At 36.7% G+C, this 50,963-nt stretch overlaps 2 protein-coding genes across 3 annotated transcripts in view; one reads left to right on the top strand and one right to left on the bottom strand.

Moving 5' to 3' along the window:
- LOC122309803 (protein PTST homolog 2, chloroplastic) overlaps positions 1 to 11,249 on the bottom strand; it is a 13,703-nt gene extending 2,454 nt beyond the window's left edge. The window contains exons 1-5 of one of the 2 annotated variants that reach the window (XM_043123467.1): positions 10,341 to 11,241; positions 9,493 to 9,658; positions 8,746 to 8,935; positions 8,419 to 8,657; positions 1 to 75 (exon numbers count right to left, since the gene is read on the bottom strand). The exon at positions 1 to 75 is cut by the window's left edge and continues 71 nt beyond it. In XM_043123467.1, coding sequence (XP_042979401.1) covers positions 1 to 75; positions 8,419 to 8,657; positions 8,746 to 8,935; positions 9,493 to 9,658; positions 10,341 to 10,927 — 1,257 coding nt within the window. In that variant the 5' untranslated portion in view covers positions 10,928 to 11,241. Of the gene's footprint in view, positions 76 to 8,418; positions 8,658 to 8,745; positions 8,936 to 9,492; positions 9,659 to 10,340 lie in introns of both variants that reach the window. The other variant, XM_043123468.1, reaches the window with a different exon arrangement.
- An 8,064-nt stretch (positions 11,250 to 19,313) lies between these two features.
- Positions 19,314 to 23,230, top strand: LOC122311914 (protein NRT1/ PTR FAMILY 2.13-like). Its single transcript, XM_043126685.1, has 4 exons — positions 19,314 to 19,642; positions 19,813 to 20,030; positions 20,604 to 21,175; positions 21,979 to 23,230. Exons 1-4 carry the CDS (start codon positions 19,435 to 19,437, stop codon positions 22,886 to 22,888), a joined length of 1,908 nt encoding a protein of 635 aa, XP_042982619.1. The 5' UTR covers positions 19,314 to 19,434; the 3' UTR covers positions 22,889 to 23,230.
- Positions 23,231 to 50,963: the final 27,733 nt, after the last annotated feature.

Consider the following 50,963-nt stretch of genomic DNA (forward strand, 5'->3'; position numbering starts at 1 on the left):
ATTCATGATCTCATTTTCCTGGAACTCCCAAGCATCAGAAAGGTTCCGCAACTCCTCTGAGGAGCTTTCATGACCCTAGAGAAGATACAAAAAATCATATAGAAGATGATATAAGAAATATCCCCCACAAGAAATGCTCAAACTACAGTCACAGTATGAAAAAGCTTTCTAGAGAAACTGAGTGCATAGCTTAATTTTCTCAAACTGAGAAAAAGAATAGTTTGGAAGTGTAAAGCTTCAACCCTTCCTCACAAGAAATAAATTTCATAACCCAGAAACTCATCGAGAGTTTTATTTTACCCAACTTTGTAAATCATCAAGCAGAATCATTACAATATTTTTTAACATTCAAAAAAAAAAAAATTGGTAAGTAAGAAAATTTATAGATCCTCATAATTAGGCAAAGCCCAAGTACAACAACCATTCAAATTTAACTACCACCAATTGATAAATGGCTCCAGAGCCCATTATTTTATGAGCCTCCAACATTCTGCAATCATGCACATTTATCCCACAAGACTCTTCCCCCCCCCCCCCCCCCCCCCTTTTTTCCTCTTCTTTTTCCCTCCAAAGAGGGGGAAGTGTTTTAAAACAGCTCTTCCCAATGGCTTATCTAAACTTTCATATAAAATAACTAACTGAAACCCACTTTTTTTTTTAGCTAACTTTTTTTTTATGTAAGTAAAAATATTTTAGATATCAAAAGGAGCAACCAAGTATACTGAACGTATACAAGAAAACACCTAGCCCATAATAAAGCACCCCTAATGACCCAAAAACAACCCACAATATACTAATCCCAAAACTACGCAAAAATTACACTGAACCTCAACCACTTGTTTCCCATATAACTAATACCCAAGCCAAACCCCAACCCCTTGTGGTTCTCGTCTTCACATTGCCCTCCCTTTAGACTTCCCTCTAACTAAGCTACCTCCCTTAGTGTCGTAGTTTATTTCCCAAGAAAGATGTTGTAACTCCCTGTTTTTCTTGAAACTTTTGGTTTCAAGCGCGTGGCTTGCCTCGATTGCGGTGATTAGTTCATTGAACTGGTCTTCGCATCCTCCATGTGAAATCCCCACGAAAGGCAGAATCTCGTTAACTTTAGGCAGGATCCAATCCAATATCGGAGGAAAATAGACCAGGGGAGCAACATTTTCCTAAGACACATTAACCAATTGCATTCCCAATTCTGGACTTTCTTCCACGCAAGGCACCAACGACAAGTCCCATACCTCCTCATCAACTCCATTATTTCTTTCCATCCCCATTAGAGCTTCTAGGGTGATAGCAAGTCCCTTCACCTCAGGCGAATGACATTCCATTACTGCATTCTCTACACCAACATCCGACGAAGACCCCACTTCAAATAACCTACATTTCCTTTTGACTCGCCACGCTCTCCTAGATCTGGTTATAGGGACAGGACCAAATCCGATCTTCCGTTTTCCTTTATCTAAATTTAAAGGAATTGGGCCTATTTTAGTCTTAACAGCCCTGTTGCCTTCAGCTGAAAGCATATCTATTTTTGTTAACAAAAAAGCTATCGCTGTCTTCAACTCGGCAAGTTGTGTTTCCATATCCTTTAGAGAATTTGCATCGCTTTAAGCTGGTTCTGAGCTTGCGTGAATTGCAAACCACTTTCACCGTTCCCCTTACTATGAGCCACAGAAGCATGACCCATCTTCAGAGCTGCCGCATACGATCGCTTTGCCATCGTGCATGTGCTTGGGTCTTTGGTGTTCTCAATCTTCTTTTTCTTTCTTGACCCCTCATCACCGGGCAAATCCGTGGCTCTGCATAATTCCGCTGCAAACTTCTCCCAACCTTTTCCTTCATGCCCTTCAGGAATTACAACATTGCTCCGCCGGCCTCCTCCACCATATTCGTTGATGGTTAGTTACCAACCATGCTTGTTGGAGCATTGTTGGGCCATGAATTCTCTGTTACCTTCACGCAAGTTTCTTATATAATATATATTTCTCCCTGCCATTAATGCTTCTCCCATCGTAGCAATTAACCAATCTATACCATTCCGACCCATTCCTACCGATCTCCAAACCCTTCTTCCCCTCTCCACTATTTTTACAGAAGACCTCCGCAAAAGCTCAAAAGCCTTTGATTCCACCCAAAAATGCACCATTTCACCCATACTGATACAACTTCAAGCTATACGGGGCTTCATTCTGTCGAGAAAGGCTGGAAAAATGCCCAACTCAAAATAAACCAGTCCCCAGAGGTAGGCCGACGTCGGAGGCCAACAAAGAGGTCGCCAATGTCCGTCAATAAGTTCTGTGGAAGCCAACAGGGTCGCCGCTCCTAACAAATCTTAGAAAAAATAGACCCAACCCAAATAAAACCCAGTCGCCAGAGTAACTCTGACTTCGGAGGCCAGCGAAGAGGTCGCCGGGACCCATCGGAACTTTCTATGAGAAGAAACGTCAGTGGCTTCACCTAGAAAAGGCAGGTAGAGGGGAGGCAGAAAAATACCCAGGTCGCCAGAAGGATATACGGCGCCGAATACCCTTTAGTGACGTTGCCAGTGTCCGTCGGTCCTATCTGTGCTGAACATGTGATATCACTTGCCGGACAGGTGATGGCGGCAGTGGCTCCTCTAGGGTTTTCTTGTTGTCTCTCGCTATCGTATTGCACGCTTCCCCTTTTTTTAATACACCATACATCAACTTATCTATTCTTTTTCTGCAGTTAAAATAGAAAAACCATTGTAGAAAGCGTGCGATAGTGAGAGAGAACGAGAGAACCCTAGAGGAGCCATCGCCACCAACACGTGTCTAGCAAATGGTGTAACAGCCCGCTAGAAATTTAATTGTGAAATTTCTATTAGCTTTAGGAACCTCGTGAAGACCCCATAAGTTTTCACGAATCCATTAATCGTATAAGTTTTAGTCTAACTACATAGTTAGTGTTATTATTTACTATGGTATCCAAAGTGTGTTTTTGATTATTGGAGATAGTTAGAAGTATCAAAATATATTATGGTTTGTGTCATTAGACTCGGAGGGTTATTTAAGGTCTTATGGCACAATAACATTTTTTCATATTTTCGGACGAAAAGTCTGTTCAAAACTGTAGATATTATTGGATAAAAATATCTTGAGCTAATTTTTGTAGATATTATTGGATAAAAATATTTTAAACTAATTTTGTGGATATTATTGGATAAAAAAGTCCTACACTTAACTCTCACTTCGGGTAAGAGAGTCCTACACTTAACTCTCACTCCAGCCTCATCTCTTCCATATCTCATCCATAAGTATCTCCAGCCACCCCTCCCCACGAAATTATCTTCATTTACACTTTCCATTAAAAGAATATCAAACACTCTCTCTCGGACAGCTTTTAGGAGTTTTTTTGCATGCCCATTTCAAAGCTTTTGTAAGTGTTTTATCATAAAGTCTCCTTCATATAAGTTGTTTCTTTTTTAGTCTAGTTTACGTGGATATCTTATTTATCTCATTTGAAAATCATTTGGTCAGTCAAATATTATGTAAACTATAGAAAAGTCATTATGGGAGATAAACTGGAGAATATGTTATAGTTTGGAGTTTTTGACCAAGCTAATGGATAGATATTGGTTCGAAATTTTTATGGAGTATTGTTAACATGTATATATGACTATTGGTTGAGGATTTTTGCATGATTCAAGGTTTTGATGAAAGATTTTCTTAGATTTAGAAACTTAGAAACTGGAAGAGGATCCAAACTTAGAAACTGGAAGTTTAACTCTTTGGTGGTTTAAACCTATTCCAATGATTTTGATAATTTTATTGGAGGATCCTAAGCATCTTATATACATGTTATATTATTATTTTGAATATATTTGATATTAGTTTCAAAAATATGAAATTTTATGCAAAGAGATATTCAGATAAACCAAAGTGTGGATGTTCTTGGCTAAATTTATGTTTTGGTTAATTTTTAACCATGTGATCTTGAATTAGAAGCTTATATATGTTTTAGGATATCTTTTTAAACCATGTGATGGTTTGGTTTGAAGATCACATATTTATAAGTCATAGATCAAAAGGTTGATCAAAACAAGTTGAAAACAAAAATCAATAGAAATAGCATATGGGAATTTCGGCCCTATAGAGTTTTAATAGTTGTGATTAATTTTAATTTTTCTAAATTGATATTTGAATTGAGGAAAAAATTTATATGAGACATGTAAATTTTGGTGACTTTTGGAGTTAGTATGCAAAATCCTTAAGTTATGGGTAAAACGGTCATTTTCCTACATGCAGAGAGTAAAATAGAAATTTTACTCTTTAAGTTAGTATTTTCCATATTTCAATTTATTAGTGATTTAGTGCTAACTTTTAAAATCACTAATTACAGTTCCTCGTGATCGCGCTTAAGGTTTTATAAGAAACGGGGAGATCGAGGTAAGTTAGCTTTTAACTTACTAGCAGTCTACTGTGTATGTGTGCTAAGTAAAGGAACTACAGTGTATGTATGTGTGTTATCATATATGTCATGCCATGCCAAGTTATCACGTAATTGTCTATTATACAGAATTTATTCTGTCATCAATTTTTATATGTTACATAATATATTCTGTCATGTATTACTGTACCTTACAAGTACGTCATGCTAAGTATGTCATCTATTACATGTATATCAAGTCATGTAATATTCACTGTTGCAAGCATGTCATGTTAAATATGTTGTCTATTATATGTTATGCCATGTTACGAAATGTTTCTATCTCAAGTTGGTCATGTATTTCAAGTTATGTTCAAGTCACGTTATGTTACGTCAGGGTTTCAGTCATTTCATATTCCAATCACGTTTCATCTTGAGTACATTCAATTTCGTGGGGTCCACAACATCTATGGCACACGAAGTATGGGGTCACAGCAATTGTGACGCATGCACTACGTGAGACACAGCAATTGTGACGTGTAGAATACATAGGGCCACAACAATTGTGGAGTATGTATTTACACGTAAAATACATGGGGCCACAACAACTGTAGAGTATGTATTTAACTGCATTGTGATGTGTAGAATACATGGGGCCTCAACAACTGTGGAGTATGTATTTTTCATGTTAAGTCAAGTTTCAAAACAAGTTCATGATAAATCAAGTTTCATATCACGTTCATGTTAAGTAAAGTTTCAGAACAAGATCATGATAAATTAAGTTTCATATCATGTTCATGTTAATTCAAGTTTCAGAGCAAGTTCATGCTAAATCAAGTTTCAGATTAAGTTCATGTCAAGTCAAGTTCAATTCATGTTTCAATTTAAGTTATGTCAATTATGTTATGTTGTACGCCAAGTTATGCTTTAATTACTTATGAATTTGATTATGCATTTATGCTTTTACTGTCATCTATGCATCATTAGCTTGTGTGGAAGTTTTTTGTTAACTTACTGAGATTTGTAATCAAATCTCACTTTGGTAGTCCCAACTACCATTCCCCCCGAATGGTAGATCTTGTTACAGGACCTGAAGGAGAATCAGGAGCTGATCAACTAAACACAGTTGACTAAGCGACGGTGCAACGTCAATGTTAATATAGTAGTTAACGTAAATTACTACTTGTACGATGGAGTTGCATCTCTAGTACTTTTTAGATCATAACCATTTTGGACTAGTGTTGTGATCTTAGTTATTCAATGAGTCTTTCTGTATGAAGTATGTTTTAAGCATTTAGGATATTTTCAATTTGGTGCATAGTATTGCTAAAAAAAAAATTATCCGCTGTGAATATTGCATAATGTTAGATGCATATTAGGAACATTGCATCTTATATGTCATGAACGGGGGCAGGTAACCTTGTGTTGCATGTCTCGACACTTCAAATGTCCGTCCGATCCCAAACGGAATTTGAGGAAGTCACAAGTGGCATCACACGTCCGGCACAGAAAGGACCGGCGGACACCAGCGACGTCACTAAAGGGTATCTGGTGCAGAATATCCCTCCAACGACCTGGATATTTCTTTACCTCACCTCTACCTGCCTTTTCACAGTGGAGCCACCAGCAATTCTTCTCACAGAAAGTTGCGACGGGTCTGGCGACCTCTTCGCTGTCCTCCGATGACAGAGTTTCTCCAGTGACTGATTTTTTTGGGTTGGATCTCTTTTTTCCAAGATTTGGTAGGAGCGGCAACCCTGTTGGCTTCCATAGAACTTATTGACGGACACCAATGACTTCTTCGCTGGCCTCTAACGTTGACCTACCTCCAGCGGCTGGTTTCTTTTGAGTTGGGCATTTTTCCAGCCTTTCTTGACAGAATGAAGCCCCCTACAGCTTGAAGTTGTATCAGTATGGGTGAAATGGTGCGTTTTGGATGGAATCAAAGGCTTTTGAATTTTTGCCAGAAACTAGGAGGTCAGTTTTCTTTAGAAATAGTGGAGAGGGGCAGAAGGTTTTAGAGATCGGTAGTAATGGGTCAGAATGGTATAGATTGGTTGATTGCTACGGTGGGAGAAGCATTAATGGCGGGGAGAAATACAGATTATACAAAACAATTCCGTGAAAGTTACAAAGAATTCATGGCCCAAGGATGCTCCAACAAGCATGGTTGGTATCTAACTATCACCGAACATGGTGGAGGAGGCCGGTGGAGCAGCGTTGTAATTCCTGAAGGGCATAAAGGACAAGGTTGGGAGAAGTTTACAGCGAAATTACGCAGAGCCGCGGATTTTCCCTATGATGAGGGATCAAGAAAGGAAAAGAAGATTGAGAACACCAAAGACCCAAGCACATCCATGGTGGCGAAGTAAGTCTATGCGGCAGCTCTGAAGATAGGTCATGCTTTTGTGGCTCAGAGTAAGGGGAATGGTGAAAGTGGTCTGCAAATCACGCAAGCTCAAAACCAGCTTGAAGCAATGCAAAATTCTCTAAAGGATATGGAAACTCAACTTGCCGAGTTGAAGACAGCGATAGCTTTCTTGTCAACAAAAATAGACACGCTTTTAGCTAGAGGCAACATCGCTATTAAGACACAAATAGGCTTGATTCCTTTAAATTTAGATAAAGAAAAACGAAAGATCGGATTTGGTCCTGTCCCTATAACCAGATCCAGGAGAGCGTGGTGAGTCAAAAGGAAATCTAGGTTATTTGAAGTGGGGTCTTCGTCGGATGTTGATGTAGAGAATGCAGTAATGGAATGTCATTCGCCTCAGGTAACACAGGATAAACCGTTAGGCAGCGTTACACCCTTGCCCGAAAATGGTAAAAGGAGATGTAGGTTCCCTTGAAGTTGCTCATTTAGGGTCGCCTAAGGTGAAGGGACTTGCTGTCACCCCATAAGCTCTACTGGGGATGGAAAGAAACAATGGAGTTGATGAGGAGGTACGGGACTTGTCGTTGGTGCCTTGCGTGGAAGAAAGTCCAGAATTGGGAATGTAATTGGTTAATGTGTATGAGGATAATGTTGCTCCCCTAGTCTCTTTTCCTCTGATAGCGGATTGGATTCTTCCTAAAGTTAACGAGATTCTACCTTTCGTGGGGATTTCACATGGAGGATGCGAAGACCAATTCAATGAACTAATTACCGCAATCGAGGCAAGCCACGCACTTGAAACCAAAAGTTTCAAGAAAAACAGGGAGTTACAGCGTCTTTCTTGGGTAATTAACTGCGACACTAAAGGAGGTAGCTCAGTTAGAAGGCAATCTAAAGGGAGGGCAATGTGAAGACAGGAACAAGGGGCATTTTGGGTATTAGTTATATGGAAAACAAGGGGTTGAGGTTCAATGTAATTTTTGGGTATTCTAGGTAGTTTTGGGATTAGTATTGTGGGTTGTTTTTGGGTCATTAGGGGCGCTTTATTATGGGCTAGGTGTTTTATTGTATACGTTCAGTGTACTTGGTTACTCCTTTTGATATATAAAATATTTTTACTTATAAAAAAAATCATTTAAATATTCTTTCTTCTTTTTTTATTCATTTTAAATATTTTCTCAAACTACTGTTAAATTTGTAATATACTTAGATATTTCAATATTTCTCATATATTAATGTGATTACAATATTTGTTGCCAAAATGGCATCAATAGCCCAATAAATATTAAAAAAGAAAAAAAATAGACAAAAATCATTATCCTTTTTTTGTGAACTTTTAAAATCCTTTTTCATGTTTTTCAGAGTTTCTATCATGAGTACTTTTTATTAAAATAAATTATTCTAATAATATTATAACCTTTTCATGTTATATGAAAAAATGTATAAATGTGAGAAATATAAAAGACGATAAGGACGAAGGAAACAATAAAAAATGTTTGCATAGATGAATAGTGTTGTATGTTAAATATAGATAATCACTTTAGCTCACATGTATTTTGCATTGATTTTACATAATTCAATGGAGACCTTATTTTGAAATATTGTTAGTTATTTTACATAAAAATGCCAAATAGGAAAGCCATTGTGAGTGTTCTTACCTGCTGTGACATAGCTTTATCAGCATTTGACCTCAATAAGAGAAGAACAGAGGAAAGCTCTGACTCCAGGTGCTGAAGTCGACGCCGTATTTCATTATGATTAATATCTTTTGGAGATAAGCCCAATTCTTTCCCTGTGTTTACAGATTTACCAGTAACATCTCTTATTTCAAGAATCTTGTCTCCTGAACCATCCATTGGCCCTTCCGTCCTAGTTTCATTGTAAGCAATTTCAGCAGCTGTAAATTTTGTTAATAAAAAGCAATCAGTTAATCCAATCCGTGAGCCCATGAAACCACCAGATATTAGTGTTGGAAAATAAAAGACCTTCAAAACTGGCATCAGAAAAGCCTGCCCTCTGAATGCTCCAAGTTCTCCACATGTCTGGCTTAAGTGAGTTTGCTAAACCATCACTATCTAACAAAGATCTGTTCTGATCCAGCTTGCCTCCCAAATCATTTTCCGTATTTGAACTTAAAGAAGTCAATTCACTGCTGCTTTCCGGTCTAGCAACTATCTTTTGCGATGTAACAAATACCACATGTTTTGATTTAGAAATTTCTTTTTTACAGGTAAAAAAATGTATTGAGAAATTTCTACTAGCAAAGGATATGAAATCAAGCAATTAAACCTAGAATCATGAACATATCTCTAAATCAGGATGCTATGATAAAGACCCACACTTGACCAGAGATTTTTCTAAAACATTATTTATCACCTTTTTAGTTAAACACAGCTCAGTGACACCTCTTTAAAAAGACCACCACAGAGTTGTAGTCACAAAAACCTTTTGCTCATACTTTGGAATTTTATGAAACTATCTCTAGAGCAGAAAATCAAAACCTAATAAACAATAAGAACAACTCTCAAAACCAAATATCCGAAATCTCTCACAATGATAAGCATCTACTATAGCCGATAAAAAATTACATGCACCTATTCTTGGCGTTATTTAATGAGTAGGAGGGAGTGAAATTTAAACACATAGCAATATAAGCAGTGCAAAATGTTCTGATTGAACATCACATCTCAAGAAAATGCCAATGCTTCTTAAAATTGACAAAACTAACATACCGTATCTATTGAGGTTCCAGGATGCCAGTCATCTTCACAATGATTTCTTGGGAAGTGAGCATCATTTCCTTGCTCTCTCAATCCAAACCCAAAAGTCATATTTCTTTGTTTCTCCAATCGATTCAATATACCCTCAATCCCAGACTCATCCTCTACAGCTGTTTCCCTATGCAAATATCATTAAGTTAGATGGCCCTTCCAAGAAATGCATGATTAATTTGATTGCTAAAAATCAAGTCGTATGCAAAAACCCCAAGATTTGATACCTTGTGCCATTATATAATTAACATGAATGCTATACGATTCCAAAACTCATACTAAAAATAAGGATAGGGGAACAACATTTTTTTTTTTTTCTTTTTGATGTTGGGGAACCTCTCCAAGGCAGGGCCCTTTGGACCCATCCCTGTAGACTAAACCCCGGTCCCGTGCACCGCACCCTCGGAAGTTTCCCTACACGGAACTGGTTAAATCGCTGGCTTTTCACCGGTGGTGTGGCCCCAAAGGATTGTTTGCACCCATGAGGTGTTGAACCTTGGACCTTGAAGGGAATGAGACCCCAAGACCAAGGCCTTCACCACTTGGGCCAACCCCTTGGGGTTAACAACATATTTAAGCATAAAGAATCAAACATGTACAACAGCTTACTCCCCAGAAGGCAGCAAGAAAATTGAAAACTCAGCCAAGAATGCATAATCCTATCATAGTTGCTACAGGCAAACCATCAAAAGAGCTCTAGACTCAAATTCTTAGTTCGGGGTATACGACTTTTGCATATAAAACTAGGAAAAAAACATATACGGAAAAAAAATGCAAACAAGACTACAAGAGCATTGTGTGACCCTCACAGTGATCTACCAGACGACGAGGCTGGGGGAGAAGAATTTCCTGAAAAACGAGGAACCATCCCAGAGCTCTGAATTCCGTTTACCACCGAATTAAAAACACCAGCACATTCTTTATCCGCTGAGGAAGAATCCGAAATCCCAGTAGGAACATTTTCTTGGACCTTCTCATTCTCCTCGTTCAAATCCCAGCCCAGCGAGAGCCAACCACCTCTCTCCACGATAGCATCCACCAAGTCCATCCTCCCGGCTTCAACCAGTTCTTTCTTGCTCGGAAACGCCTCCGGATTCCTCGACTCCTTCATAAACTCCAAAATCTCCCCCTCCAAAGCAAAATCCCCCTCGCTATCCCACTTCAGACACCTCCTCACAAGGCCAGAGAAACGACCAGGTTCACCGTCCCCACCACAACCACCGTTCTTCTTCGGCGCAACAGAACTCAGATGCATAAACTGCTCCCGTAAGCGTTTCCTTCTTCTTATCGAAGCAACGAGGAGAATGGAGGGGGTGGAGTGAGACTGAGAGCTCAAATTTGGGAGCGAGCAGGAGGAGACAAGGAGGTGATTAGAAAAGGTTGTGAGGGAGAGCATGGCTCAGGCATTTCGTCGAACACCGGAAGGCTAAAGGCGACTATAGGATTAGAGGGACAAAAGAAGGTCGAGGACACAGAAAAGGGAGAGGAGAGGTGGCAAGCAACGAACAATACCACTGGAAAGCGCAACGCGCATTTAAATCTAATCCAATAGCTCAGATTAGCGTGCGTATGCGTGTTTACTATTTATTAACAGTGTCAGATTTTTGGGCGGGGAAAGACTACCATCGACACAGAAATCCTATCGATTAACTTAGGTCTTTCTTCTTGTAACTTGCACCTCTCCTCTGTGTCAACGTGTTTTTTCATCCGTATTACGCTCCGGCGGATTACATAGGGCCCAAAAAAGCCGATTTAGTTGGGCTGCAGAGGCCAGAATCCAGATTGAGTGAGTAACGGATCCGGACTAACAAAGACCCGGCAATACGAGGGTCTGGAGGTACCACGTACGTATGAAAATAATTTCCTTACAATTTTTATTGGGAAATGTTTGTATGTCCTCTTCATTTGTCCCCTCCAAGTGACCTATGATCACAAATTATTTTTATTTTTTAAAAAGATTTAAATATATCAAAAATATATGAAAAAATAAAAATAAAAGGCGGCACATCCGGTGATAAACGAGCATAATAGCATCGTCTATTTTTATTATAATAATTCTATATAATATAGAAGGCAGTTTGTAAATTTAAAATTCGTTCTCAATGAAGCGACATGATTACACTGATTGATTGTTAATGAGTCATAAAAATTTGTAGATATATAATTATCTATTTCTCCAATAGTTATCAATGTTACAATTAAAAAGAACGAATACGTATGTTGGAGAGCCCGCAAGAGTCAAATATAGAGATAGCATGAAATTAGATAAGGCGAGATAATGCCATAAAGTGGCCAAGACTAGACTTAAAGTTGATAGAAAATTGAAAATTGCGTGAAAAGCTGGAATCTGGATGATAAAAGTTGGGAGAACGGACAGGTGAAGGGAAACTTCATTTTCAAGGCTGTCTAACTTCACCTTCTTTCTCCTTAAGAGTGGAGAAGAGAGCTTGCACAAAATAAATTTCTACTATATTTCACTCTCAAAACCCACAGGCGTAAGTTAGAATATCGAATCATATAAATCTGTATCATTTATTTATATCATTTATTATTTTGCAAACTATGGATATTCATCTTAAGGAAAACCACTGTACTAATTGTTGATTTCAAATTCCAAACACGTTATTTTTAACGCAAAATAGACCATTTTAAGTTCATATTTAAATTTAAAGATTTTAAATGAGAGAAATACATAAAGTGTGTTAACATCGTGTTTCGTATGCATTTGGACCAAATTCCAATGACTCAGGTTTTCAATCTTGGGCTTGCACTCTGAAAAAAAAAAAACATAGAGAATCAGAAATCTTGATAGAGGTTGGAAAGTCTCCGATACTTAAGTTAATACTAACTTAGTAGTTTGTATGAGATAGTAGAGGAATGAGAAAAAACTCTTCGTATTTGGATATTATCTTTTATACTAGATTTTCTAGAAGTTAACCGCTCATATCCTATGTCAAGGGAATATGTCCCATCAACGGTTCATTTAATCAAATTCTTTTAATGCAAGGTGGCTTTTGGAGTGGAGCAATTAATACAGCGTGGCTCCCTATCTCTTATATTTTGTGGATATACGCCGTCAGACTCATCATCTCTTGCTTGTCAAAGGATCAATGGCTTCTCATGTTTCCTGCCTACTTGTTTGTACAGTACTTCTTAGGCTAGGCATTATAGGATGGGAGAATACCGAGATGATGTGTCTCCTCCCTCCTTGCATTTGACAATGTTAATTTTTCAAGCACAATCAAATATTAGATAAATATTATAGGAAAATGATTCATCCACAGCATTTTTATTATTCCTTAGCAACTACGTACTAAATGAAAGATAATTTTATAAAATTGAAATTCATTTTTAATGAAGTGGCATGCTTGCGTTAGTTTATTGTAAATGGATTGTTGTAAGATAAATGTAGCTATATCATTACTCAATGTCATATAACATATTCCTATCTTTCTTTCATCACTTAAATTATTCCAAGGAGGCAAGCAGGCCTCCCCATATATGCATCCTTGCTTAATCACGTGATGAGAGAGATCCAATCCTTAACAAGCTAGGCTTTGGTCGTACAGACTAGGTTATAATGATTTATTTATTGAGAAATGTTACAGTTACAAAGAATTATTATAAAAATAAATTTATAACTGACATAGTTTTATATGATATATTAGATTTATTTTATAATAAAAGTAATTTTATAATTTAAGATATCACATAAAATTACGTTAGTTAGTAAATTTATTTTTATAAAATCTATTTGTAATTAAAGTATTTATTCAATAAAAATAATAACATGGGCTAATCCAAAGCCCAACTGGGAGTCTCACTTGTGGGCTTAAGCTGGTGTGATTCTAATTCAATCGAGGTTCAACTTTGAAGGTAGAGAGAGGACCCAACAACTCGGCTTTAATTAGTACTACATTTATGAGCCTAGTTCTAGTGGTCTATATCCATGACTGTACATTAGCTGGGCCTTGGACCTTTTCTCCCTTCATGTTACATCGTGATTGAAAAACTCACACAGCTGCTCAAAATCTGTCCGCCAGTATCTTGCACATCATATGAAAGAGAAAAACTAGATATAAAACGCCAGAAGAACACTAAAGAGAGAGGAGAAAATAACAAACAAAGACCCAAGATATTTATTTAAAAACAAACAAAGACCCAAGATATTTATTTAAAAACAATAATATTCGTAAGTTTCTTAAATATCTTCATTTAATGATGACCATTTAATCTGACAATAAATAATTAATAGGCAAATAAATAATTTGACCTTTTTGTCCTCTACGCAATAAAGACTCGGCGTAGAAAAATGCAAACGCACAAAGTCTTACGTGCTGACGTCATAGTTTTTTATTTTTAATTTTTTGAAAAAAATTAAAGATACTGAGGGATAAAATTTTACAAACAGGATAGTGATTTCCTTTTAACTCCTAAGAGCACTCGCAATCGCTCACATATAATACAAAAAATATAAAATATTTAGAAAATTATTCATAAAATAAGTTCCATTTAGGGGTGCTACCCGCCCCGTAGGGGGCGGGGCCACCCCTTCTCCGCCTCCCGCCCCCGCATGAACGGGGGATGGGATTTTCTCTCCGGACTCCGCCCCCGTCCATGCGGGGGCGGGGTACCCCATCCGCTGACGGGGGTGCGGGGGTGGACCTCTAGCCGTCCGCCCTCCGCGAATCGAGACGGAGGTCTCAACAGGGACGAAATGGAGGCTCTCGTCGTGGCGGTGAACCCTAGGGTTAAGTTTAGCGAAGAGCAAATCAACGCCATTCTCGACGAGGTTTTTAGGACATACGGCGAGTTCATCGACGGCGAGAAGGGCTTGACCTTCTGGAGTCCTCGTCTAGAGCGTCCTCGTCTTCCATAGCGGATGAGCGCGCAATCGAGTCCCAAAAGAAGCAGAGGACCTCGGCGTGGGCGCAATCGAGTCCCAAAATCGTCGACGATTTGGAGATTCTGATCAAGAGGTTGAAGGCTAAGCAAGCGAAAGATGAAAGGGGATAATTTCGACGCGTACTCGGACGCAGGGTGGTCGAGAGAATTGGGTCCTTATATATGCAGGGGCGGGGCGGGGGATTTACAGAGCGGGGTTGAGCCCCCTCCGTCCCCCGCCTCCGCAGTTCCCTTTCTTACGGGGCGGGGTGCCCCGCCCCCGGCCTGTGCGGGGCAGATCCCCCGCCCCACCCAGGCGGGGGCGGGGCGAACTGTGCGGTGCAGCGGGTGGCGGGCACCCGCTGCCCACCCCTAGTTCCATTGGATTATGTATAAGAATTTGTAAAATATAAATTGTTACAGTAACCTGTTACATATAGCGGATATTGTTTATTCTTTAAATACTTTTTTAATTATTTATACTTCATTTACTTCATCATTTCCTTTTACTTTATTTACATTTCAATACAAATTCTTTTTATTGTTAATCATTTAAAACACTTCTATTTTATTTTTTTTTCTAAAAAATATCTTGGAAATAGTATTTATCTAGTTTTTTCACATTTGATTTTATTTCAAATTTTTATTTAATTTATATAATTTTATTTTGTGTGTATAGGACTGAATTATATTACATTGTATATAATAATATACTGTAAATATAAAAAAAATATGGATATTACAAATTTATTGGTAGAAAGGAAATGTTTAAAAAAATAAAAAAAATTATTTAAATGATATAAAGAAAAAAATAGATAAACTGATATATAATATATTGTAAAAGTGAGTATGTAAAATAGAAAAAGTGAATTTTAATGATATATTTTAAATGATAGGATGGAGAATCTATTGTAAGTGCTCTAAGAGAACTGGTATTGGTCTAAATAAATAACAGTGACTAGTTAAATGTTGGTGGCCCCATTTGTATATTGAGCTGAATTGAGATGAGTTGAGTTCTTTATAAATAGTACTGAGTTGAAAGAGTAGAATGAGTTTTGTAAGATTCACCTAAGATAAATTTAGATATATTTAAATATTAAGATAAGTTTAGAGATATTTGTGAGAAATTGAAAAATGTTATGGGTTCCACGTATAAAAAAGTGTTGAGTTAAAAATGGTTATGAGTCCCATGTGTAAAAAGATTTTGAATTAAGATAAATTTAGTAATTTGAGAGTTAAGTGTTTGGACATTAGACTCAATTTAAAATTAGATTAAACTAAATTAATTTAGTAGGAGTGCTACTCTGCATATGCGGGGGCCCTACACCCCACCCTTGCATATGCAGGAGGTGGTGTTTCCACTCCACACCTCGCCCCTGGGAGGCGGGGAAGGGCTTCGGCCCTCACCACTTCAAAAATACTAATGCCTCATTGGGCATAAAAATAATTTCTGGATTCAAAAATATTTTTTTAGACCTAAATTATTATATAATTTAAATTTTAAATTAAAATTTATATATGACAATAATTTAAAAACCGATAACATAAAATTTTTTTACTTGTTCACAAGTTAAATCCCACATTGTTCTAGCAAGACTCTTATATAGTTTTGGAGTTCTATATAATATTGGTTTAAGATGCTTATGCAATGTGCAATCTTGTGAACAAGTCTAACAAATTATAATATATATTTATATATATATATATACAATTTGTAAAATATAAATAAATATATATATATATATATACGTATTTAAATGTAAAAAGTGAGTGGGGGCGGGGCGGGGTTGGGCCCTGCTTGCCCCCCCGTCCCTCACTAGGGAGCCAGACGCGTGTACCACGGACGGGGGCAAGGCAGCAGGGTGCGAGGCTCCAATACCCATCCCTATATTTAAATTGCGTCTAACAATCAAACGAGGCCTAACTATGCCAAAGTGGTTTGTATTGGAATAGCCAAATTTCCATGGCTTGAGTTTTGAGCTACATTAATTTCATATCTTTCTCCAAATTTTGGCAACGACTATTCATCTTTAAAACAATATTTTACTCTAAAAATATTTTCAAATATATTTATTGGATAATTAAGTTGAGAAAAAAATAGTTGAAAAATAATAATTTTAAGTAAAAATTAAATTATTAATTAATATATAGAATGTATTTACAAAATATATAAAAATAATAAAAGATATAATATTATATTATTATTATTTTAATTTTAAAATAAATAGTCTAATATGAATTAATATCTCAATTAATTTTGACTTTAGCTAAAAACTCTAATTTTAATCAATGGGTGAATGTGCTCCCATTATTTTGGTTAGGGGTGGCAATATGTTACAACGACCCATTAACCCAACATAAATACGACACGATAATAGCAGGTTAGGGTTTAATCTTAACGGGTTCAGATCAAAGTGGTTGACCTGTTAAGACACGATTGCTTACGGGTTGATAACGGGTCAACCCATTTTGACCTGTTATAACCTATTATAACACGTTAAGAAAATTAAAATTAAAATTAAAATGATACATTTATACCTAAAAGTAAAATTGTTAGAATTTCAATTTCGATATTTTTTTGTTTAAATTATAATTTTGGACTTGTAGTTAGTTTTTAAAATTTTTATAAATATTGTGATTTTAAAATTTATATAAAATTATTCTAAATTTAATCAAGTTAAACGGATTAATTTTGGATCTATTCAATCCATTTACATAAATAGTTTGAAACGGGCCGTATTATGTCATATTAACATATTTCATAATATTTACTAATAGGTCAAAATAGGTTGACACGACACGACTCGTTATGTTAATGAGTTGTGTTAGGGTTTAAGATTTTGATACGATAAACTTAACAGGTCGGATTAGGATTGAGCTATATAGTATAATATATATAATATATATGTTTTGATACGATACGAACACGATCCGTTAACACGATTTGACACCCCTAATTTCAGTACTATCTGTTTCACTCTACCAATGCGCTCTAGTTATAACGTACATCCTTTCTCATCTCCCAAGCCCACTCTTGCTTTACTCTTGATGGGGCAAAGTCAAACGGCTAGAAAAGAGATTTTTTCCAATATTTTGAATACCGTACCGGATGACGTATCGGTCAAGGCACTGGAATGAAATATTTCGGTACCGGTACCGTTTCGTGTACCGTTTCGGAATAGTCGATATATAAATAAATTATACATATAAATTATATTTCAAAATAATAATCTATATATAAATAAATTATATATGAATACATATGTATATATAAATTATAAATAGTCTGATATGAATTGGAGTAAAAAAATGAGATTATAACTTAAAAAAATGAAAAAAAAAACATAAAGGCCGAAATACCGAAATACCGGCCAGTACAGGTCGAAATACAGGCTGGTACGGCCGGTATTTCAGTCGGTATGAAACAAGTACCTTACCTGTACCGGCCTAGTGACCGGTATGGAATGTACCAGCCGGTACGGTACGGTACCAAAAACTCTGGTTTTTTTTTTTTTTTTCCACTCTTGTGAATCTTATCCTATCTCTCAAATCCTAATCTATGAGTGAATGTGCTTTTCATTGCGTAAGTGAAACAACAGTACCGAAATAGAGCACCACCTAAAAGAAACGTACTGCACCAAAATAAAGACCACCTGAAACAGACAATACTGAAACTGATTTGCAACTAAAATTTAGGTGGCAATTCCAGATGGAAGAGAGAAATTTCAAAGTTGTATGTTGATAAAACTCACGGAAGAACAGACAACAATTTTAGATAATACAAAACAAGAGAGAAATTTCAGACGGAAGAACAATAATCTTATATGGCAATTTAAGAGGAAAGAGAGAAATTTCAATTTCAGATGGAAGAGGTGGAGTAATGTTATATACAGTCGTGGAGTATGTAAACACCGCGCAATCACTTTAAAAAAGAGTGAGGTCCACGATTAAAAAGTTATTTTTATTTTTTTATGTGAGTTTTATATTAATTCACTTTTTTCAAATAGACTGTGCGGTACTTACATAACCACGACTGCAAATATCATTTTTCTTAAAATTAAAACCAAACCTCCAAGCTGTTACGGGCGGTAACTGCAGGGCGTGCCGCCAGTGTAAAAAAATTTAAATTATTTGTTCATATTCTTTTAATATTTAAATATTTTTGAAAAATAAAAAAAATACTTAAATACATTAAAAATTACTTAATTAATCATTAAGTAGAAAAAAAAATTCATCAACAGTCAATTGGAGCAGTACAACTTGAACGGCATACAAATGTTTCTCTTAATTTATTGATAATTGCGTACTATTCAAAACGGTAAATCTATATAGGAAAATTATACATATATAACATTTTTTAATAATTTTTTACATAATCTTATACTAAATAAGAATAGAAGGATTTACATGACAAGATTAAAAGATTCCAAATATTAAGAGCATGATCCACGTTGTATATCTTGCCACCGGCTACGTGGCAATGAATAATGACCATTGAGATGTACTATGATCTGACGGTTGGATTGCTCCCATGCATCGGCGGTCCCCACACTACCACTGACAGTGTACTATAGTATGCACGTGAGTGGAACTCTTTAGATACTGTTCGCTATACAAAATTTTTTTCTTAAATATAATATTTTATGTTATTATTATAATTTTTTTAAATTTTTATATAAAATATAATAAATAATTTAATTTTTTATTTTATTTTTTTAAATTTTTAAATAATAATTAATCTTAAAATTTAAAATTTTTATTTGAGAACTCTCAGTCACATGTTTTGTTCAACTCTGAATCTAGAAATTGCAAGGACTCGAGCTCCTCGTCAGCAATTTAATGAGTGCCCTCACGCGCCCCACCTCCTTTCACTGTCTCCACTGTCCTATATATTAGCAATGCAACAGGCAGAATTCCTTAAGCTCGGACTGATTTCCTTTGCTCAAAGCCTCAAACTGGTCGAGCAGCTCGCATTTCTTGAAGGGAGTGCGAGAAGTTGAAGCTTAAGAAGAGAAGAAAATGGCAGTCAATGATCATAACAGGAAGCAGTCAAGTTCATCATCTTGGTACTTATGCAGATCAAGCGCGAGGTGCTTCCAAATCGTAACATCCTCGAAAGCATCGACCATGGAGAAAGAAAAAAACCAAAGTGATGGCAAAGATTTGCCAGTTTTGAATGCAACCACAAGAAAGCCTGGTGGATGGAAGGCTATGCCCTTTATCATTGGTATGATCTTATCCTTTCTGATATATAAATTAAGCACACTGCATGCACACACACATATATGCAAGAAACGAATTATATATGCATTCCATTGAATTTGTTGCAGTCTTACTATATATGCAACTTCCGGAGGATATATGTACGTTGATTTTGGCATTTTATGGTGTGTGCAGGAAATGAAACGTTTGAAAGGCTGGCTACTTTCGGATTATTGGCGAACTTTATGGTATATTTGACACGAGAGTTTCACATGGATCAGGTTACAGCTTCCAACGTTATTAACATATGGTCCGGTGTGACTAATTTTGCTCCCTTGGTTGGTGCCTTCATCTCTGATGCCTATCTCGGCCGGTTTCCGACCATTGCTTTCGCCTCTTGTGCATCACTTCTGGTAATCCATCCTTGCCTTCTTCTCTCATTTTTCTCATTTTTCTCGAATGCACATAAATATTGACGACTGTATGTGATGCGCGCCATCATTCAATACTAATGACGACGATTTGGTTCACATCATTTATCATGATTTTTGTGGAATTCGGAGCCAAATTTTATTTGAGTGGTGAAGACTGCAAGGGAACGTTCCTGACAGCTTATCTTCAGTACATAATATTTGGGTGGTTTTTAAGGCTGTGGTTTGAATTTTGAAACAGCGAAAATTTGTTTTTATTTTTTGAACTCGTTTTTGGTCTGATTGTACGTGCCTGTCCGGACTTGATATAGATCATGTTGATGCATGTGTAGCCTGGCATCAATAAAGTCAAAGTTGCTCTCTCTATTTATTTATTATTGCATATGCTATTGTGCCAAGTGATCTTTTGGTCAGGTCACTTTCATTATTTAAGCAGTTTATCTTCAAATATTTACACAAATTTCCTAAATTAGTTAGCATAAATACAAAATTAACAAAAAATCGATAATAATTTTGATCATAATAATCAACTTCAAAGCATGAATTAATCAACAGGGAATGGTGACTGTGACTATGACGGCTTGGATGGCGCAGCTGCGTCCTCCACCATGCACCCCACAACAGCAAGAATTGGGTCAATGCAAAGGTTCAACCAAAGCTCAACTGGGTGTGTTACTGTTGGGGCTGGGGTTTTTGTCCATCGGCTCCGGTGGCATTAGGCCATGCAGCATTCCGTTTGGTGTGGATCAGTTCGATCCAACCACCGACGATGGGAAAAAAGGAATTAACAGTTTCTTCAACTGGTACTACACCACATTCACCGTGGTTTTGTTGTTCACTCAAACTATTGTGGTTTATATCCAAGACTCTGTTAGCTGGAGCATAGGTTTTGGGATACCAACCTTGTGTATGTTCTTGTCGATTATCTTCTTCTTCGTTGGAACGAATATCTATGTGCATGTGAAGGCAGAAGAAAGCCCATTTTCCGGCCTTGCGCAAGTTTTTGTTGCGGCATATAAGAAGCGTCGGATTCAGCTTCCTGCCGACGGAGACGCAGATAGAATTTTCTATGATCCTCCATTGAAGGGGGCTACATTTACAAAGCTTCCTCTCACCGACCACTTCAGGTAACAGATACATCTTTATCATGAATGATTTCTTAGTGCATGGTATATTTACTGGTTAATGTGAAAAACGATCCTTGTGGATGATTACTTAAGTTTATTAGGATTTCTTACGTCATGCCAGTCCCAACTGTTGATTGTGATAGACTTTCTTCCTTTTTGTTGGCGATAAATCAATCATTCGATGCACGATTGCTTCTAGAACTATATTTTTTTCGTTCGGCAAATTAGTGCGCGTGGGTAGCAAGCTGGAATGGCTCTAGATATGAACAATCATTTAAAATTACCTTAATATATTGCCTAATTTATCCTAATTGAAGGTTTTTTTTTTTTTTTTAAATGATCAGTCAAAATCAGCTAAAGTAAATGATTATTGTTAAAAAATCATCAAAGAGTGGAGAGGTTGGCGAGAATTAGGTCGATTTGCTACAGATGGTCTGTCGCATGGGATGCTCATCATGAGTCATAACTCGCTTGGAGGTTCAACTAAAAAAAAAAAAAAGAAAAAAAGAAAAGAAAGAGAAAGCACCGGAGCAGGAGCAGCTCAGGAGGAGGAGAAACGTGGCTGTAGGGCACATAATTCTTGTTGCCGACAAAATCGGCAACGACATCTTATATGCAAATCTAAAGGACAACAAAAGTCATGCAAGTTTCAAGTAATCCAATTAATCAGCATGTTTGCTAGGAGGTTCACTTTCACGTGTATATTTGCTTGCTTGTTTGCATTCCTAAACTCACTAGCTGTTTTTTTTTTTTTTTTAATTTTTTAATTTTTTAATTTTTAATTTTTATTTTGGTAAATTCAGATTCCTAAACAAAGCTGCTTTTATTCAAGAGAATGAACTGAAGCCAGATGGCACTAGCACGAATCAATGGAGGCTCTGCAGCATCCAGCAGGTGGAAGAGCTTAAATGCATAATTCGAATAATTCCCATATGGATTTCCGGTGTCGTTAGCCTAACTTCCATGACACAACAAGGAACTTTTACCGTATCACAAGCCTTGAAAATGGATCGGCATCTTGGACCCCACTTCCAAATCCCAGCTGGTTCAATGGGGGTCATTTCACTAATCATAATAGGATTATGGATTCCATTCTACGACCGTATTCTCGTACCAGCCCTCCGAAAAGTCACCAAAAATGAAGGCGGGATCTCACTTCTCCAAAGAATAGGAATCGGGGCTGTATTTTCGATTCTGTCGATGGTTGTAGCTGGATTGGTGGAAAGGGTGAGAAGGGCTTCGGCTATTCAAAACCCTCAGCCACTCGGGGTTGCACCGATGTCAGTCATGTGGCTAGCCCCACAGCTTATTCTAATGGGCTTTTGCGAGGCATTCAACATCATCGGACAGATCGAATTCTTCAACAGGCAGTTTCCCGATCACATGAGAAGCATTGGGAATTCTCTTTTTTCCTGTTCCTTTGCTGGAGCAAGCTACCTGAGTAGCTTAGTGGTGACCATTGTGCATCATGTCACGAGAACACATGCCCATCCTGATTGGTTGACAAATGATATCAATGATGGCAGACTGGATTATTTCTACTTTCTCATTGCAGGGATGGGGGTCCTGAATCTTATCTACTTTCTCTACTGTGCTAATCGATATCGGTACAAGGGCAGTACACAAATAAGAGATGATCATAATGATTCCCATCATGTTGATCATGATGATCACGCACTAGTGCTGGAGCTTAGTAATTCGAATAAAGCTTGAATGTAATCTGATAAAGATTACGGGCGTACGACGTCCGAATTAGCTTTATATAAGGAGACAGAATAAATAAAATAGGGAAGTACTTCTATAATTAATATTATTATTTCGGTTATTGTAGTACGTAATCTGCTTTATTAGCCGTTGAGATAAGAATGAATTAAAATATACATGTAAATCAGTGTGCAGGGGCCGGATCATGCTCATGAAGATGTAACATGAGAGCAATGTATCATGCATGGGTTGCCTTGCCAAGTATGGTATGCCCAGCTAGCTAGGGCTCACTTTATTTAATCTTTCTGGCTAAAGCCATCGTGCTAGCTATATATTAATTTAAAGTGAAAATCTTGCTGTTCTTAGTTTTAGAAATATATATATATATATATATATATATATAGAGGTACGTATCTAGCTATGTGCTTCTAATTGCAGGAAGCAGGCTGTTTGCAGTAAAACTTGCATGCCTAAATTCGTAAGCTGGTTTCAGTAACTGCGACTAATGAGCTGAAAAACCCCCATCTCTCTCTTAATTCCACTCTGATCTATCTCGCGGATTTCCCCTTACTGACATTGATGTATTTGCCTGCCATTCCACTGGAATGACCTCCAGTACTACTACATCTGTGACACGTACAGCATATGCCCGATTTATTATTCATAATATCTGCATCTTTATCCCTGCATGCCTTGTGTGTACGTAGGACGAGCGTGCATGATCTTTTTGGACCTGTTTCACTATTTTCTACAAAGCCGTCTGTCTTTGAACAGATCACGATTACGGAATAATGTAATTTGAGCCTTTCAATTGTTTTGTTTTGTATTTCATAGTGGAGCTAGCCAGCTGCCCCACTTGGCTCTCTCACGCTTTTCAGTTTTTTGGGGTTTTGTCCTTATCTCCTTCTACGTTGAATATTCTTCGTATGATAGGCTCCGTGGTTGACAGTGAAGCCCATTATTCTTTTGTCCTAATCTAATACCTCCTCGATCGGCTTGGCAAAATGCTCCAAGTTTCCTACTTAATTTCTTATTATAATGCATTGGCTATTTTGGCAAAAAGCTAGTACTAAAATTACCTGTTGGACTGTCACGTACGTGTCAATATCTCACATACTAATTACTTCAAATTAAGTTTGTTAAAATGCTTTTGGATTATTTTGTCCATGCACTCTTACTTTGAATTCCCTAATCCATCAAAATGTTCATTTATGTTTGCCATGTGCTAGCTGCTAAATATGATTCATCCCCGTATTCAGAAAGCAGCTAAGCCAGAAGGTTTAAATATTTGATACGTGAACAAGTATATATTATTGCCATATCAGTCATGTCTTCTTTAACAAAAAACGAAAGGGTCCACAGAATAAAAACGAAAAAACAGAAAGGCACCCCTCCCCATGGATATATATATATATATATATATAGAACTCCTGAGGTTAGAGACGTGGATTTCGATATCCTTGGCTATGGCGAGGACCTGGATCACCCCTCCTATTGTATGGATCAAATTAATAATTTTTTATGGATTATATGTGATGAGAATGACTATTTGCGATCAAAACAAATTTATTTTAATAGAAAGTAATCATTTTCGTAAGAAATAATGGCCACAACTGAGCAGTTTTTGAAGGGTGTCATATTGTTCCCTCCACACCTCCTTCCTCTTGTCTAGAATGATCCAGTACCCCCTATCTATCTATCTATCTATCTATCTATTTATATTTATATATATATATATATATAAAGAGGAGGAGAAGAAGGAAGAGGATCTAAGCACTAGTTGTAATGGAATGATCACTTTGTATATATACTTTAAGATATCTTCAATTTTTTGGTCTATTTTACTTTGGCATAATCTTAATTAATGAAAACGAGGTTTTGTTTGTGATATATATGAGTTTCACAAAAGTTTATAATGATAGAAAGATAGAAGGAGAATTTTACTAATCAAAACCCATTAATGATTGATTTAGCTAGCAAGTAATCCTATACAATATTGGAGATCAATCACATCAACAACAATGGATGCAACTAGCTAGCCCGTCAAGCAGCTTACTCGTTATATATAATATGCGCTATAACACGTCATATATCATGCATTCCACTCACATTGAGTGGCAATGAAACTGACATGTGACCTTTGCTCTTATCAAAAAGAAAAAGGAAAAAAGAAAGAGTGGCAATGAAACTTTAGGTCTTACTTAAATTACATAAACATGATCAAGTAGTGATGAAAGACTGGGAATAAAGCATTATATTCTCTATATGATTAGTGCTTTCTCATTAACCTCTTAATTTGCTGCATATATATATATGGAAGTGGCCTGGCCAGGACCTGTTCAAGTAATGAAGGATCAAGAGAATAAAATGGTGTTCGATCATTATTCTTATGGGTCCTAACATCTTGGCATGGGTCAGTACTCAAGTAGCTAGCTGGTGTCAAGGGATTTGAATATAATATAATCTAATAGTGCTTTGTGCCCACTTTATCTTCTTTAATCTATATATTAATTGTAAAAAAAAAAAAATTATATTTTTAAGTTAATATCAAGATATACCCGTCTTTTTTCATTTAGATATTGAAATGATCTTAAATGATTAATTGAGTTGAACTGTAAATAATATTATTTTGTAAGTCCCATATATTGAGATATATTTTAATATAAATAAGTTAATAACGTGTTTAAATATATGAAATATGTTTAAATTTTTTTATAAAAAATTAAAACAAAAATATCATTAATGATTGGTTTCATAAAATGGTCTAAGTTGATTTTAATAACCAAACACGTGATCATAAGAGTCGATCCGGTCCATCGTCAATAAGCCAGTTTGGAATTACATTAAATGCTGAACTTTCAAAACCTAACTCAGAAAACTTTGTTTGCCATGGAAGAAAATATTCACAAGCCTTTACAAGTCAAAGTTATTAGAAGTATTAGTCTGTATTATATTTTCATTCAGTTTAGTTAGTTTAGTTGGTTCCAGTTTAGTTAGTTTAGTTGTGAACCAAGTTAAGTTAGTTTTTTCAATTTATTTTTCCCGCCTATTCTGGCTTGTATATAAAGAGCACATATGTACTCTGCTTTCATATAATACAATTTCACAGTTCAACACTTATCATGGTATTAGAAGAAAATTCTTCCGCTGATTCCTCTGCTTTGCCTATGGATCCTTCCAATGCATATTATCTTCATCATGGAGATAGTCCAGACACAATGCTTGTTACTCAACTTCTTACAGGCAATAACTATAACACATGGCGTCATTCCATGCTCATGGCATTGACTGCCAAGAACAAAGTCTGCTTCATCGATGGATCTGCTCCATCTCCTCCATACACTTCTCCCTTGTTTCAATCATGGACTCGATGCAACAATATGGTGCTTTCCTGGTTACTTAATTCTCTTTCTAAAGAGATTGCTGCTAGTGACAACAAGTCTGCAATCCACATTGCCACAAACTCTATATTTCATGAACGCACAAACATATATAGATCAATTGCCATTTTGTCTGTGAGAAGATTCAAGATGGTTCCACCAAACTTTTTCATGTTAATTCTCACAATCAGCTTGCTAATTGCTTCACTAAACCACTTGGTTTTCCGTTATTCTCTACTTTAGTTTCCAGGCTGGGCATGCTTAACATTCATCCTTCAGGTTGAAGGGGGGGTATTAGAAGTATTAGTCTATATTATATTTTCATTCAGTTTAGTTAGTTTAGTTGGTTCCAGTTTAGTTAGTTTAGTTGTAAACCAAGTTAAGTTAGTTTTTTCAATTTATTTTTCCCGCCTATTTTGACTTGTATATAAAGAGCACATATGTACTCTATTTTCATATAATACAATTAAAAAAATATAGTTGCAAGTATAATTGTACACTAATCTGTATACTAATGTGATGTGATTAGTTAAAAGTTAAATTTTATTAAAAATAATATTAATTTAAATTTTAAATATAAATAAATTAATATTAATATACAAATTAATATATAAATATATTTATATATAGCAAAACTCAATACATGAATTTTACTTCTAGTTCAACACTTACCAAAAGTTGTTTCTTATCAATTGTCCTTTATATTGACGAGTAATTATTAATGGACGTGTCTTTGAGTGAATAAAAAGATTCTGCATCGGCATCATCCAGACGGGACTTGTTTGGTAAAAATTATCATCTTATTTTATTTACTTATTTTTATAAATATTATTTAAATAAAAATATTTTTAAATTAATTATTATAATTTTTTTAAATTTTTAAATAAAAAATAAAGAATAATTCAATTTTATCAAATATCCAAATAAAAATAACATTAAAAAATTATATTATAATAATATTTTAATTTTATAATATTTTTATTCAATTTTTTCTATTTCTTTTAAAATTTTATAAACTAAATTCAAACTATCTCATTATAATTTATAAATTATTTTATTATTATTCACAAAATTCTTATTCAATACCATCTCACTCTCCAAAGATGCCGTTACTGCACTGGTCACGCGGTACATATCACTTTGAAAAGTCAAGTCGTTGCATGTATCATGTACCGGTGCATATATATAAAAACCAATTAACATGTCATTTCAGTAATTTGGCACTATATAAATTAATTATTGTTGGCTGCTTGTTGGATACTTTTGTGTTCAGTCACTGTCATGCCTATAAAACAGAAGATACACATCTTAATGCCAATATCAAATTATAATGTTGGCCACTTCCTTCATATCTTTCAATTTGATTATCCTCTGTATGTGGTGCTCGAGAAGAACCCACCTTCTACTAATAGACAAAATTGCTATTCACAAGCCATCGAATATTATACCATATTGAAAAGAAAGATTGAAGGCAGACAGAGAGAATTTGCATTCCATATATTTATTTATCAAAAATTTTATATTCATTAGTTCACTTTTACATATTCTTTCTATATTTTATTAATGTAATTGATTACAGTATTTTTTTAATATAAAATAAATATTTTGATCAATCACATCAATAGAATGTACACTGTAATTATTAATTTATTAAATTAAATTAAATAATATATAGGTGGAGATAATATTAAAAAAATAACAGATAACAATATTACTCATTTTTTTCATGGATTTATTATTTTCAATTGTACTATAATTACTGCAGTAAAAAGGTCAATGATATATCACCAACTATTCTACAATTTATCTACAACTTCCTGTTTAAAAATTATTTATTTTCACTTTAATTCAAAATGATTGTCCTCCTAGCAACAGTTTAAAATACATAAAAAATAATTATTTAATTCTTAGTTGTAAATGGATTATGATATAGTTGTTATTATATTATTTCCCGTGTATTTAAGTAGTTGGAAGAACATTATTTCTCTAATTAACGAACGGATTACACAGATTTTCTCTAGGTTAAATAATGGTATAAAATTAGGAAAATAATGGTTCCTGAATTTTTTTATTTAAAAAATAAATAAATATGAAATTGATCAGAAAAAACTTACATTTTAATAATAAATTTCATTTTTTTTAAAAAAATAGAATAAGCAAGACTTAATTGATCTATAGCATTTCTCGTAAAAAATTAAATTTGAAATCTTAGGCAGATCATGAATGGAAGGCTGATTTTGTATCTAAGCCCAATATAAAAGTCCTCTATAAGCAGGCTTGAACTAAAAGACCCAACAGGGATTTGCATACTACGCGCCACTTTATTTGGGAAGAAGTAAGTTTCATCACGTACGTAACTGTTTCAGTTGTGTAAGGATAAACCCAGCACAGGATAAACATCACAGAATAGTGATCTCATATAATGATGATCCAGTCTACAGGTATCCCTTATATATATATACCAGATAGCTCAAAAAATAAGGATAAGCTGAATTATATACTTTTAAATGATATTTATTGACTTAAGCATTAGAGTATTCTCAGGTGCATCCCACCGGAGTTTTCTTACTATTTGCAGGTGAATAATTGCATAGGCGGTGGTGGGACACGTTCTTAACATTGACACCGTTTGTGGGATCTAAATTGGGTCTCTTGTTACAAACCAACGTGGTTTTCACATGCCGATTGTAACCCGTTCCTTAGCACACCAAGAGATGGATACACTGCCAACAGCCATGGAAGCTCGACTAGCTACAATTGAGGAAAAACTAAAAAAGACGTTAGAGGCCATGTAAATCCTAAAGAAAAAAATGATGATTTGCGGAGGAAGAATGGTGAATTTGATGACACCACCGCACCTAGTCATAGCTACACTGTACCTGGTCATAGTGAGCAAGGTGAGAGAGAGGTGTAGTGCAATGCAGAGTCAAACCTAGGGAGGGTGGAGAAGAAGAAGATGTATGATGAATTGAAAGAACTAGCAAGAAAGTACGAAGAGATGGCGAGGAGAATGAGGTGATCTTTCTTGGTAGAATGCTTACTAAAACCAAACTGACTTACCATATAGCAAATAGATTATGGCCATGCCGCTTCTGCCAAAATTCAAAGTAGCCCATATAGACATGTATGATGGGTCCAAAGATCCAGTAGACTATTTGGAGAACTTCAAGGCCTATATCATGCTCCATGATTTTTCATGGGAGATTGCGTGCTGAGTTTTTCCTTTGACTCTTAAGGGAACAACAAGAGAGTCGTTTGAAACCCTCAAACCAAGGTCAATAAGCAGTTTTGAGGAGTTAGCTAAGCAATTCTTAACCCAGTTTATGCCCAGCAGGAGGGGTTGTTGCCCAGCCACCTACTTGCTAATAGTAAAACAAAAAGAAAATGAGAACTTGAAGACCCACCTTACCCGCTTCAACAAAGAAAGGTTAACAACAGACGACCATGATGAAAAAATTACCCTCGACACCCTCTTAGGCAGAATTTGGCCACGAAATCCCTTTATGGTAGAGCTAGGCAGAAAGACTCCTTCCACCCTTATGGAGTTTATGGATAGGGCGGATGACTTCGTTAATGCCGAAGACACACTATAGGCTCTAATGGATCCTTGAAAAGAGGAAAACAAGGTCGAACGGAGGAGCGGACAGGTTGACAGAAAAACTGGTGCAAGTTAGCAAGTACGGAGGAAACAAAGGCAACTAGCTCACAACCCTATATTGATGCACAACAATTTAAATGTACGGGAAGAAGAAAAGGAGAGTAAAGAACGACATCAACTTAAGGTAGGCAGTCGTTACTGCAAGTACCACTAGACAGGGTCACACTAGACTGAGGATTGCACAACTATGAAGAAAAGAGTAACTGAGCTAGTCAGAACGGAAGAGTTGGAATGGATGGTAGTAAAACGCTCAAAACCCAGGAGATGCCAAGAGTCCAAACAGCGTACTAGGAGGAGTAACAGTCCTGAGCAACGACAATACCAAATCGAGGTTCGTCGAATTGACAGGGACATGGCTCCCTCAAAGGACGATAGGAATATGGTAGAAACTTTGTGGTGAAAACCATACTTATGCAAGAGGGCAGCAAATGGTTTATTGCAAAAATGAGTGCCGTTATCACTTATGATTGCCTTAGGCATGCCAAATTTAGCAAAAATATTTTCCTTAAAAAATTTAAGCACTACCCTATGGTCATTTGTTTTACATGGTATGGTTTCAATCCATTTTGAAACATAATCAACGACTACTAAGATGTAAAAATAACCAAAAGAGGAAGGAAATGACCCAATAAAATCAATTGCCCAACAATCAAAAATCTCAATGATCAAAATGGGTTGTAAAGGCATCATGTTTCTTTTAGTGATTGCACTAATTTCTCACATGACTCACAAGTTTTGCAGAAACTATATGCATCTTTAAACATATAAGGCCAATAAAAACCACTTTGTAAAATTTTTGCAACTGTTTTATGTGCAGAAAAATGACCCATACACGTCTCACTATGGTGAAAGAAAGGACAACTTGTATTTCATGGTCAGGCATACATTTTCTAATGATTTGATTAGAACATTATTTAAATAAATAAGGATCATCATAAAAGAACGATCTCACCTCATGTATGAATTTTCGTATATCTTGAGCACTCCAATGAGGTAGGGTTTGTCTTGTCACCAAGAAATTAACTATATCAGCAAACCAAAACAAATTCTCAACTAACATAAGCTGTTAATCAGGAAAAGAATCAAGAAGAGGTGTTGGTTGTTCAGTTTCAGAAATTATGAGTCTAGACAAATGGTCAGCTACCACATTCTCCACTCATTTCTTGTCCTTGATAATAATGTTGAACTCCTGGAGTAAAAGTATCCATCTAATCAACCTTAATTTTGCATCTTTCTTTATCAATAAATACTTGAGAGCTGCAAAGTCAGTAAAGATGACTATAGGATAACCAAGAATATATGCACAAAACTTCTCTAAAGCAAATAACACAGCAAGTAATTCTTTTTCAGTAGTAGAATAATTTTTTGAGCAAAATTTAAAGTTTTACTTGCATAGTAAATAACATAAGGAAGTTTGTCCCTACGCTGTCTAAGAACAGCTCCTACAGCAAAATCGCTTGCATCACATGTGATTTCAAAAGAAAGTGACCAATCAAGAGGTTGAAGAATAGGAGCAGTGGTTAGCAAAATTTTAAGCCGATTGAAAGCTTATTGACACTCGGGTGTCCAATCAAAATTTACATTATTCATCAATAATTTATATAAAGGCTTAGAAGTAGAGCTAAACTAAAGTCCTTAATAAATCTCCTATAAAAACCCGTATGCCCAAGAAAAGATCTAATGTTTTTTATTGAATTAGGTGTAGGAAGTTTAGAAATCAACTCAATTTTTGCTCTATCTATTTTAATTCCTCTAGATGAAAGAATATGTCCCAGAACAATACCCTGTTGTACTTCTCCCAATTAACCAACAATTGTTTCTCTTCACACCTGGCCAAAACAGCTTGTAAATTGGTTAAACAACTCTTAAATGAATCATCAAATACAGAAAAATCATCCATAAACACTTCTAGGATATTCTCAATCATGTCACTAAAAATGCTAAGCATGCATCTTTGGAAAGTTGCTGGTGTGTTGCATAAACCAAAATGCATTCTCCTAAAGGCAAAGGTACCAAAAGAACAAGTAAATGTGATATTTTCTTGATCCTCTGGTGCTATTTCTAATTGATAGGAACCGGATAACCCATCTAAGAAATAATAAAAAGCATGTCTAGCAACTTTTTCTAACACTTTATCAAGAAAGGGCAAAGGAAAATAATATTTCCTAGTGGCGGCATTCTACTTTCTATAATCTATACACATGTGCCAACAGTAGGAATCCTAGTAGGAAGAGATTCATTTTGCTCATTTTTAACAATAGTAAGCCTAGATTTTTGTGAAACTACATGAATGTGACTTACCCACTTGCTATCTGAGATGGGGTAAATGATACCCACATCAAGCAATTTCAGCACCTCATCTTTAACTACTTCTTTCATTGTGGGATTTAACCTTCTTTGCATTTCCCTAGAAGGCTTTGCATCATCTTCTAAATAAATCCTATGGGTACACTCTACGGGACTTGTATCTTTTATATCAGCCATTGTCCACCCAATGGACTTTTTATGCTTCTTAAGGACATCTAGCAATTTATCTTCTTATTCACTAGTTAAGTGAGAAGAAATTACTATAGGGAAGGTACTTTGCGGTCCTAAGAAAGCATACTTCAGCTCCAATGGAAGAAGTTTGAGGTCCAAAGTTGGCGATTGCTCCTCCGAAGGCTTGAGAGTTGATGTCAATGGTGGAAGTTCCTCAAATTTTGGCCTCCATGGTGGTGTAATTTGTTGACCTATTGAGAAAACAAGAGATAAGTTATTAACATTATCAAATATTTTCAAATATTCTTCAAATTCCTCTAAAGAATTAATAAATTGAAAGTAAGGTGCAAAATTTTCACTAATGAAATTTTTTAGCAAATTCACTTCATGAACTTCCTCAACTTCTTGCGGTTGCTTGCAAAGATTGAAAATATTTAGCTCCAAAGTCATATTTCCAAAACTCAACTTTAAAACTTCACTTTTACAATTTATGAGAGCATTAGAAGTAGCCAAGAAGGATCTTCCTAAGATAACAAGTGCTTGGAAAGTAGAATGGGTAATCAATTGCATATCAAGTACCACAAAGTCTACCAGACAGTAGAATTTGTCTACTTGAATCAAAACATCTTTCACAACACCTCTAGGAATCTTAATAGACCTATCGGCCAGCTGCAATGTGATAGAAGTAGATTTCAACTCACCTAACCCAAGCTGAACATAAATATTATAAGTCAATAAGTTCACACTTGAACCTAAGTCTAACAATGCTTGGCTTATTTTTAGGCTCCCTATCATGCAAGCTATGATAGGAGATCCTAGGTTTTTGTATTTGTGAGGAGTGTTGGTTTGGATAATAGCACTAACCTGCTTAGTAAGAAAAACTTTCTTTTGCACATTCAATTTTCTTTTTACGGTGCATAAATCCTTTAAAAATTTAGTATAGGTAGGAACTTGTTGAATAGCATCTGACAATTGTATATTAATTCTACCTTGCTTAAAAATTTCAAGAATTTTAGCTTGATGCTTGTCTTTGTACAAAGGGGTTAACCTTTGAGGAAAATGTGTAGGTGTAGTGCTTGGAACATTCTTAAATTCTAAAGGGTCTTGTGCCTCATTTTCAAAAGGAGGTTTAGAAGTATTACCATTCTTTTTTGCCCATTGACTTGGAATGTCAATCACTTTACCACTTCTCAAGGTTGTAATAGTTTTGACTTGCTTGACATTTGAATCTCCAGCCACATTTTGAAATTGCTGGTTTTGGCCTTGGGGATTAGGCTGAGATTGTGCAGGGAACTTCCCTTTCTCTTGAGCACTCAAGGTTGTGGTCAACCTTGTGACTGAACCTCGGATATCAGCAATGGCTTCTGAATTTTGACTATTGATAGCAGCTTGGCTTTGCATGAATTGCTGAAGGACCAACTGTGTTGAGCTCAGGTACAACAGCTTGTTCAACCCTCCAACTGAAATTAGGGTGATTTCTCCATCCCCAATTGTAAGTGTTGGAATAAGGACCTAAAAAAGGTTTAGCAACCATATTAACAGCATTAGATTGATCCAAAAGAACATTTTTAAAGGTTGGAATGGTTGGGCAATCATTAGTTGAATGCCCTTGGCTCTCACAAATATTAGAGCTCAAGGTAATTTGAGGTACAACTAGTACTTTATTCACTTTCTTCAGTTCTATGGTTTCTAATTTCTTAGAAATCATAGCCAACCTAGCATTCAAATGATCTACTTCTCGCATATTATATTTCTCACCCCCTGAAATTGTCCTTAAACTTTCCGACCTATCATGAACATCAGATGTATCCCCTAATTATGCATTTTCAGCTAGATAATCAAAATACTCAAAAGCTTCCTTAGGTTCTTTGTTAAAAAACTCTTCATTACACATGGTCTCCATAAATTGTCTCATTTTTTATTGTAACCCCTCATAAAAAAACTAATGACCATTCAATTCTCATATCCGTGGTGAGGACATGCATTTAAAAGGTCTTTGAATTGTTCCCAATAATGATAAAATGTTTCTACAACTGTTTAGCAAAAATTCATGATTTGTCTTTTCAAGGCATTGGTTCTATGCATAGGAAAAAATTTCTTTAAAAATTCAGATTTTATTTCTTGCCAAGTCCCAATGGATCTTGGTCTTAAGGAATTCAGCCATGTCTAAGCCTTGTCTTTTAAGGAAAATGGAAACAGTTTTAATCTTATGACCTCTTCAATGCATGTTCTATCCATGAATGTGGAACACACTTCTTCAAACTCTTTGATATGCAAGTAGGGGTTTTCAGATTCCATACAATGAAAGTATGGTAGCAATGAAATCATCCCGGGTTTAAAATTAAAAACATTTGCATTAAGAGGCAAAATGATGCAAGAAGGTGTGCTAGTCCTAATAGGCTGAAGATATTCTCTAAGTGTCATGTTCTGATTTACCATTTTCCTATCATGATGCACATTTTCAGCTATGGTGTTAGGAGCGTCAAATGATGATTCAAGAAAAGAAATACAGAGTTAAAAGATGTCAATGATTCTGTCCTAAACAGTCGAAATGTGTGGTCTCCAGTCTAACCAGTCATACAAACAAGAGCAAAAAAATTAAAATAATGAAAAATAAACAAACAAAAGAGAAAAAGATCAAATATCACCCAAGCTGTGAAGAGGTTCACAGCTTCACAAACGTCCTCTCAACAGTAGAGGAATGCTCTGATAAGCACCAGTTGTCCCTGGCAACGATGCCAAAAACTTGACTTGGTCTCAAATGTGATTCCAAGTATAGAAATGTCAAGTTGTATTAAGGATAAGTCCAAGATCGCATTCCATAGGGACAAAGTGTTATCAGAGCAATTGTGAAATTTTTGTTATGTAAAAAAATGTATTGACTATGAGAGATGAAAAAAAAAGTGAAATGCAATGTAAAAAATATTGAAGATGAGTTAAGAAAAAAAAAGTATGAATTAAATTTTCGCAAAAATTTAATCAAAGCTGGAATTAGAGTTTCTAATCAAAATGGAAAATTAACAAACACTTGGGTTGGGTATGAGACTCTTTGTTTCGGTTCCTAGATAATTTTCTTAATTAACAATCCAATCAATGCATTGATAAAAGGGAGATAAAAAGTTATGCTCAAGTTTTTGCAATATTTCTCTAAGAGATTCCCTACTATACTAGCCAAACAAACATTTACAATCAACTGAGAGAAGTCTTGATAATTTTTAAGATTTTGTTGTACCTTACGTCAACAACAAATCAAGAGCAAGAGTTGCAATCTATTTTCAAGTCAAGTTCGACTAGTAACATAGTGAAATCAATATTTATCAACAAAATATTGCATTAAACTAAAAACCAAAACAAATCAAGTCTCATTCCACAACCCAAACTTTAGAAATTAGCTACACATGGTATTTCTAGTAACAAAAATTAATTTAAGTTGAGTCATTATAAAATCTAAGAGAAAATACTTAAATGAGATGAAAACTAACGCTGTCCAGCTGAAAGAGAAAAGAGCAAGAATAAAATGAAGAACAAGCGCGGTAAACGAAAAATGAAAGAAAAAAAAAAACACTAGCCAAATAAAAACGGAGAAGAAACTATTGTTTTTAAAATCGTACCGTACTGGCTGGTATATTCCGTACCGGCCACCGGACCGGTACAAAAATTCACATATTTCGTACCGGTTCAAATACCGGCCGTATCGGCCGGTACCGGACTTACCGGCCGATATTTCGGTCTCGATTTTTTTTTTCATTTTTTCAAACTACAAATTCATTTTTTTACCCCCAATTTAGACTAAACTATTTATAATTTATATAGATATATGTATTTATGTATAATTTATTTATATATAAATTATTATTTTGAAATATAATTAATATATATTTATTTATATAATTTATTTATATATCGACTATCCCGAAACGGTACACGAAACGGTACCGGTACCGAAATATTTCGTTCCAATGCCTTGACCGGTACGACATCCGGTATGGTATTCAAAACATTGGAAGAAACTTCTGTTTTCCAAAGAAGGAAAACTAAAGAAAAACCAGCTAAATGAAAATGAGTCTGAATGGAAAATAAAAGTGCCGTCCATGTGAAGAACTGAAAGACAAAGTCTAAGGGAAACGGAAAGAAAACCAAAACTGCCTCAGTAAGTCTCGGCCCCAGTCGAAAAAGTAAAAACCAAAAAATTAATGAAGAAGACCCTGCCGAGTGAGATGAGAAGCGAAAGGCCAGAAAATAAAAATAAGCCAAAGAGAAAGAAAATGAAAACGATGGAAAAAAGAAACTCATGCTCCAGAAAAAAAGAACCAAAATAAAACCAAGAAATATATGAAGAAGCCAACCCAGAACATAAAATGAAGAATAAAAAAAACTACAGGAAAACTAAAACTAAGTAGCCGCAAAGTAAACTAACAACTGAGAAAACAAAGCCGCCTGCCCCAAATGTTAAAACTTCAGAAAGAAAGAAACAAGACACTGTAGAAAAAAAATGTTGAAGAGCAACGCTGACCGACCATTCCAAATGAAGAACTAAAAGAAAAATACTACCGAAAGAAAGAAAAAAAAAAAAAAAGGCCGCCCACCGAACAAATAAAACTCCAACTCAAAGAAAAAAGTAAACTAATAGCTGAGAAAACAAAGCTGCCTAATAGAAAATGAAACTAAAAAAAATGAAGAAGAAAGGTCATAAACTAAAACTGAAGAAAAAAAAAAAAAACTAAGACGAATCCTGAAGATAGATACCACCATCCAACAAAAAAACTGAAAGAAAAATAAAATCTGCCCACCAACGAAATGAAAAGCAAGAAGAATAATTTAAAAGTGCAGCCTCCATCCAAACGAAAAAAGAAAACTAAGAGATAAAGCTCTCCTGCTTCTGTGTGATCTGCCTTTTTCACCCTGCACCAGTTCCTCCAGCAGCATTGGCGTGCTCTTTTTTTTTTTTTTTTTCCCTTCCAGCCTGTAGCACCTTCTGCCTCTCCCTTTCACTCGAGCACTCCAAGCATAGTCCCACATAGCATTTTGTTGAGGCTTTGCAAGAATGCCCTCTCTTTAATAAGTCATTGCATTGCTCTTCTATTATTCTCATAAATGTCCTGCAGCACATTAAATGTGTATTTCTTGCTGATGCTCTAGTGTTCAACCTTGTGATAGCAAACTACATAACTAGGTAGGTACTAATCGACAATGGGATCTCTGCAGATATACTGTTTTGGGAAGCGTTCGTTAAAATGGGTATCAACGCCAATAAATTGAGGTCCTCCCCAACACCACTGAAGGGTTTCTCTTGAGATACAATATAGCCTGTTAGGGATATCACACTCCCTGTAACCGTGGGGACTGCGGCGTGGACAGCTACCACCATGACTGACTTATTGGTGGTAAAGGCCCCGTCCTCCTACAGCGCAATATTTGGAAAACCAACACTCAACCATGTCAGGGCAGTGACATCCACATACCATCTCAAGATTAAGTTCCCAATGGATAGCGGGGTCGCAGAGTTGCTAGGTGAACAATTTCTAGCATGAGAGTGTTATGTGCAAGAGTTAAGAGATAATTGAAGCGAAGTTTGTGTCATAATAGGACAAAACAAAGCACCAATACTGTGGAAAAAGGCGTGGAGGTCAGAGACGAGCAAAAGCAGCAACATGACGAGACTAATGAACCATTGGAACTTGTGACACTGTATCTTGATCACCCAAAACCACCACACGAATTGGGACCCAAGTCCTACCGAAGGATAGAGAAGCCCTGAAGCAGTTGTTGATAGAACACAAGGATGTGTTTGCATGGAGTTATGAAGACATGCCTGGTATAGACAACAACATGATTGAACACCGCCTGTGTGGGGATTCTACCCACAAGACAATACGTCAAAAAAGAAGATCATTCAGTGCAGAGAAGTATGCTACCATTAATGAGGAAGTAAAGAGGTTATTAACTGCCGAATTCATCAAGGAATCTCATTACCCAGAGTAGTTATCTAATGTTGTGTTAGTAAAAAAGGTGAATGGGAAGTAGAGAATGTGCGTGGACTTCACAGACCTGAATAAAGCTTACCTAAAGGACAGTTTTCCTTTACCATGCATTGACATTATTGTGGACATAACAACAGGACACCATATATTGAGCTTCATGGATGCCTACTCGGGTTACAAATAGATAAGAATGCACGCAGTAGATGAAGAGAAAACATGATTTATAACGGATTAGGGGCTGTATTACTATCAGGTTATGCTGTTTGAACTAAAAAAAGTAGGGGCGACCTACCGAAAGTTGGTTAATTGCATGTTCAAGGAGTAGATTGGGAAGTCCATGGAGGTATATGTAGACGACCTGTTAGTAAAAAGTAAGGAACTTGCCAAACACCTTGACAACGTGCAAGAGTCGTTTGGAATCTTATACAGTTACAAAACGAGACTAAACCCTACAAAATTTGCTTTCAGAGTTGAATCGAGAAAGTTCTTAGGATTCATTGTATCTGAAAGAGGAATTGAGGCCTCTCCAGATAAGATAGAAGCTATACTCAACATGAAGCCACCAAGAAATCTGAACGAAACTCAGTGGTTGGCGGGCAAGGTAACTGCCCTAAGTAGATTCATAGCCAGATCGATAGATAAGTGCCTCCCATTTTTTTCAAGTACTATGCAAGGCACACCCTTAGAACGAATAGTGTAATGAGGCCTTTGAAAAGTTGAAGCAACACCTGGCCAGCCCCCCACTCCTGAAGTAACCAAAGAAAGGCGATAAGCTTTGTGCATACTTAGTAGTTTCCCTACAAGTAGTGTCCGCCGTCTTGCTAAAAGAAGAACGAGCCTCCCAACACCCTGTGTATTACATAAGTTGGGCACTCAAAAGAGCAGAAGTTAGGTATCCTCGAGTCGAAATGTTAGCCTTCTCCTTGGTAGCAGCGGCAAGAAGACTCTACCCATACTTTGAAGTCCACACAATATAGGTGCTCACAGAGAGCCCATTAGCAAAAACTCTGAGAAAACCTGACAGCTTAGGAAGACTGATAGGTGGTCAATTGAATTGAGTGAGTTCGATTTAGAGTATGTACCGAAAAGGGTAGTAAAGGGTCAAGCACTGATAGACTTTGTGGTAGAGTTTTCGAATTTTCCCCAAGAAGACACGGTGGCTCAAACGGGCGGAGGCTTGAGGATTCATTTACTAAGCCCAGACGGTAAAGAATGACACTACATGGTAGCGTTGGCATTTAAAGTATCCAACAATGAAGCCGAATATGAAGCACTCGTGGCAAGGCTCTCTATAGCCGCCAAGATAAGGGCAATCGAGATAAAGGCAAAGTCAGACTTGCAGGTGGTCGTGAATCAAGTGTTGGGCTTATATGCTACAAAAGGGGAGAAATTGAAAAAAATATTTAGCATGAGTTTGGGAGGCACGTGATCTCTTCTCATATTTTAATATAACCCAGATACCAATGGTGGATAACGAAGTGGCAGATAGTTTGGTGCGCATAGCGTCAGGAATGGAGGAGGCACCCCTCTTGTGGCAAGTGGAAAGAAGAGTCATTGAGATCCCAGCCATTGGAAGAGCGGTAGGCGTCTTGGGCTCCATTATCCCATATTGGGTGAATAGTGTGGTCTAGTACCTAGATGAAGGGAAGTTACCAGAGAAGGAGGAGGAAGCAAGGAGGGTTAGGAGAAAGGCAGCAAGGTTCTTGCTTATTGATGGAGTCCTTTATAAAAGGGGTTTTTCAACCTCATTGTTGCGGTGTATTTCCCCACAAGAAGTATAGTATGTTTTAGTAGAAATATATGAAGGAATATGTGGAAACTATTCTGGTGGAAAAACTTTAGCCAGGAAGGTAGTAAGGGCAGGATACTACTGTCCTAATGTGTTAAGAGACACTCAGGAATACACTAAAAAGTGTGTTAAGTGCCAGATGTACGTGTCGGTACCGCACACCCCTCCAGAGGGTCTAACATCTGGTTAGGTCGTTTCCAACAGAGAGATGAGGAGTAAAGTTCATGGTGATCGATGTTGATTATTTGACAAAGTGGACAGAAGTCGAACCACTAGCAAGTGTGACAAGCAAAGCTGTGACAAGGTTTTTGTGGAAAAACGTGGTTTGCAAGTTTAGAATTTCGCAAAGCATAGTGTCAGACAATGGGCTCCAATTTTACTCTGACCATTACAGAGAATGGTGTGCAGTGTTGAAGATTAAATTAAAATACTCATTACCGGGCCACCCTCAAGCGAACAGGCAAGAAAAGGCAACAAAAAAGACATTACTCTCAATTCTAAAAAAGAGGGTCACGGAGAAAAAGGGAGAATGGACGAATGAGCTGCTAGAAGTACTTTGGGCTTACAGGACATCAGCAAAAACTCCAACAAAGGAGTCCCCGTTCGCATTGATGTATGGGTGCAAGGCGGTTCCCCCAGTTGAGGTAGGACTCCCAAGTTATCAAATGAGCCACTTCTCAGCCGCCAAAAATGATAAGAAAATACATGAGTACCTCGATTTAGTGGAGGAAGAAAGAGAAATAGAAGAAGCCAAAATGCTGTAGGAAAAAGCTAAGGCCATACAATACTTCAACAAAAGGGTAAAGCCCATGACTTTCAAGGTAGGAGATTTAATTTTGAAGAAAAGCGGAGTGACTACCCAAGATGAAGGGAAGACAGGACCTCGATGGAAAGGACCTTACTTGGTAATAGCAAATAACAGGCTTGGGTCATACCATTTGAAAGACAACCAGAGGAGGGACCTGCCACACCCATGGAATGCTGAGCACTTAAGGAAATTTTATCAGTAACATTTGTAATGATTTCATTTACTTTCATTTCATGTCTTTTTGTTGACATTATTACGTTTATATATCTATGTTTTCTGTAGCATTTGCACATTTGTTATTGCAAAATCCAGTCACGCTTTGTTTCCTTGGTAATTTCTTGATAGAAGTAATTACACGCAGGCACGCATTTGTACAAAAGTGAGCAAGCGCACTACAAAAAATGTAAAAATGGCACGAACGTCACCAAACCATGCCACCCTTAAACACCTATGACAAGTCTTAGTAGCTTGTGCAGCCATGTAAAAAGGGTGCAGAGGTCAATAGACCACACCACCCTTAAACACTTATGATACGTTTTAGCAATTTGTGGTGCCATATAAAAAGGGCGTGGAGGTCACCAGACTATACCACCCTTAAACACATATGACAAGCCTTAGCAGCTTGCAGTGTCATGTAAAAAGAGCACGGAATTTACCAGACCACCCCACCCTTAAACACATATGACAAGTCTTAGTAGCTCGTGGTGCCATGTAAAAAGGGCGCAGAGGTCATTAGACTACGTCACCCTTAAATACCTATGATAAGCCTTAGCAGTTTGTAGTGCCATGTAAAAAGGGTGCAGAGGTCACTAGACCACCCTTAAACACTTATGGCAAGCCTTAGCAGCTTGCGGTGCCATAAAAAATGGGTGTGGTGGTCCTTAGACCACACCTCTTCCTAAGGTGCCCATCACGAACATCAGCGACTTACAAAACAGAAAATTGAGAGCGAGTGGATCAAATAACACGAAGGGCGAAGAATGCACATCGGGAAAATTAATATACAATTATCATCAAGGTTTATTATGATTACTGGTATAAAGTTTATTATTAGTACAAAGTGGTAGACAGTACAAAAATACAATGAATAAGCTTTGAAAAAAGAGAGAAAAAAAATCCATATAGAGAGAGCTAGGGGGTGGGTGGCGGCAGTGGAGGTCTACCTACGAAGGCATCGGGCACCTCATCCCACCCAAAAGTGTCGACATGTTGGCGGGGAGCAGCTTCAGCAACGAATAGGTCCCAATCTAGATTCTCGAGGTCTGTACCAAGGTCGGTCAGAAGGCGGGACCTTAGACTCAGGATGCTAGCACCATAACCATAGGCAAAGGCATGATCCTTGGTAGCTGAGGCTAGGACTAGTTGGCCATCAGGTTGGCAATTTTCGCTTGGACAGGAGCTAATTCTTCCTTCTTCTCGGTCAGCTACTGGTCTTTGGCAAGGAAAGCTAGGTTTGATTTTTTAAGCTCCTCATTTGAATCCCTGCGATTGTCCTTGTATTGCTGATGATGCCTATGGAGTTCTTTCAAGGCCCTCTATGCCTTCGAAAGATCGAGAGTCGTGCGGCAATTCTTCTCCATAGCAATCGCCAACTCTTGAGCTAGCCCTTGGCTACATTTTTGCGAGCGGGCTAACTCCTCGCGAGTTGAAACTAACTCCTCATTGCGAGTGAGTAGCTCAGATTTAAGGCGAGTGAGGTCCTATTCGAAGCCTCTCCGAGCGTCAGAAAGTTGGGACTTTGCAGAGTCCCTTTCTAACTGAATAAGCCTCAAGGTGAAGTCATCTTTAGTTTTAGCCTCTTGGGCATGATGAACGGTATGACGGAGCTCAAGGACTTCACCCTCCAGAATCTCCATGTCACTGTGCAAGGAGTGAGAGTAGCCTTCCGACTGCTATACCAATATCTCCAACTCTTTGTTTTTCTCCACCAAAGTCTCCAGCTCCGACTGGTCCACCTGCCATTTCTCAAAAGCGACCTTGGCATCATAGCATGGCTTTCGTCGCTCTTTGACATCCTCCTCAAGGTAGGCCCTATTCACCAAGATCCACGCCGCCAAACAGTTAATGCCATGTAAAGGGAAAAAAGGGGGGGGGGGGGCACTCAAGTAAGAAACTACATGAGAACTTGAAAATAGAAATGGAGGACATGATTAATTGCTGGTGATACCTCAGAAAGCCAATCATTCAAGTGACTGGCCATTTGGGCATTTGTGGAAGAAGAGGAGGCGCCACCACTAACTTCCCCGCCGAAGATCTCTTCGGGGTTAGGAACATCACCTAGCAAAAAAGTTTGGTCAATCCTTGGCATTGAGTCTGCTATCCCTTCTGGGGGACCTTTGAATCTTACAGGTGGAAGGGAGGTCCTAGTGTATGCCAAGTCGACCTCTAGTAGGCAGGTGTCTTCTCCCAATGCACCACCCAATCCATCAAGAAGGAGGGATTCAGTATCTCCACCAACGAATGGGGCAAAGGGAGGAGGAAGTGAGAGACACCCATTGCTACCAGGCAATGAGGGAGTATTACCCCCAGACATAGTGGTTGGTGGAGTCTTTGGGAGGGTTGAGTTGGCGTCCATCTTCTCCCCTCTATCTTCATGACGAGGTGGCATGCCCCCGACCATGCCACCCAAGTCTCCTGTTTGGGCGGGAGCTCTGTCTGCCCTGTCCCTTCATGAATGCTCTCTAGTGGGAAGAGGACGTGATCTCCCACCATAGGTAGATGAATCTCCTCACCCGCGTCGAAGTTCAACTTCATGGTCCAACTTGCCCTCCCCCACTAGGTTGTCAAAGATGAAGAATTCGAAGATGGGGCTGGACACCAGTGTGCGCGCCTGTTGGGGGGGTCAAGTTCAAAGGTGGCAGCTAAATCTAAGACGACCAAGTCTACCAAGCCCTCAGCGTCTCCTAGTCTAGGAGAATATAGCCATGTAGAAGACACGCTAGCCACAGGAAGTTGAGTAGGGGCTGGTGAGGTAAGAGCTTGGGTGTGATCATCCTCTGAAGGCGCTAGGGTTTTCTTTTGCTTGGGCACAAGAAGGAGAGGTGTCCTCGGCATGGGCCCTTTTCTTTTGTTTATTTTCTTCTTTTTCCTTTTTCTTTTCTTTCTTTTCTTTCTTCTCCTCTTTATTCTTCTTGCTCTTCTTCTCTTCGCCTTTTTTTTCTTCGAACGACCTTTTCTTCTCCTTTTTCTCTTGTGTGGGATGGCCGTCCTTCTTGCCTTTCTCTGAAGGCCTGCCAAGGTTAAGAGGAGGAATTGTGGTAGAAATCATGAATGAGTGCCCTTGAACAAGGGAACGTTCGGGGGACATCAAGAACTATCAATGTGAGCGGGCATCAGTAGGAAATCAGTCCAAAGCTGGTTGGGGTGAGCCTAAGCCCAAGAGCGAATGGTTTCAATTTGGGCCAGCTCCCAATTTGATAAAGGCTCCATGTTCACCCACAAGTTCTTATCATTAGGAAGGACGACCTTAACTGGAAAATCTCTTAAACGAGCTTCAGAGATGAGAAATTCCCAACCCTGGCCAGTGATAAAAAGGAACCTACTCGTCCAATTTTTAGCATTTGAATGCCGAGTCTTGAATCGGGCCAATGTTTGCCATTTGTCCTTCTTGCGAAAACTAACAGTATTGCCCTTAGTGGTAGGCCTCACATTGTAAAAAGACAAAAATTTCCGAGTAGTCAAATTGGGGTAAATATCCCCGAGGGGTTCCAAAGCCATGCAAAAAACCACGCAGGCACAAAGAAAGGCTCTCAGTGCGAAAGGATGGAGTTGAGCAGTCGCCAAACCTAGCAAGTCTAAAATGTCATGAGGGGGGCAATAGAAATAAAGTCTCAGATTGTGAAACAAGAGGGAAGTGGTTAAGGTAACTTTATTGGCAAACCCTTCGTCGTTGCAGCAACTAGATGAAGGAACATCCAGCACTGCATCTTCAGGGATGCAATATCCTCCCTAATCGCTGGGAGATGCTTCTGCCTCAATGCAGAACGCCACTCGTACCCATTGAAAACTGTGATTACTGGTGCAGGGGAAGGTTGCTCAGAGCTACCGCCTTATTCAACTATGGAATCTTGGAAAGAAATATGGCAAGGAAATAGGTGAGACAAAACGGGTAGACGCTAAGAAGTAAGAACAAGGATAAGCATGAGCTAGAATGAAAATAAGGAAGGTAGTAAAAGAAAGAATGAGCAAGAATGGTAGACGGGTATTTAAAAGAAGCGAATACAAAATACTAGCCATAGGCATCATGACCTGACACAGGAGTAGTAAGGTAACCGTCACACAGAATCCTTACTGATGATACATTAACAATTAATCATGAGGGACTTTTTGATTTCTGGAAATGTGAAGAAATAGCGGGACATATAGCGGTTGCCAGATGAGCTGAGGACTGTTTGAAAACAAGGCTTGGAACAAAAAGGGGCCCATGGCAAGGTACGAGGAAATAAATAAATAAATAATTATATGATGATTATAAAGGTGTTTTTGAAAAGTTGTCAACATAAAATTCCCCACGCTATGGAGCGAAGGGAATTAGTAGGGTAGCTGGAGAGCCTATTTCGTATTTAAGCCCAACATAAAAATCCTTTACAAGCAGGCTTGAACTAAAAGGCCCAATAGGGATCTACATATTATGCGCCACTTTATTTGGGAAGAAACAAGTTTCATGCACGTACGTAACTATTTCAGTTGCGTAAGGATAAACCTAGCATGAGATAAACATCACAGAATAGTGATCTCATATAATAATGATCTAGTCTATAGGTATCCCCTATATATACACCAGGTAACTTCAAAAACAAGGATAAGTTTTAAGAGATACTGTACTGACTTAAGTATCAGAGTATTCTCAGATGCATCTTACCAGAATTTTCTTACAATTTGCAAGTGAACGGTTGCATAGGTGGTGGTGAGACACATCCTTAACAAAGAAATCCAAGATAGATATTTTATTTAGACAAAAATGCTAGTCACCGAATGTTGGGTCTCAATTGAGTCCAACAAATTTTTTATTTCACTTAGTGATTAAGGAAATGTTTTTTAGCAATGTTGTGAATTTTTTTTTAAAAAATTTATTTAAGAATTTAAAAAAAATAAAAATACATAAAAAATAAAAAATATTTTTATTCTTATCGAGATAGGTCTCGTGCTACAGGCTCATTCTGCAAATTCAGATATTATAATCATTGTTTTCACTACTAGAGTCAATACCCTAAGTCAAATGCTAAATGCAGTCGGCTTTTACAATCGCCATGCAAACTGTGGGACGTGGCTTGACACGTAGTATTAATGAAACAACGAGCATATAATCGTTTTTGCAAATAAATTCTTTTACGTACAAGCATTTTACACTTCATTTTACAAACCTTTTTTTTCTCTTACATCTCCCTTCTCCTATCTGTCTCCCTCTAGCCTCCCACTCTCCTTCCCTTCTCCGGTCAGCAAGAAAATCCTAAGCCCCAAATAGGAAAACCCTCCCTTTAGTAGGAAAATCTTAAAAACCTAAGATTGCAAATAAAACCTTTAATAAACTGAACCTGAAATTTTGCTACACTTGAACGGAGGATTTCACTAATTCCTTAAAATGAAACCAAATGCGGACAAATGAAACAATTTCTTTTCTCAATGACCAAACAAAGGTAAGATCCAAAATGCAACATTGACGATCTTTTCTCACAATCATAGTCTTATCCTAAACTTGCCAACATGTAGGACCAACAAAATTGGCAAATATAATCCATGTATGACTGTGTGTACAAATGTACAGATGAAATAAAACATATACAACTCATAAATGGCTGAAAAAAGAAAGACTATTATAACGATTGGAAAATTTAGGTGTGGGGAGTGGGGACCAACAAGTTGAGTTGAAGCTGGATTCACAAAGTAATATAGAGCAACCGACCGAGATGATGCCGAATTCACCAAGTAAGACAGAGGAGAGAGAGAGCGAGAGAGAATGGAGGAAAGTGGAGAGATGAAAACGTTTTTATTTTTTCCAAATTTTTTAGTTAAAGGTGATCATTATTTCAATTAGTTTTCTTTTAAATTAAAGATGATGTGACCTAGGGCCACTTCGGACTACACGATGACTGCATTTTACGCTTGTCTGTAAAAGAGCTGATACCCTAAAGGCCTTTATAAGAGAAGTACTTGTAGATATTTTCGTAGGATATTACCATCTTGATGACACAAATGATTAAGAATCTAATGAATCCCAAAAGTAATAATTTTTTAAAAGCACCAGGGCTTGTTAATTTTTTATTTTATTGGCAATGCAATCCAAGTCATGGGACACCCAAAAAAAAAAAATTAAGAAGTTTGATATATATAAATATATATATATATATATTTATATATTAGGAAGGTCATCAGGTGTACAGTTAACAAAGTTTTTAAAAAAAATAAAAATGATAATAAATAATAAATGAGAAGAGAGATAAAATTATTTAAACAGATTTAAAAGAAATCATAAATTTATGAAAGCTTAGTATTTATTTAGAAGCAAAGAAGAGAAGACTATAGTCCAATTGATAAATCCAAACTCATTTTTAGCATTATTATTTATCACACCTAAAAGCCAAAATAAATTAATTTACTTCTCAAAAATGATATTAACTTTTTCATAAATTGTCTTGGTTTAATTTATAGCCAAAAAAGATCCACAAAAAAATTTTAATTAATTTTTTTAAAAGGGAAATTATTATGGTTATTTTTAATAATTATAATTCGATGCATATGTTGTGTATTTGTTAGTTAGAAAATAAATATATAATTTGATAATTTTAAACTAATAAATTACAGTACGAAGTTTCAAATAATTTAATAATATCATTATTAAACTAAGAATTGAAGGAAATAAAATGCTCCTTAAAAGAAACAATCAATATTATAAAAATTTAAATATCACATATTTTCAGATATGTGTTAGTAGATAATAATTTCATCATTTTATAACCTCAAAGAAGATTTAATTCTTAGTTTTAGAGATCAAAATGTATCAATTTCATATATCTCAAAATTTTTGATAACCTTTTTTTAAAACATTAATAAAACAGGAGCACTGTCCAATATTAAAATGTAACAAGTAAATTCAATAATCACATAATTTAAAATTAAAGAAAATAACATGTCGCCCAAGATTAATGTTTATTTTTTTAAGAGTTTACTATTTTCATAAAAATTTTATGAAGAGTTAAGGTACTGTTTGGCCATTAAGAATTCTCATCTCAAACACAAAATTCTCATCTTATCGTTATAACTTTTTCAAATCTCCATACAAAATATAATAAACAATTCAACTTTTTCTTTACTTTTTCAAATATCAAAATAATAATAATATTAAAATATAATATTTTAATATTTAATTTTAAAACTCAAAATCTTTATATGAGAAATCTCAGTAACCAAACAGAATTATTTTTTAAAAGAACTTTTTTTTTTTTTTTTTTTTTTGTACATGGGTCAATTTTTATAGTTGAATTTTTTAGCAAATGAGAAGCCCAAAACTCAACATCAAAAGTCCAAAATTTAATATGGGCCGATGAACCGACGGAATTCCTCATTAGTGAAGTGCAAAAGGTTGTAATCTTGTTTTTGAAAATTTATAATTATACTACTTCACCTGTTATTATTACTCTTAACAATTAGAAAAGAATGCGTGTGTTATATATTAGGTATTTCTAGACTAAACATATAATGTGTCAATTTTAATAATTTGAATAATAGTACTAAGTGTTAAATAATTTGACCATATAATTATAACGTAAAGTCCTGGCCCATCCTTTATAACATAAAGACATTATAATACAATTCAAATTGTAAATTAGCTTCAAATCTAGAAATTAATTTGAGGTCAATAAATAAATTTTCAGATAATTCAAATTAAAGAAAATACATTGCAGTCCAATATTAAAATTTAATTTTTCAAGATTTACACTTTTTTCATAAAATTTTTATGAAGACTTTGTGTCAATTTGCAAAACAAAACAAAAAAAAAAAAAGTATAGATAATTTGTGATAAATTTTTTACATAGGCTGAATTTTGAAATGGTCCCTTTTATAAGTAAAAAAATCATAGCCCCCTATTGAGTACCACAACGTTTAATGGAAGCCATCAAACCCTAATTCTATTTGTGATCTTCTTCTTTCTCTCTCTCCCTTTCCCTTTCCCTTTCTTCCCCTCCTACCGACACTATACTTTCTAGAAATTGTCCCTCTCTCTCTCTCTCTCTCTCTCTCTCTCTCTCTCTCTCTCTCTCTCTTTGTGTTACTGGGTCACGCTCTTTCTTATCTCCTCTCTGTTTCTCTGATCTTCCACCAACAGTAACCGCCATCGTCTTCTACGTGGATCTGTCTGCCTTTTCAACATGTGGCCTTCCCTCTACCATGACCTTGCACTGCTGCCACTATCCACCACTACCGTCAGGCCCGAGATTGGGCAGGTGAGTCGTCGGTCCCTTCTTTGATTTTGTCTATCTCTTTTTCTAGTGACACCCTTTGTCTCACTTATAGTAGGGGTAAGCAGTGGGCCTCGCCCTCGTTTGCCCCTCTCCCACATGGGCGGGGCAGGGCTCCGTGCTGCAGCTGCTGGGGCAGGGGGCCCTCCCTGCATCTAGGGCCTCCAGCGGAGGCGGGGGACAGAGGGGCCTAACCCCACCCCACACACACACACAGACACACACTTATATTATAAATATATATGTATTTATATTTAAAAAAAAAACTCCATACATAAAATGACACCGTTCTAGTATGGGGTGTTAAGAGGCCCCCCTTTCCCCTAGCCCCTTATACAATTCTACCTCTCTCAAATTCTGAAAACTCTCTCTCTCTCTCTCTCTCTCTCTCTCTCTCTCTAAACTCCAAAGTGTTTATTTATTTATTTATTTTTGTTGAGTTATGGAGATTGGAGAAAAGATGAGATTAAATGGAGGAGTTGGAGGATGAGATTGTATTCTTGTGAATTGTGTACTTTGGAAATTCGGTTGCACATGTGTTTTGATATTTGCGTTAATTTTTTGTGTTATTTTGTGACTTTAGGGTTTTGGATTAGAACCCTAAACTAATTTAGGGTTCCAATCCAAAGCCCTTAATTATGTTAGGGGCTTATAATTAGGGGTTTTAATCTTGAAACCCCTAAATTAATTTAGGAAACCCTATTTTGTTATCCTCAAAACTATAATCTATATGCTTCTTCTTAAAGACAAAAACTTGGCTTCTTCTTTTTTTTGTATGTTCGTATATCTGTTTGTTGGAGACTTTGGTGGTCCAATTAAAACATCTGGATTAGCTAATTTGCCTTCTCGGCCTTGTGTCATTAAAAGACAAATTTAATAGAAATTAAAAGCAAGCATATAGATTTACTGACCTGAATATGTATGTGTGTACATAGCTAAATATTAGATTTACTAGGTGATCCTTGCTACATTTAAAATTTTAAATTGTGTAATGTAATTAGTGCATATTTCTCTGCCACATACATGCCTTAAAAAGAGGGGCAAGAAGGATCCTGAAAAATGAAGTGCTCAAAGTTGAGCCATATAGGAAAACGGTTGGTTGATTAAATATTGTATAATGGCAGTTAAACATGCTTGATTGGGTGGTGAAAAACAACTTTGTCTTCAAAATTCAAACAGAATGTTGAACATGTAGTTGAAATTTCTTGTGCAAGTATGGAACTGACTATTTGTATAGAGATAAATCTATTGATACTACGTTCTCAAAGTTGAGCTTTGATGACGACGATTATAAAACTACTCTACCATGATGAAATTTTGATTCATTTTTTCTCTTTAAATATCTTTATTGTAATAGTTGGATGGAAATCGGGCAGGTTGAGTTTCAACCCCACTTCTGCCCATGGCTGAGCTGTCACCACACACCACCTCCGTCACCACCCGATCTCCAAGAAACCCTCATGGTCATCACGAGCATTTGACCAGTTTTTTCCACCAAAGAAGGCACCAAGCCGATGGCATCAAGCCACCGTCA

The sequence above is a fragment of the Carya illinoinensis genome, chromosome 5 (assembly GCF_018687715.1).
Source record: "Carya illinoinensis cultivar Pawnee chromosome 5, C.illinoinensisPawnee_v1, whole genome shotgun sequence".
Lineage (NCBI taxonomy): Eukaryota > Viridiplantae > Streptophyta > Magnoliopsida > Fagales > Juglandaceae > Carya > Carya illinoinensis.

Excerpts from the sequence above, each read along its gene's own strand:
- LOC122311914 (XM_043126685.1), top strand. The coding sequence starts at position 19,435 with ATGGCAGTCAATGATCATAACAGGAAGCAGTCAAGTTCATCATCTTGG. Across the intron at positions 19,643-19,812 it reads GGCTATGCCCTTTATCATTG|GAAATGAAACGTTTGAAAGG; the intron begins GTATGATCTTAT and ends TGGTGTGTGCAG. Across the intron at positions 21,176-21,978 it reads CCTCTCACCGACCACTTCAG|ATTCCTAAACAAAGCTGCTT; the intron begins GTAACAGATACA and ends TGGTAAATTCAG.